At 37.4% G+C, this 67,385-nt stretch overlaps 1 protein-coding gene and 1 pseudogene across 2 annotated transcripts; both read right to left on the reverse strand.

Moving 5' to 3' along the window:
- Nucleotides 1-11,396: 11,396 nt before the first annotated feature.
- LOC143557687 (protein SABRE-like) lies at nt 11,397-30,573 on the reverse strand (annotated as a pseudogene). The gene is made up of 11 exons (XR_013139615.1): nt 30,202-30,573; nt 15,988-17,746; nt 15,612-15,861; nt 15,298-15,522; nt 15,044-15,183; nt 14,877-14,949; nt 14,184-14,438; nt 13,787-14,095; nt 12,278-12,445; nt 11,818-12,196; nt 11,397-11,727 (listed from the first exon to the last, which is right to left on the reverse strand). The product of XR_013139615.1 is annotated as a protein SABRE-like (transcript).
- A 7,377-nt stretch (nt 30,574-37,950) lies between these two features.
- On the reverse strand, nt 37,951-52,225 carry LOC143557697 (E3 ubiquitin-protein ligase UPL2-like). The gene is made up of 17 exons (XM_077046705.1): nt 52,039-52,225; nt 51,808-51,948; nt 50,482-50,577; nt 50,196-50,399; nt 43,660-50,104; nt 42,558-43,570; nt 42,194-42,484; nt 41,791-41,995; nt 41,438-41,703; nt 41,094-41,353; nt 39,945-41,013; nt 39,715-39,861; nt 39,545-39,625; nt 39,231-39,456; nt 38,997-39,136; nt 38,785-38,891; nt 37,951-38,255 (listed from the first exon to the last, which is right to left on the reverse strand). Exons 2-17 carry the CDS (start codon nt 51,904-51,906, stop codon nt 38,153-38,155), a joined length of 10,752 nt encoding a protein of 3,583 aa, XP_076902820.1. The 5' UTR covers nt 51,907-51,948; nt 52,039-52,225; the 3' UTR covers nt 37,951-38,152.
- Between the last annotated feature and the right edge of the window lie 15,160 nt (nt 52,226-67,385).

Here is a 67,385-nt window from a genome sequence, read left to right on the forward strand (position 1 = left end):
AATTATAGCGTGTTCTATAGTTTAGTTATTAAGTTATAGTAAATGCATGATTTAGTAAAAAAATTCTCATTTTAACCTAATGTATGAAGTCACGGAGTTTAATTTTACATCATGGTAAAACCAAAAAACTAAGATTTTTGTATCAATTTGACCGTTGATAAATGACATAGAAAGCATGGGTTTGGGTCTCAAAAGTTGAATGGTAAATCACATGGTGATCATGAAGCCCATATCATATATGTGGCATTGCTTTTAGTTGACCATTCATGGTTATACACAATGTATGTATCAATGGTCGATGCATCTTCCTTTTCATCTAATTTCTTTGATAAGACTGCAATTGCATGTGAACCCAATTACCTTTTAGTTGAGGACATTGATATATAAATATTTTTTTATTAAACAGGATCAATAATATTTATTGTACAGACAATTTGAACCATAAATAGAACCCAACTTGCATAAAAATATATAATAATTTCAATTCATGATATATTTTTTTAGTTTTATTCAATATCTTAAATTTAATTTTTATTTAATATTGCCATATAAAAAATTAAGAGAGAACAAAATTGGAGAGAATCTTGATGTAGAAAACTGTACATTATGTCAATACAGCTACCACCATAAACAATTGTAAGATGGAGTTAGAGAAGTTGTGGTGATAAATTAAAGGAAGAGTCACATTATCATTGTTATTATAATTACTAGTTACACTTACACGTACTTCGTATTTCAATTGAATGCTAAAAAGATTTGAAATTAGATTTTGTCTTATAAAAGTTTATAGGGCAAAGGGTACAACATTTTATGTTTTATTATGAATATAATCATCAGGTCCGGTCCAAGGGTGTGGCAGGGTAGTCGACGGCCACAGACCGACACCACGTTAGACCCGAAATCTTTTTTTAAAGAAAAAATATTTGTATTTTTATTAAAAATATATATAATCAATGTTTCAACAAAATTACATAAACACTAGCTTGATCAAGTGGCATATAAGTATGACATCTAACCAAACCAAGAGTTGTGGTTCAAGTCTTATTTGAAACATTTTTAAATTTATTTTTATACAAAAGTTTTTTACACAACTCAAATCATAACCAAGTAAGCCCACTTAATATTAAATTTTTTAAGCCCAACAAAATGTTTTTTTACTAAAGGCCCAAAAAATCCGTCTTTGGCCCAAAAAAATTTCGTCTTCTCAGAGCCGGCGCTGATAATCATTATATACTTTAATCGTGTTTCAGTATGACTATTATTTAAGAAACCAAGCTAGATGAGAAAGACTGAAACACGAAACATTTAAACGGTTATTCAAGTACATGATTAGTTAAAAAAAGGTTTTCAACTTTGGGGCATGCATAGTACCATTTAATCTATGATATATTCTTGTAATAAATATAATTAACAGCATGTTTTAATTTTTAACAGCTTTTGAAAGATGATTTAAATTCAGGAATCAACTATTAGGCATTCCAATAGATAATTTTTAATCATATAAAAGGTGTAAATGGGTATACCCACAAATCCAATAAATAATACGGAGTGTATAACAAGTACGCGACGAATATGATAACGTCACAGTTACAAAGCCCATCGGTATCCAACGATCAAGAACTCAGCGCAAACAAATTGTATAGCCTTACACTACTCGATCGTATTATCCCGAAAAAGAATAATCGAAGAATGGGTCTTATAAAGTTAACTATACCACCCTGTTGTATAACACCTATACGAGTCTTATATATAGTTGGTGATCAACATCTATATGAGTCGAATATGATCTTGGTCTCTGAATCTTTAAATAGGAGCTTAATAGATTTTTTTAATAATTTGTCCTGCATGCCAAATAAATTATTTCCTAAAACCCTAAATCATAACTCCCACTCAGAGAAATTCTACTAACCGAAACTTAAAATTTTGAAGTTAAAATCCAATAAGGTACGTCTATAACTCAAAGTCTCAAATCAAACAAAAAATCACAATAAATATATAAAACTGGAAATAAATATTGATCAATTAATAGGCCGATTAAAATAGGAAGACGTAAAAGATAAACTACATGTGTAGCAGTGTCAATGATGGCACTGAGAGGAAGACAAGATCAACTCGGAAGTGATCGATTCTTATATTACCGTCAACAAAGTGGTTATATAACCGAATAAAATTCAATGTTGTTGGATGTTCTTAGCTTTCTTATATAATTATATTAATGTTCTTAGCAATTGTGGGTTAATATATAACAAGAAGACGGTAAACAGTATTAAGTCATGTTATGATACTAACAAAAATGTTTGGTTATTCAATAGTCTTAACCGTTACGTTAATGACCCATGTATCTGTTTCTAAAGAACATGGTGTGCTAGTAAGATATGTATATGTCATCTATACTAGAGATGGATGGTTCAAATGATACAAGTTGCAAGTATATATGTGGTTTATACGTGTGTTTAGAAGCATGTTAGTTTTCCGTTTAAAAAATGTCCTATGTATCTATCACTACGGAACAATAAAGGGAGATATCACTTCATACTAAGTTTACATTTGGCAAACTCCACTAATCTTCTGCGTCACTAATTTGTTGAATGTTTTTGTTCATTGCTTGTTTGTTTCATGAGTTAAGAGGAAGATTATTCATTGTGGTATGAAGATACATTGTTGGTATACTTATATAAGTACTACATATTATAGTATGATTAAAAAACTTGTTTAAAAAAGAAAAAGAAATGGTTAAAAACCCCTAGCTAGCAAATATTATACTAAATATCCTGACAAAGTAAAATTCCACTTGCTTACCATGGAATAATTGGCTAAGAAATATTATTAATGGGTTTTGAGATCCACTAAATTTGTTTATTAATAGTGATAAATTAGATATGGACAAGATCTCTGACAAATCTTTGTATAAAAGTTTCTCCATTTAGCAAGCAATGCTCTTATGAAGTAACATATCTATAACCATTTTATTTATCAAATAGCATGCTCAGAACATCAAAATGAAAGTTATCCTACTTATACAACTTAAATAATTTCAAACTCACAGAACCTCCCAAACTAGAAGCAAAGACAACCTCCCTACACATGGGTTGTCAGCCGCACCACAAACCAAAATTAAATAGATAAACTAAGAGGTTGTTTGTGATGATTCTATTAATCAATAAGTATTAAGTGTGCTTGGTTCATCATAATAACACATCTGAATCGGTCAATAAATCCTAACCCATTAAGCTTCAAAATATACCTAAATGAAAATTATACCCCTCCGTTACTTCACATGTGTTCATAACATTCGGTCTGCCAGTTACACACAACATCCTCCACCACCAATATTCACCACTACATAAGCATACTCAACGTTGGCTAAACACTTACTGCTCATAGTCTCTTAATCATTCAGACCTCTTATTGATTCATATTTACCGATGCAGAGTTGTCAAACAGCCTTTAACTTGTGTATAAAAAGTAGAAAGGGCCAATTGATATTTCTACATTGATTTTAATTTAAAAATAAAAAACAAAAAAAAAAGAAGGAAAGACAGAAAAGAAGCTCATGGTTAGGCTAAAAAATGCTTTTCATGCGGCACTGGGGAGGATTTTCAGGGACTCAGGCGATTAGGTCACCTCCTAATCAGGGATCACGAATGAACCAAAATCGACGAGTAAACCAGAAACTTGAAATATGCTAACCTGCTTACCTAAACTATGCCGCAAACAATTTGTTTGACATTAGTTGATATCTACTAATCCATTAATTTTTAATTATATTTCTATTTTTTTTCTTGTTATAAAGTGATTTGAAAACTACAATAGTAAGAAATGTATTTAAATATTCCAAGTGTAGCTTTTAACAAATCAAAGGTTATACTTGATATTGCATGGGCAATATGTGGCCGGATACAATATAAAGTTTTATAGTCGGATATGAACATAAAATTACCAATATCCGTTTTAAACCCGTCTTATATATAGTCATCCTTGCTCCTACAATTTTCATATTAGCAATCTCAAATCACCGTCGTTAGTGATGACGATTGTTATCACCCAAATAATACAGAAAAATAAATACTACAAATGTATGGTCCATATGACAATTAATTGCTTATTCGACAAAGAATATGTAAAAAAATATAAATAAATAACCTTAGCATAAAGACGACAATAGATAAGGCTAACTATAAGTCAAACTTTGACTCTATAGGTAATTTTATAATATTTTCGGTGGTACCAATTATAGTAAGATACCCCCAAATAAATTAATTATTAAAATATGTTTATTGGCTACCTACCAAGGAGAAAGCCTAAGAAACCAGCATGAATTAATTTATTTAATTGTAATATACACATTTACTGATAAGAACACTGTCGTTTTGACCATTTTTATTGATCCTTTTAAGAGTAACTTACCTCTTTAGGATTCTTGAAGGGTTGTTGGTTTCTATGCTTACTTTTTTGGGTAAAACATGAATGTAAATTCTAACCATTGTATTGGAAGACCATTATTATTGTATCATATATTTAATCAAACGTTTAGTATCTTATCCTAATGGATTATAAAGTTATATTTTGATCATAGATTTGTAATATATATATATATATATATACACACAAGCACACACACACATACACTAGTAGGAAACTCATGCGATGTTGTAGCAACACCAATCTACAACAGTATACTCGTTGTTTTTTGTTAATTTGTCAATTATTTTGTGATATATTGTATAGTAGTTATGTTAGGAGAAACTACTGTGCATTGTGGTGGACATTCAGTTGGTATTGGTGCTATTCTTGTTAACTACCCATCTCATTAACTGCTTTATTAATCAGTTGGTATTGCAACGGGTCGTCTTTTCTCAAAAAGTTAAATGGATCATATTAAAGAATTTAATAGCGTAGTCAATAAACTACTTATTTACCGTATTAGTATTCCAATTCAAGTTATGTTATTGAAAACTTCAAATAACATTAAGTTATAAAATTAGTAATAGCCTTTAAACTTTTAGAATTACTTAAAACTCTTTATCGTTATTTCCATAATAAGACCTAAATCTAAGTTATACCAAGAAGTTAAAACTCATTTTAGCACATAGAGGTGTGACTGCACGATGCAACGGCAACACGTAAAGGTTGTTAACAATTCAAGCTAAGTTGAGCAAAGCCTAGCTTGAGCTCGACTTGATCTTCATACCAAGCTGGCTCGGGTAAGCTCAAAATAAAATTTTATACTAATTTGCTCGACTCAAATTTGGCTCGACTTTACAAGTTAGTTTATTAAAAGGGACAAACAAATAACTATTTTTACCAAATGGCTAAAAACAAATTTTTACTTAACCAAAGGAATGAGTTGCAAGTTGCACAATTTTTTTATTATTATTGCACAAGGGCTTACCTTGCCTTTATAAAGTAGGCTGTACCTCTACTTTTGTCCCTTTATCGATGTGAAACAAATGAACAACGGTATTGATTAACTCTCTGGGGGAAGCAAGGGGCCATTTTATTGCCATCATCCAGGTTTCTTTCTCATCCGATTTAGGATGGGCAAAAATGTAAAAACTCCAAGAGATTTGTTAATCTAATGGGTTTTGAATTTTGAAGGCTTTAGAGGATTTTACCTTGTGTTTTAATATTCGTAATCCCTTGAATGTTTAAATTTATTAAAAAAAAGTTTTCCACCTCACACACGTGCGCACACATATATAGGCGCAAGTTCTCATACTAAACATAAAACATGTAAGATTGTGTGAAGTGGTCCTAGGCAATTGATCACACTTAATCAACAAATACAAAATATGTAGTGACGCTTTTGTAAATATAATCAAAACATATTAGCAATTTAGCATAATATAAGCCATATAGGGTCAGCAACTTTCGGGTGCAATCCAATCAAACCAAGACCCGGCCAAGACTGCCTGACCTAGTCATCATTTGTTAAGGTCTCGGTCTTGGTTATCAGTGAATTTTCGTGTTTGGTCCAAACTCAAGAAAACCTGATTTTGGCATTTAACCTTTTCTAACCTAATATAATAATATACAAGGGTGTTTCTACAACAAAGCAATCCATCTCAAGACAATACTACGCGAGCAAATATACTTAGATAGCGTTTGGTATGAAGTAATGGTAGACGGAATGGAATGGATCATCCTAAAGGAATAAAATAAACATGTTTAGTTGTCTTCATTCAATAGAATAAATTATTACTAAGGAATGAAAATCCTTCTATATATAACATTTTTCATTCTTTAATGAGAGGTGCTTTTATTTACATTCCTTCAAGGAATGTAATGAAATGATTAACAATAATAATAATTATTATTATTATAGTATAACTATTATTTAATTATAATAATTATTATATCGCATTATGTTATTATCGTTCCATTAACTAAAAAAAATGTGTGTATATATAGTTTAGTATTTAATAATAAAATAATAATAAAGTGTTTATTCATTTCATTTCTATGTGTTAACCAAACAAGATAATGGAATGGTAATGATTCATTTCATTCTTTTGTTCATCTCATTCCATTCTTTATTTCATTCATTTATTCATTCGATTACCTCATACCAAACAGATATTGTTTGTTTCATCTAATTTGTATGCTGCTCATGGATACGAATGAGCCAAAATTAACAACTAGAGACAAACAAATGAATGATATCACAAAATATCATATATTTTTACAACCGATCCAAGTGTTCATCAACTTCAATTTTATTGAGGAATTAAGTTTCTAGTTTGGTCGACTTTATAATTCGGTCCTAGGCTAACCCGGCAAACTCTTGGGTTTCATTTTCTAGAAAATTCGGTTCGGTCCAGTTTTAACCGGGTGCACACCCCTACCGAATAAAATTTTGGTTATTTTATGACATCAACCTAATGCATTTACTTGTAGACCAAATACGATTTCACAATATACATTGATATAAGTTAGGAGTAGGGCTGTAAGCGAACCGAACGTCCAGTGGACGTCCGGGCGTTCGTTCGGCAAGAAGTTCGTTTATGTTCGTCCGTTTAATAAACGAACCGGACATGGACAAAAAAATTTCGTTAGGTAAGCTTAACGGACGAACATGGACAAGGCCCAAGTCCGTTCGATAGTGTTCGTGAACGTCCGGTAACGTTCGTCCGATTACGTCCGGTATCGTTAGTGTTTAGATCTATCCAGTATTGTAATTTAATTCTGGAATTTCTAGTGTTATCAATAACACTTTTATATCACTACACATGTCTGATGTCTCTTATATTATAGTGATCCACTTTATGTTAATATTATTAAGTGTTAAATATATTTGGGTGTTATATGGTGTAATTCCATATTTATATGTGAAGTTGTTTAAATTTATGTTTGGTATTAATATGTAACCGTTTATATTTGTCCATTAATGTTCGTTGTCCATTAATGTTCACGTGTTCGTTTGTCCATTAATATCCATTAGTGTCAGTTTGTCCATTATTGTCCGTTAACGTCCGTTTAAATTATTAACGGACGGACACGGACAAACTCAATTTCTTAATGGACGGACACGGACATGAATTTTCGTTCGGTAGAGTGTTCGTGAACCGTCCGTTTGTCTGTCAAAAGTTTAACGGACGGACACGGACATGCTCTCGTCCGGTCCGGTCCGGTCCGGTCCATTTACACCCCTAGTTAGAAGGTGTCAATTGACGTACGGATTGTGATTACTTGTAGCCCAAGACTAGCGTCATGGCGTCATCAAGTGAAATATAACTTGATGACAAGTTAGGCGGTGCCCCTTGGTGAGTCAACGGGTTGGGCTCTTGAGGAAATGATCTTTGAAACGCCTGGAATGACTTTAATTAAAGTTTGCTATCAACTTTGAAGTTCGGTAGTAAACTAAAGGTCGGTAGTGACTTTGATATTCGGTACAACTTTCAGTAGTGAAACTAAAGGTCGGTAGCGGCTTTGAAACTTCAGTAATTGTCACATCAGCTACTAAAAACAGTTTCTAATATTGAATGTAATTGCTACTAAAAACTTTAATAATTGCTTCTATAACATTGCAACATTTCACCCCCAACCTTAGTGATTCAACATCTATATGAGAAAATAGATCACTTGGTATAATTTCATATGTCAAATCATACTTTAAATTTCATAAAATATAATTCTGGTTTGGAAATTACCTTTTGTTTTATTCGATAACTGATTTCGTAATACGTGAAATACATTAATCAGAAAGTGAGCATACGACCCAGAAAAATATTCAAGTCATATACCTCTCACATTTTCTAGAAAAATCGATTTCGATATGGTTTTGGCCTGACCCACATAAGTGGCTTCATAAATATCTATTACGTTTCGCATGTTCAACCTTTTTGGCAAGTATATATCTATGGATTGGATGTTAAAGTTTTATTTTAATAAATTTTTGCTTTCCGAAAATAAGTAATGGATTGGAGGATTAATCCTATTGTGTTAGTGGAAACCAAAGGCAGGAGCCAATCGAATTATATTGTACGACTTTAACATAAACTATTACTTCTTTGGAAAGAGCAACATCATTTGTTTATACTTTATTCACTATTATGTATTTAATTGTACGCATATTAAAAAAAAGTTTGAAAGTGCGGTTTTTATAAAAGATGGGCTGGTTATGCATCATTCAGTAAATAAATATAAACACATATAGTACGTTATAATAATAACACATTATTATTCTATATTTTTTTTCAGCAAAGAATATGAAGAATTTAGAAGAAAATTATGTATGTATGGAATTAACTTTTTAAAGTATAAACAAAACTAATGGTATTGAAAGTTAAAAAAAATGATAACAAAACTTTTGGTGGCCATTCCCACTTTGATGGGGGTGGTAAGATGGTTAGGAGGTCACAGTGTATAAATATTATGTTGTTAAAAATAATAGAAAATGGTGTGAGAGTGAGTAAAGATTAAAGAACGACATCAATACTTGCATGTGCTGTTGGGCTGGTACAAGTGGAGAAATAAACATATCTGTTGGGCTGGTAGCCTGGTACCATTGACAAAGTTTGAATGGCAAGATAAGACACAAAACACAGATTTATTAGGCTATGTGTAGTGGGCGTGGGCTTGGGCGAATTATGGGCGCAAAGGGGCGAGAACACCGCCCCCTGGCGATATGTGGGCGAATTGGGGCGGAGGCGGGGTTCTGTTGTCGCCTGGAAGAGATGAAGATTATTATTATTATATTATATATTATTATTATATTCCTATTGTGTGTATATATGTATATGTATATATGTTGTGTGTGATATATATATATATATATGCATGTGTTGTGTGTGTGTATATATATGTATGTATATGTATATATGTTGTGTGTGTGTATATATGTATATGTATATGTATATATGTTGTGTGTGTGATATATATGTATATGCAAAATGAATCCTAGAAACAACCCGAACCAACCGAACCACCCATTCTCTCCTTTCGGTCAACACCATGATTCGCAAAACCAACCGAACGTGAACTTACAATGGAACCCGTTGAACCTAAACCAACCGAGCTATCCGTTTCAATTTCCCGACCCGAACCTAAACATGTACGCCAATCGAGCTATATGTTTTTTTATATTTTTAGTTATGTATTTTTTTTTTGGTATTTCTTTTTAATTTTAATGTATTTTTATTTAATTATTTGAATAAATTGGTTTTTATTTATTAGTTTAATTATAAAAATAAAATAATAAAAAAAATACTGTTGGTCCAACTTGTAGCCCCTACACCACTACACTCCAAAAACAAATTTCCACTCCATGCTGACTGGCGCCACGTGTCACAATTCGCCCCAAATTGTAAGCCCTCCACTACACATGGCCTTAGGGGTGTGCAAATTACCCGTCATAACCGCAAACCGAACCATAACCGACATAACCGAACAGATTTTAACCGATAACCTATATAATCGATGGGCCGGTGCAATGAATTTTTGAAAACAGCCAAATGTGGGTCGGTTTTGGTTAATGTTAATTTCAAACCCGCCATAACCGAACCGACACATTTATGTAACTTTCACACTTATTGTTAGTCCGTTACAGAAAAAAGTTCTCCATACCTACTATGATTTAGGCCAATAATAATAATATTGGTGATATTGGTTACCATATTCATTCTTATGTTCCATAATTGTCGATCTAAATTTCCATTTCAATTATTTAATATGCCAATTAGATATGTATATTTCATAAATTGCAGTAAAAAAGAAAAAAATATATTTGAATTCCACAATACAATTAGCGGCTATCAGTGTTCACAATTATACGGAAGGATTGTTTATTTTAATCACGCTTAACCGACCATAACTGACTCGTTATAACCGTTAAAACCAATTAACCGAAACTGTCATGACGGATCGGTTATGGTTATGGTTATCTATTAACCGTTATATCGGTTATGGTTATGGGTTTGGCCAAAAACCGCCCCCAAACCGACCCATGCACACCCCTAGAGTTTATATAAGGATTAAAGATCTCTTTCAAAAGGTATGACTCTTGCAAAAATGGTAATTGCACACTTGATATCCAACATACAAAAGTCTACACCCACCGAATATATCTGGAAAAGGTGTTGCAAAAGTGGACAAGACCAACCATAACGTTCACAAACAACATAGATTAGACTAGGTAATATAGGCGTCCACGACCGATGGAAAGATCATGAGATCGACCATGGATGCCCCATTCCTAGCCCGGGTTTTGTGACGTTACGCTTACAAATTGAAGCCTTTTTGTACCTTTTTAAGTTGCATTCATGGTGACAAAGTTCATACTAAGACATGATATGACCATCAGCACCCACCATCTCTACTCTCTTCATGTAATGAAGTCGCATAAAGCATTAGAAGTGCCAGAAAAACGAGCCCTTTGTAGTTATCTTCAGACGAAGATGACACAGTTTTAAACACATTAAAAATGCAGTATGACGTAACCCGTTGTAAATGAGCACAAACTAGATGAAAACCCACTCTTTAACATCGTGTGTCATAAATATTTACGACACATTCTCGTCATCTAACGAGTTGAGAATGTTTAGCCACTGCGGCCTGTGGGTAGTGAGAATTCAAATCACCCCATTCAAACACTAAATTGGTCGAAAAAACAAAACCTTTTCTGTTAGACATCATGAGTAGTCGTGTTATTCCATTTTAATAGTTGAGAACCTTATGTAACACCACTTTATTATCGACCGATATGTTAGAATAACAATCATAGATAGAAAACACCTGTTGCATAACAATGCCTTTCTCTAAACTTAGTTCTCTAGCCTAGCAATTATTTTTATAAATCACAAGTAGAAAAACTAACAATATTATAATAAATATAACACTATTACCACCTTTATTTCCATCTTAAATATACAAATAACATTCATAGACGTTGATCATCAATCTCTTGTGGGCATAGAGCCCAATGATATATACAACTCTCACAAACCATAATCCTTGTATACATATATTATAGCTATACCAATGGTGGAACCTGCTTTTGACTGTACAAAAACTCAGTCTTGCCTATGTTAGCATAGGCAAGGCGTTGCAACAAAACTAATGCTTTGTGAGTCGGGTCGGGTTAAGGCAAAGGTAGTGATTTTTCTTCAGCAGCCTTGTATTCAAGAAAATCTTCATAAGGATCAGATCCACTAGAGGAGTTGCTTTCTTATGGCGTCGTTTCTACTGGAGAAGACGGAAGTGATGAATCTCTTTGTGGTGGATGTATACCTGATCATTAACAACAGACTCCAGTTAACATTCAAAGTTTTTTCTAATTTTTTTAAATATTTTATCAAGAACATGACAGGTGGCACGAACCTTTCTTGGAGCGAAACTTTTTGGTGTGGCGTCGAATGAGTTTTCTAGTAGTTATAGTTAACTGTCTGGCAAACGGAGAATATTCTGTATCGCTTTCACTCCAGTCACCACCGCCCGTATGATCATTTTCACCTTCACCTCTCATTGTTCTCAGCACAAACGCCTTAGCCTTACGCCTCTGAGAGTGGAATAATCCTCTGATTGAGGTCACAAACCCATCTCCTGCACCCTCGGGAGGTCGTTTAGGCCAAGTTATTGGAACCTGGTCTGCTTTACCAATAGGACCATCGCTATCACTAAGATTCAGATCGGTTGTAGGGATACCCGACACGGTTGTTTCTTTACCATGACCATGTAACTTATCTTTGAACTTCTTACCCTACAACAATTAATTATGTTATATGTTCATACTTTTTTTTATATTTTTTATGGTCTTTTGATAATGAACATTATTATTTACCTGCATTCCAGTGACTGATTTGAGAACTCCCCAAATTATATGTTTTTTGACTCTTGAAAACAGCCTTCTCCAGGTACCCGTAAATTCGACACGATGGAACGTATCCATAAGCAATCTTAGATCACTTACAGCAAATCTAGACCCTTCGTAGGTCACTAGCAGTTCGACCTGTTTCATTACAATGAAATCAGATTCGTTAACAAAGAAAAAAAATATTAGATGCTAATTTTGACCAATTTACATATGATAGGTAGATTTATGTTATTTCTTATCTTATTAGATCAAACAAGGGTGTTCAGTTAGACGTTCACTTCTCTTTCAAGTTCCAATAAGATTGTTATGCACGTGGTGACTTCTCAGTTAGGAATTATCAACGCCCCTTCTAAATGGTTACATGACTAGGGTCCTAATAGCCTCATTGGCCAATAAAAACAGCTAAAATAACAATCAAGTCAAAAGGATCAAACACTTGATATGTATATTTAAAGCATAAAAACCTCCTGCACAACTTTATTGTAAAATTAGATTATTACTGATTTAATATATAACTTTTATAAATGGTTCAAAGAACATGTTATGGACCACGTGTTCCAAGTAAAATCACACCAAATATAACCCTTTTTCTGACCTGCCAATTTTGCAACCTTAAAATACACACACACACAATTTATCCTAATCGACCATCATTGACCCTAAATGACCATCATTGACCAGTACCAACCTTACATGACCATAACTTGCTATTAGGGGTGGCAAAACAAACCCAAATGGGTTGTTTTGGGTCAATATGGATAATTTTTAAAACTTGAATGGATTAGGATGGATCAAAAGAATTTTCCAAGGAGGTCAAGATGGGTTAGGGAAATGCTAGTGACTTTTGGTTATGGGTTAGAAACTTAGAATGGGTTTGTTTATGGGTTAGAATGGCCTAAAACAAGCTCCATCCAATTTTATGTTAAACAAAACCCACGAAACCGAATAGAAACCGAGAAATCGAAACCGGACTGATACCGAAACCGACCAAAATGAAAAAAAAAACGAACCGAAAAAAACCCAAAAATCCGAACCCGGACCGATACAAAACCGGTTACTTTGTTTTTTAATAAACGAGGATGACACGGGAAACATTTTAGTTATTTTACATCTTGCGTTTTTTATTTATATTTTGAGTTTTTATATTTTTATTAATATTTTTTGAAGGGTTTTTGAAACCCTTTGTATTTTAACCTACACTTGGGTCAAGATGGGTTAGCTTGTTAGCTTTACCCATCTTGACCCATACCCATCCTAACCCTCTATTTTAAAAATCCATCCTGACCCATACCCATTCTAACCCATCACCCAAATCCAACCCAACCCAACCCACTCACATTGCCACCTCTACTTGCTATCATTGACCAATATTGACCCTAACTGGCCATCATTAACCAATGACCCTTACTGCCCATCATTGACCAATATACAAGAAAAATAATAAAAAAAATTTCAATCCTGGTATAACTGACGTACCTGACTAATCTTGATATTGTGGAATTCCCTCATTACCCTTGGCCTGGACCTTTTCTCATCGTTTGGTTTACCCAACTTCTTTTCTTCTTGAGAAGAACGACCAGCTTTTGTAGTTTTAGACTTACCTTTACTTGATTCATCCTGTTGCTCAGCATTTCCAACTGACTCAGCCTTGAGGTTTGCAGATTGCATTTGTAGCATAAGTTCATTAGTAACAGATTCTGCTACAGATTCTTCACAAGTTCTATCAAAAGAATAAGATCGCGCTAACTCAGACGATGTGGTTTTTCCATTCTGCCCCTTTGTTCCCTACACGACAATCAACAATAAGTTGTAATATGTATCTACACTATGTATAACACTATAATTTGAGTTTGACAGGTCGCTGTAAACTCACATGAATGGAATCAGAGCTTCGGGATGTTAATGATAGTGATGGGTTAGATCTGCTGGACCCCTCTACTTCTTTTGTTGGATGACTGCTTGATGCAGAAGCCTCATTTACAGTGGAAACCTTTTTTGCTCTTCTTAAACCAGAAGTAGTCGACACCTTCCAAACTTCCTATTTGTCAAAATAAAACAATTTAGTAATTACAGTTGACACCCTTTATTTATTGAAAAAAAAATGTATTTTCAGCGGGTAAATATCCACCTTTAGTGATGAAACAGTAGCTTTAATTAGTACAAGGTGTTCAGCTTTTTAATCCAAATGAGCACTAATGAATAATAACTGCTTAATTAATTGGGTATTTGATATTGTTAAAGATGTTGGTCACAGGTTAATGACAAGATGAACATGATTATTATTGCAGTATCACTGCATGATCACATATTACTAAATTAGGATTATTGTAACTACATGCTCTATGTCTCTATTCAAGATTTTAATTTGTTCTGCATCTTAAGTTGCACAAAAATTATATGTGTGCTTGAATGGATTGGTTTGCAATAAATCATATTATACAAATGATTAAAGAAACCCAAAGTTTTTGTTAGGTCAGTTTTGACCTTGGAGTTCACCAAGATCATGACAGTTGAGTATTTCTATTCTTGATACAATTTATAGTAAACGGCGAGTAGAAATTTTCACCTGGAATAACTCAATAGGTGAGTTGCCATCCTTTGGAGCTCCTTGTTTAGCATCTACCCGAAGCATCACCTTTCTGCAACCACAAAAGCAAAATGTAAGTGCAAATTCGTAAGCAGGACATATACACTGAAATCAAGCACATGTAAGAAGAAGAAACAGTTACATACTTGCCCCATTCAGGAGGTGGATTCCATACTGACAGAAGCATGTCAGATTTCGCATTAGGCAAGCAATTTCTCACTACAAAGTACTTTGTTGTGAACCGTGCAAGGCCAACATCTTTATAGTCTCTGTCAAAATCATATATCTGCAAACAAGATGTTTCATTATAAATGGACATTCAAGAACCAAAAACTAGATGTAAGTTAGACAACTAACATAACCACGAGGGGTAATCTGGTCAATCTACACCGATACTTACCATGTCATTTATCTCAGCCTCTGCAAATGATTTTCCATCCACAAACATTCCCCAAACCACTTTGTTGATTTGCAAAGATATGCGCATAGCACATGAAGGGCTTTTATTCTTCTCTTTCTCCATAAGTCGTAGTTGTGCAGCTTTCTGCATAGCCACCCTAAAAGAAGCAGCAGCAATCTTTCTAGATTTTTGTGCATTTAACAATTCTTTCCTCAGTCTTTGCACCTGTGAATCTAAGCTTTTAGCATCTTACTTATAATAAAAAAAACAAAACAAGCACGTGTTATACTTTAGGCATGAAACTTGCATCTTACCAATGTGGATCTTCCACCAGTTACCATCCAAAGATTCCCTTCCTTCTCTGAATGTGAGTCTCCAGAAGCATCTATAAACAGGGAAAGCTTCCGGATATCATCAAAAAGCAAGTTGCGGGCCCGTTCTTTCTGTTCAAGGTTGATTCGTTCTCTCTCTACCTCTTCAACACCATCAGGAACCACTTCATCTGCTTCTTCCTCAATGTCTTCATCGTCTTCCGCTGATTTGGGAAGACTACTTCTCCTAGGCCTGAATTACAAATACAGGTTCCATCTTTCTCATATTCAAATACAACAGTTGGATATCAAGATATAGTGAGCAACTGAAATAGAGACTTCAAGACAAGTAACCACATGGTAAAATAAAATCACTTACTTTGGAAGCCTGGCAAAGAGTAGATTGGTCAAAACATCAAGCATAACTTGAAACTGGCGAGATGTCATGGTAGCTGTTATATTTTGGGAATTGAATGCAAGTTCTTTCAAAGGTTTTGAAGGTTCAAATGCTTTAGATAATTCACCAACCCACGACCAAACAGCATTTCTGTTTTCAATTGTCCATAAGAGCTTCAATCCATAAACAAAGATCCGGCGGCAGTTATCAGCTATCACCACATTATACCCATCATCCTCACTTGGATCAGATCTTGCTTGTTCATCACTCTCACTTCCATTTTCAAATTCTGACCTAACATATGTCATTTCAGAATTTCTTCTGCCAGCTTCTTGCCATGCAAGCAATCTAGCTGGATCTGCCTTTGGTGATTGCCTTCTAATTGTAAAATAATCAGATGACAACAAAAAACCATCATCACGATGGCGGTCTGTAGTAGTTGTAGTTCTACCATTGTTACCGTTTTCATTTACAACTCGGTCAGTGGATGAAGACTTTGACCCTTTTCTTGTCATTTGAACAACTTTGATAACACTAGTGCAATCATCTTTATTAAGAAACACTTTGGGCATATGAAGATCAAGACCCTGATAAACAAGATCAAGAATGTCACGTTTGCTCTCAAATGTATACTTCTGCTTACCACGACTGTAGCACATTTCGAATTTCAACTTTGTCATCTTAAACGTCAACCCTTTAGCTGGATCATTTTCATCTAATGACATGTGTCTTAAAACAGTTGGAGTCGAGTCAATACGGAACATAAATTCTGTCATGACTTTATCTAATGAGAGATTACCAGACCTAGGAATTCTCGGGACACCAAAGCGTGGCCATCGAGAGAAGTATCTCAACTTATGAGGAGGATTGTAGTTCAAGTTCCAGAAGTATAAGAGCCAAGCAAAATCGTGAGGGCCAACATTTAAAGTTGGTGAATTAACTGAATCATTCTCCAATTTAGACGAATCATGCAAAGCTGCATCAAATGCAGCATAACCATTGCTGTTGGACTGTGAAAGAGATATCATCGGTCTGAGTGAGAAATTCCACCTCAGCGATAGTGAAGTAGATCTGAAAGGATCATATATCTTATCGCGAGCGACACGTTCAGAAGGAAGCGCAAACAAATAGTGGTTGAGTGGTTTGCCCGACGCGCATTCCCAGTCCATTGTAACCTCAAGAGTAAAGCTGGGAGCAACTAGAAAAGCACCACGTGCGCCAGATAGCGGTTTAATCGTTGAATTTTGAAGCAATTCATCCAAACTGCTTGTAAACATCTTGAAATCCTTTGCTGAAACATCTATACGCCCATCCGAGTGTTTGAGTTCCATATATCCAGAAGAAATTTGGAGTTGATCGATTTTTCATACGGATCGGTTGTAGCAAGAACATGAAATGTGCTTTCAGAAAAACACAATGTAGTTTTTCCATGAATGTAATTTCTCATCTCGTCCCACCATGGCAAGCTTTTTTCTTTTTTGGGAGGGGTAATATCAGGAGCATTTGGGTTTCTGACACTTAAGTTAGCCCTACGTAAAGCAACCGTGAATGCATAGCTTAAATCAGCAAAAGCCGGTTCAAAACCAACTCCAAAAGATATTTCTCCTTTTTTGAAAAGTAAGGGTATATCCAAATATGTTTTCATCGGTGGTGTTGTTCCACTAGCTGAACGATACATTTTCACCCTCCTCCATCTACCAATGTAGACATCTTGCAGAATTTGGGGTTGAAATGGTGTCGCCTACAATAAAAACTTATAATCACTGCCTTTTATTCATTCCTTAGTCCTATCCTCAACAAATTTAAAAAAAAGTGACTAAAAGGGGTTAAGTCAAAATGGTCAAAGCCATCTAAAGTCTATTTTTTATTGCTTACAACCTCCTACATTGTTTTATTCAAAGCATTAGATTATTACTGAAGTTGTTTTCATAGTCATAAAATGACAAAAAAAACTAGACTAAAACACTCGTCTTTTTCTTCCACCCAAATAACGTTTGAGCCATTACCAAACTCGCCCAACCTGCCACCTCCAATCCAATTTAAAAAAATGAAAAACAAAACAAAATGAATACAATTAAGGGTGTAAACGGCCAAGCCCCTACTCGATATCAGCTCATTAAAAGCCCAAATCAAGGTGGGGGGTTAACCGAGTTTGAGCCCGAGCTCAAGCCTAAAAATAAGCTTGTTTTGTAAACGAGTCCAAGCTTCACTTACCGAGCTCAAGCTGGTTGTGAGGCTAAACAAGCCTATTTTTCATAATTTTTATTTAATATATTAAATATATATGCATATAACAATAACTATTATACAGAAAAGTATGATAAAATTAGCTAAATAATATATACTATGTTATATATAGAAATTATTATCAAAATATATATAAAAACAATAATACATGTACATAGAGATTTAACAGAAAATAATAAACAAGCCGAGTTCGAGCTTTAGAATTAGAGCACGAAAAGAGCCAATCTCGAGCTTCAGAAATAGAGCTCCAAACGAGCCGAGCTCAGGCTCGGCACATTTACAACCTTAAACATTAGCTCGGCTCATTTACAGCCTTAAACATACTGAGAAAAAGAGAAGATAACTGTCGTTTACTTGCTTTGATTTACATTTCATCACACATATTTTAAGAACACTCTACCTCACATTCTTAGTTTGATCACAAAACTATTTTTGTAATTTTTGACCAAAATAGAAATCTAATACCATCTTATTCACATCAATCTTATATCAATTTTTCTAAAATCATCCGTAAACTATTGAAATGTCGATCTTTCGTATCATTAGCCACCTCTTGACTTTTTTTTAAACTAAAACATTTGAAATAAATAAAAACTACATTTTACCAACAAGACTAAAATATACTTAATTAATAAAACACTTGATAAAAATTTCACCATTGAAAAAAAAAAAGACCCCCTAGGCCTAAGGACTTCTAGTTATTTATAGTATTGCCTTCAGTCACGATCCAATTATATTTTTAAAGAAAGAATGGTCAGGTGAAGAAGACTGGTTAGAAACTTCTGTGAAATAGCTAATGTGTTGAAGTATTTATAGGTTAAAATTTAAACATAATAATATATTTTTATTATAATAGCCATTGAGTAAGAACGTTTTCTTTTCTTTTTTTAAACTATAGTTTGGTTATCATTTCCCTCCTAAACTCATCTAGTCATCTTATACCATACCGTGTAAGAGTGGGACGATGTTCTATAATGATACTTCAATGTCACATGAGACATTACTTCTCATCCAGTACCATTCACATCACCTCTATGAATATGATATACCATAAATGACAATTTACACGCTTTAGTTAGTTAAAAAAAATAAATATTTATATTATAGTCGATAAAAAGGTCTCCATCATCACTTTTCATGAGTTATTAGTTTATTTGCATTGTCCGTCAATAATTTATTATCTTTATTCGCATATTCCAACTTGAAAAACTTGGCAAGTTAAACCCATTCTATCTGTTGTATATGTGTTATTTTTTTTTCTTTTCTAGTTGTCTAATGACAAAAGCAAAATCTCTAAAACACCTAAAGGTCATGGGTTCAAGTCCTAAAAAATAAAAAAATTGTCGTACAATTTTTTTTATATTTATATAGTTTTTAAGTAAACATTATTCAATCTAGTTTAGTAAAAGTAACTGGTAACTAGCAACCATCTATCATATTTATAATTAAATTCTTCCGGTTCCTCTTCAGACTCTTCCTCGGGTTCCTCTTCTTCTTCAGGATCTTCCTCCTCTTCTGGTTCATCTTCCTCCATAGGTTGTGTGGTTTCATTGTTTATTGAGATCATCTGAAAAATCTCAGAAGACATCATAACTCTCATCTTGGGTCTACAGGACGGTCCTTCTCCGTTGTTTGGTTGGGAACTAACTTCCTTGAAGGTGGAGCTTCCGACATGCCACTCTTGTTGTTCTGAGAGATATTTCATCCATTCGGAGGATGGTTGAGAGTTTGGTAGGTATCCGGCTGGATAATATTGTGGTATCTCCGAGGGTTGGTAAGTTGGGATTTCTGTTGGATGGTACATCGGTATTTCGGAGGGATTATACATCGGTATTGCTGATGGATGATAGCTTGAGTGTCTTGGTGGCTCAATTCCTTGTTTTGGTGGACTATCGGGAACATCTATTGGGTAGTGCCTGCTTCCGGGATAGTACAAAGGTTTGGACAAGTCGTGTTCTACGTCTTGGTTGAAGTATGCTTCATAATAACCCTCGCTCTTGTTGTCTTCGGGGTAGGGTTCGGCAATTCCAGCTTCCTTTGCCTTGCGCACAAAGTCTTCGATGTGAGCTTTGAATGACATCTAATATTGTGGGTGGTTTAGAATGTAGAGTGGGAAAGAAAGGTTATCAGCCTATCTTATTCCTAAAACACATAAACAATTATTTCCTATACTTGGATCGAATCTTGGGTATTGTTTTATGATACCCAATTCGCTAAGATTGATGGCTCTGATACCCAATTCGCTAAGATTGATGGCTCTGATACCAACCTGTCACACCCCCATCTTAGGCCTAGGAGTGTGATCCAACAGTGGGTACCATAATTGTAAATAGATCAGAGTTTCGTTGATTTGTGGAAGACTTATAAAACTTTAAGGATCGAAAATGTAACTTATATAAAAGACGGGATTATAAACACCCGTTTAAGTTGTTACAAAACATTTACTTGTTTAATATTTACAAACCACCATATTAAGTTTACAAAACGAATCCGAGCCATCGGATAGCGCTTCGACACTCCAAGCGCAAAACTTGTTCACCTGCAAAATGTAAGAAAATACGTCAGCAACGAATGCTGATGAACACGCTGACGCAAAATAACTTCTTTTACTTTATTACCCCTCGAGACTACGCCTGCCTCGGACCAACGTGGCTTAGGAATAACAAAGTCAAACAACACATTATAAACTATATCCTCTACGCTAGGTCACCTCAGCAAACACCGCAGCGTTCGACTTAGTTAAGTACCCGTAAATATACACATAAGGTCGTACTCCCTGCAGGAGAGCGTCCTACGACCAAGGGTGGTACGTTCATGCCCATACATCGCATAGTATCACCTATGTAAGGATCCAAACATACGTATACCACAGCCTGAGGGCTAGGTTTATACCCATAGTTATAACGGTTTTAGGAACACCTATTTCCTTGTAAACAATTTCACATAACAAGTTTGACTCATTTTGAAAACAAGTTTAAAAGTTTGGGGGCATATTCACCTTATCTATTTAGGATCGGCTTCACTCACCGTCCGAGGGTCTTTCCCTTTCTTTTATCTCGAACCTATAGTTACGAGTATAAATGTTTGTTAGTCGGATACATGATCCGGCTTAAGACCTTTACTCTTATATCTCAATCCTCGATTGAACCTTTAGTTCAATTCTTTATTTACTTGAAAACTTCTAGTTTAAAATTAAATTATAAACCTTTAGTTTATATTAAAAACCCGACGTTTCTTCTTCTCCAAGAAACGTAATCATTTTCTTTTAGTATTTAAGAATACTCTTTATTCATTAAATAATATTTTCAAAACAAAGAATATATATACATATATACTTACACACATATATATGTAAATCATACTATTCAATAATCAAACTTTCATTCGTTTCTTTGTTATGTTTTCTTTTCCTTTCTTTTATCGGGGTATCGAGTATAACCTCGACTTAAGGCCAAAGCCTTGAATATAATATTGAATTATATTGAATTCATTATTACGCCTAACCTTAGTGGCGTATAGAAACTATAGGGACTTTGAGCAGCTCTTCAACGCCGCTTGATCTCTTTGGTCGTCAACCGATAACACCAAACTTCAACTCTCGACAACCCGCTTATCGAGATTCATTCAACAAATCCTTCTTGGTATGTGGGTGGAGATAATACAAACTCAAAGGAAACGTCGGTACACAAACGGAATATTCGAGGCACGCTTATCGAGGAAATCGTGGCACGTTTTACGAGGATTTTTAGAGAGAGAGTGGTATTTGTAGAGAGAGGTTAGAGAACTGATTTTGGGATGCTTGGAATGAGATCCCATGGCCGCTATTTATAGCCGTTTTCTGATGTCCCATCGCGGTACGCGATGGGCTCCGGGCACCCGTCGCGTACCGCGACGTAGCCCAGGTGAGTCACAACGTAGGTCTGCCACGTGTCGCCATGTGGCAGACGTTGTGCCACGTGTTGACACGTGGCGGACGTTGCGCCACGTGTCGGGACACATGGCGGACGTTGTGCCACGTGTGGACACGTGGCATACCACGTGTCTCGTTGTTAGACGCCCCATCGCGGTACGCAATGGGTCTCTCTGATGACCTATCGCGTAGCACGATGGGTAGAAAAATCAGAATTTTCATTTTAACCCTCAAGTTTGGAATTTGGCAATTTCAGTCCCTAGACTTTGGAAAGTTGATACTTTGAACTCGAAATTTTCACGTTGTTACAAATAAGCTATGATCTATTTCTCTAGTTTTGGTAATTTTGAAATAACATTGTTAACACGATTGCTTAGATTATCATGCTAGTTAAAGAAATCATATATTAAAGGAATGTGTAATTATAACCTACCTAAATCAACAAATGGGAGGTTGTGTAACTAAACTGCAACCACCCGAAGTTGCTAGAATTGGTATTTGAAAAATCGAAGTCAATCTTAATCGCTATACTTTACTAAACTACTTGCCTACTTAAATTGAAATTCTCGTGGTAGACATGAAATTAAGCATGGGTTGACGTGAAAATATGCATGTTACTTTCTTTTATGTCACAATATATGTTCACTTATAAATGAGGGGCTATTCTATCATACATTATTAAAGCAAGTTTATCATGTCTACTTTATAATTATCAATGAAGAATTGAGTGGATTCTTGATCTTAGATGGTAACCTTCATATAATTGATCTATTCATTTAGAATTTCTCTTCTTGTTCACCTATTATAAATATATATCTGTGTGTGTGTGTGTGTGTTATTATATGAAAGTTTAAAAATCAACCCCAAAATGATTATTTTCTTCGATTAAGTTAAAACGAAGATTTATTATTAGAAATATTTGTGTCCACGGATCGATACTTGGTTCTTATCAATACTATTTTACATATACGATAGGTACACGTGCCTATTTTGTGTGCGTTTAGTCTTAGTAGAAATCACTTTTATAATTTAAAACACGATCTTGTGCGAAAGTTAAATCCAACTTTTAACCACACCACACGCACGCACCATCAAAGGCCGAGTAAAAGCTTGCATTAAGAATGAGCCTAACAGTTATGAGTGTTGAACAAGGCGAAACCAGATTTAGCTCATAAGTTATTTAGTTCATTTATTATATAAAGAGATCATTGTGATGAATAGGGACACATCAATTTTACACACAACACTTTCATGGCCTATATTCAAGCTTCGAGTTGTAACATATTTCTCGTTTAATATATTTTTGAGGAAGCAGGAGATTTTGTGCCGGAGATCCTGATGGGGTCAAGGGCTTTCTTCGTACATATCGTGTCGTTTACTTGCTTTGATTTACATTTCATCACACATATTTTAAGAACACTCTACCTCACATTCTTAGTTTGATCACAAAACTATTTTTGTAATTTTTGACCAAAATAGAAATCTAATACCATCTTATTCACATCAATCTTATATCAATTTTTCTAAAATCATCCGTAAACTATTGAAATGTCGATCTTTCGTATCATTAGCCACCTCTTGACTTTTTTTTAAACTAAAACATTTGAAATAAATAAAAACTACATTTTACCAACAAGACTAAAATATACTTAATTAATAAAACACTTGATAAAAATTTCACCATTGAAAAAAAAAAGACCCCCTAAGCCTAAGGACTTCTAGTTTTTTATAGTATTGCCTTCAGTCACGATCCAATTATATTTTTAAAGAAAGAATGGTCAGGTGAAGAAGACTGGTTAGAAACTTGTGTGAAAATAGCTAATGTGTTGAAGTATTTATAGGTTAAAATTTAAACATAATAATATATTTTTATTATAATAGCCATTGAGTAAGAACTTTGTCTTTTCTTTTTTTAAACTATAGTTTGGTTATCATTTCCCTCCTACACTCATCTAGTCATCTTATACCATACCGTGTAAGAGTGGGACGATGTTCTATAATGATACTTCAATGTCACATGAGACATTACTTCTCATCCAGTACCATTCACATCACCTCTATGAATATGATATACCATAAATAACAATTTACACGCTTTAGTTAGTTAAAAAAATAAATATTTATATTATAGTCGATAAAAAGGTCACCATCATCACTTTTCATGAGTTATTAGTTTATTTGCATTGTCCGTCAATAAATTATTATCTTTATTCGCATATTCCAACTTGAAAAGCTTGGCAAGTTAAACCCATTCTATCTGCTGTATATGTGTTATTTTTTTTTCTTTTCTACTTGTCTAATGACAAAAGCAAAATCTCTAAAACACCTAAAGGTCATGGGTTCAAGTCCTAAAAAATAAAAAAATTGTCGTACAATTTTTTTTATATTTATATAGTTTTTAAGTAAACATTATTCAATCTAGTTTAGTAAAAGTAATTGGTAACTAGCAACCATCTATCATATTTATAATTAAATTCTTTTAAAAACATGAAAAATAATTTAGAGTATTTGAGATAGTGCTGCTAGTGATAAAAGAGGTTCATGGTAGTGAGGAGCACCCCTTCCAGGCTCCCACTCTTAGGGCTCAGGCTATGGGTATACCTCTCAATCTTCGGTACCCTCAGTATTGAATCGGTACCAAAGTTTTGAGTTGTGGTCTCGATACGGTTCAATTTTGTTTAAAACTTTACTCTTCTGATTATCTTGAACTATGTTATAAACCATCATTCACTGAAGGGTAGTTTATAATATAGTTCAAGATAATCGTAGTAAAGTTGTTAGGATTCTCAAAGGTCATGAAGGTCATAATAGCTTTTCCAATCTACAATATGCTATTCTTCCTGTCTCAAAACAAACATCATCTCATCTAGCATATGTGCATGTTAAGTTCACTACAAAAAAATCTGAATTCTTGTTAGTTGGTGAGTAGGATCTTGAAATGTTACAAATGCAGAAGAGTTAAGTTTTCAACAAAAGTTTGAAAAAATTAGTATCAACCTTTAATATTATGTGAAATTGGCTGCTCAAATTCTTTTTAGCTCTTAAATATGATCTTGCAAATACTTTAGTTTTATATGCAAATTAAACAAGATGAAAACTCACTTCTACCTCTAAGCTAAATCATAAAGAGAAAAATAGAAGCGTAGTTAGAGCATTCTCAATTAGGGATGAGCAAAATCGGGACCGGTACCGGTTCGGTAGCGGTACCGAAATCGGTAACGATTTGGTATCGTCGGTACCGAATCGTACCAAAGTTTTAAGTTTCGGGATCGGTACGGTACCGGTAATTCCCGATTTTTTTATCTCCGGTACCGGTATAATCCCGGTACCGTACCGGTACTGAACCGAATATTTCGGTACCGGGACCAGTACCAAGAATTAGGGATTTTCAGGATCGGTACCGGTCCGGTACCATGCTCATCCCTATTCTCAATCTATCCTTCATTTTCAAATCTGAATTCGCATTAAAAATCACTATGTTTTTTTCTCTTATTTTCAATTATTAAATAATAATTTATATATCATTATAATTACATTTTCTTTTTCCTCCTGCCACACACTTTCCAAGGCGAAACTTTCAATAACACTTTGTCACCAACTTTAAACTCTAACGGCTTACGACGGACATCGGCATAACTCTTTTGGCGATCACGTGCCGTCTTAAGTCGTTCTCGAATTTGAATAACCTTGTCGGTGGTTTCTTGGACTATTTCGGGTCCAGATAATTGGTTGTCTCCGATTTCAGACCAGCACACGGGCGTTCTACACTTTCGACCATATAACGCCTCGAATGGTGCGGCTTGAATACTTGTTTCATAGCTATTATTGTATGAGAATTCCATTAGGGGTAAGTGGTCATCCCAACTTCCACCTAAGTCGATCACACAAGCGCGGAGCATATCTTCCAACGTTTGAATCGTTATTTCACTTTGCCCATCGGTTTGCGGATGATAGGCAGTGCTCAGGTTTAACTTTGTACCAAGAGCTTGTTGGAAGCTTTTCCAGAAATGAGACGTAAAACGACTGTCTCGATCAGATATTATAGACAGCGGTACTCCATGCAAAGCGAAAATGGTGTTTACATAGATACGCGCTAATCTATCCATTGAGTACGACTCATTAATGGGTATGAAGTGTGCGGACTTCGTTAAACGATCTACAATTACCCATATTGTATTATGTTGTCGAGTCGTCTTCGGGAGTTTGGTAATAAAATCCATAGTGATTAACTCCCACTTCCAAACGGGAAGTTCGGGTTGCTGAAGCAATCCCGAAGGCTTTTGGTGTTTAGCCTTGACTTTCAAACAAGTAAGACATTTCGCAACGTGCAAAGCGACATCCCTTTTCATTCCGTTCCACCAATAGTTTGCCTTTAGATTGTGGTACATCTTATCACTTCCGGGATGTATCATGTATTTCGACTTATGAGCTTCGTTCAAAATTTTCTCACGCAACCCTCCAATGATGGGTACCAAATCCTATTACCGAGTCTAAGGATACCATCGTCACCTTTGACTAAAGAGTCAATGGTGCGGTTGCGTTTTTCGTCGGCGATTTGGTTTTCATTGATCGCTTGAGTTTGCGCGGATTTGATTTTCTCAAAAAGATCAATTTGAAGCTCTAGACGTAACGCCCGAACTCTTTTCGGCTTCTCGTGCTCTTTACGACTTAAGGCGTCAGCCACAACGTTGGCCTTACCTTCATGATAAACGATCTCACAATCGTAATCATTGAGCGTTTCCATCCATCGCCGTTGGCGCATATTGAGCTCTTTTTGGTCGAAAATATGTTTCAAGCTCTTATGATCAGTGTATACGATGAATCTTACTCCATAGAGATAGTGCCTCCATATCTTAAGTGCAAAGATTATGGCGCCTAACTCTAGATCGCGAGTCGTGTAGTTCTTCTCGTGTACTTTGAGTTGACGAGAGGCGTAGGCGATTACTTTCTTGCGTTGCATTAGTACGCATCCCAAACCCGAGTGAGACACGTCACTAAATAACACAAAATCCTCAGTACCTTCTAGCAAAGCCAAGATAGGTGCTTGGGTGAGCTTTTGTTGAGTATATCGAATGCCTCTTGTTGCTTCGTTCCCCATTCATATTTAATGTTCTTACGAGTTAAGGAAGTTAGAGGAACGGCGATACGAGAAAATTTCTCGATGAACCTACGATAGTAGCCGGCCAAACCTAAGAAACTTCGGATCTCGGTTGGCGACTTCGGGACCTCCCACTTAGAGATAGCTTCAATCTTAGCAGGGTCTACTTGAATACCGTTAACGTTAATGACGTGACCATGAAATTGTACCTCATGCAACCAGAACTCGCACTTTGAGAACTTAGCGTATAATTTCTCGGTTCTAAGAATTTCAAGCAACGTTTGAAGATGAATTTCATGATCGGCCTTGGACTTAGAATAAATAAGTATATCGTCGATGAATACGATAACAAATTTATCCAAGTACGGTTTGCAAATACGGTTCATCATATCCATGAACGCAGCTGGGGCATTAGTGAGTCCAAATGGCATAACCGTGAACTCATAATGTCCATACCTTGTTGGAAACGCGGTTTTCGGAATATCTTCGGATTGGACTTTGAGTTGGTGATAGCCGGAACGAAGATCGATTTTTGAAAAATAGCTAGCTCCTTGAAGTTGGTCGAAAAGATCATCGATACGAGGAGTGGATATCGGTTTTTGATTGACTTTGTTCAACGCACAATAGTCAATACACATCCTCATGGAACCATCCTTCTTCTTGACAAACAGAATTGGCGCTCCCCAAGGCGACGAACTCGGTCGAATGAAACCTTTCTCCAATAATTCATCGAGTTGTTTCTTTAGCTCCTTCATTTCGGTCGGCGCTAAACGATACGGAGCTTTGGCGATCTGAGCAGTACCAGGAATAAGATCAATCCTAAACTCTACTTCACGATCGGGAGGGATTCCAGGAAGTTCATCAGGAAAGACGTCAGAAAAGTTAGAAACGATCGGAACGTCTTTGATTTCTTTTGGCTTAGATTCTTCAGTGACGTAGGCCATGAATGCGAGGCATCCTTGATTTAAACATTTGTTAGCCCTAATCATGGAGATTATGCTAACTTGGCCAGCGTCTTTGTCCCTTCAATTCGAATCATTTTTTTATCGGGGGTTTGAAGTTCAACGGTTTTGCTATTGCATATGATACGAGCATGGTTATCGGATAACCAATCCATACCAAGTACAATATCAAAACCAGCTAGACTCATGGGCAACAAACAAATAGGCAAAATATAACCGGCTAGAAGGATTTTTCCGTTTTCAAGGGCTTCGGAGATCTTAACGATTTCGCCACTAGCAATCTCGACGCTTAGAGTTTTATCTAATTTTGTTAATGGTTCGTTTAATAGACTACAGAAACTATAATCTATAAAACTTAAATTGGCACCCGAATCAAATAAAACTCTAGCATAGGTGTCGTTGACTAGAGACGTACCGGTTATGGTTTCAGGCATGTCAGCGGCCCTTTTTGTGTCGAGTACGAAGACTCGAGCGTTTCCTTTCTTGTTTTGGCCACTTCCACCCGCACCACCAGCAGCAGGTTTGTTCTTTGGGCACTCAAAACTCAGATGGCCCATCTCCTTGCAATTAAAGCAAGTCATCTTCTTCTTCCAACAGTTAGCAGCATCATGTCCCGTACGATTACAGGACTCACAGACTTTAGGAGACGGGGCAAAATTGCATCGGCCCTTATGATACCTCCTACAAGTCTTGCATGGCGTAGAGTTGTTTCGGTTTACGCCCTTGCCTCTAAAGTTGGAACTTCCTCCACTCTTTCCTTGAGCAGCTGTTGGTGTCACCTTCTTGTCCTCTTCCTTATTGCGGACCATGCCGCCCATCAAATAACCGGCCAACTCCATAGCAGCGGTTTGAGGTAGGTGAGACCTCACCATGTCGCGGATTTCCCGCGGCAGTCCCCAAATGTATCAGGTGACTTTGCTGGATTCTGGACTTACCAGCTGTGGAACTAAACGACAATACTCAAGGAACTTAGTATTGTACTCACGAAGATTTGTCCCCACGACCTTATGATTAAGAAATTTCGTTTGAACTTGGTCGGTCTCGTGCATCGGACAAAACTTCCCCATCACCATGGCTTTAAACTCATCCCATGTCAAACTATACATCTTGTCTCTTCCCTTACTCATCAACAACGCATTCCACCACTCGTGCGCTTCACCTTTGAACATGAGAACGGAGTACTGAATTTTCTCCTCCTCGGAACACTTGCTTGTGATAACAAGAGTTTCCATATCCTCAAGCCACCTCACAGTTGTGATGGCTCCCTTGTCACCATGGAACTCTTTCGGTCCATAGTACTTAAAACCTTTGAACGTACAACCACTCATTTTTAACTTCTTAAACTTTTGCCTAACACCTTCTTCGGCATTAGACCCATGATCGCTTTCTTCATCACAGAATGGTTTTCGACGAGATTTAACAGATTTCGATGGATGAAAGGAAGGGTTAACAGTTCGGGTATGTCTAGATTGTCGAGATTGAGATCTAAACGCGGATTCTTCCCTAACCGCATCTTTAATCATCTTTTGGATTTTGTTCATATATTTTTTGGGAATTTCTTCCTCTCGCTCATTCTCAGGGCCTTTCCCCTTATCTCTCATTTCTTTTTCTTTTCGAGCGTTCTCGTTGTTGTTACTTTGTTCAGACATATTTTTCTTTTTCTTTTTAATTTGGTCTGAAATTTAAACAACATTTCTTTATTAAACACACGTTTATTTATTACACATTGATATATATATATATATATATATATATATATCACTCCCATGATATATAGCTGGTCCTATCATTACATAAGAACGTTTCATACGTTCTTTATTTATACACATCACATACAAAACTATTTTACACGCATAGCTTCTCTTTACATTCCACCATCTTTAGTTCTTCAAAAACTTCTTCACAACCTTCGATATTTTGTTGCACTTACAAAGGAGTGTTTCTCCAACTTTTTTCTTTTTATTCTCTTCCTCGTCTACCTTCTTCCTCCAATCGTCGGTTTCGTGCAATGCACGATCCAGATGTTCTTCATACGATTGAGGGACTATATTGGGGTATCCATACTGCGGAGGTGGGTCACGGTAACCCAGAGTCACCATCTCGTAATGATTCCTCGGCTCTGGATACGGAACATAGTCCATGTCGGATGACAGGTAGAGGTAGGTCTTGGCAGCTTGATTCTGCTCTCGGATCTCGTCGGCTTGCTCTTGAATTGAGGGAATTTCCCCTTGAAATGGTGGGAAGCTTGATGAAGTCCCAATCCTAAGTTTCTCAAGGTATTGGACATAGGGATCCACAGAACCATAGCTTGGGTTTTGGGAAGTGAGTGATCCATTCATTGAGCTTGACATCTCATTAGGATTCTCGGGATGCTCTTCTTCCGGTTCCTCTTCAGACTCTTCCTCGGGTTCCTCTTCTTCTTCAGGATCTTCCTCCTCTTCTGGTTCATCTTCCTCCATAGGTTGTGTGGTTTCATTGTTTATTGAGATCATCTGAAAAATCTCAGAAGACATCATAACTCTCATCTTGGGTCTACAGGACGGTCCTTCTCCGTTGTTTGGTTGGGAACTAACTTCCTTGAAGGTGGAGCTTCCGACATGCCACTCTTGTTGTTCTGAGAGATATTTCATCCATTCGGAGGATGGTTGAGAGTTTGGTAGGTATCCGGCTGGATAATATTGTGGTATCTCCGAGGGTTGGTAAGTTGGGATTTCTGTTGGATGGTACATCGGTATTTCGGAGGGATTATACATCGGTATTGCTGATGGATGATAGCTTGAGTGTCTTGGTGGCTCAATTCCTTGTTTTGGTGGACTATCGGGAACATCTATTGGGTAGTGCCTGCTTCCGGGATAGTACAAAAGTTTGGACAAGTCGTGTTCTACGTCTTGGTTGAAGTATGCTTCATAATAACCCTCGCTCTTGTTGTCTTCGGGGTAGGGTTCGGCAATTCCAGCTTCCTTTGCCTTGCGCACAAAGTCTTCGATGTGAGCTTTGAATGACATCTAATATTGTGGGTGGTTTAGAATGTAGAGTGGGAAAGAAAGGTTATCAGCCTATCTTATTCCTAAAACACATAAACAATTATTTCCTATACTTGGATCGAATCTTGGGTATTGTTTTATGATACCCAATTCGCTAATATTGATGGCTCTGATACCCAATTCGCTAAGATTGATGGCTCTGATACCAACCTGTCACACCCCCATCTTAGGCCTAGGAGTGTGATCCAACAGTGGGTACCATAATTGTAAATAGATCAGAGTTTCGTTGATTTGTGGAAGACTTATAAAACTTTAAGGATCGAAAATGTAACTTATATAAAAGACGGGATTATAAACACCCGTTTAAGTTGTTACAAAACATTTACTTGTTTAATATTTACAAACCACCATATTAAGTTTACAAAACGAATCCGAGCCATCGGATAGCGCTTCGACACTCCAAGCGCTAAACTTGTTCACCTGCAAAATGTAAGAAAATACGTCAGCAACGAATGCTGATGAACACGCTGACGCAAAATAACTTCTTTTACTTTATTACCCCTCGAGACTACGCCTGCCTCGGACCAACGTGGCTTAGGAATAACAAAGTCAAACAACACATTATAAACTATATCCTCTACGCTAGGTCACCTCAGCAAACACCGCAGCGTTCGACTTAGTTAAGTACCCGTAAATATATACATAAGGTCGTACTCCCTGCAGGAGAGCGTCCTACGACCAAGGGTGGTGCGTTCATGCCAATACATCGCATAGTATCACCTATGTAAGGATCCAAACATACGTATACCACAGCCTGAGGGCTAGGTTTATACCCATAGTTATAACGGTTTTAGGAACACATATTTCCTTGTAAACAATTTCACATAACAAGTTTGACTCATTTTGAAAACAAGTTTAAAAGTTTGGGGGCGTATTCACCTTATCTATTTAGGATCGGCTTCACTCACCGTCCAAGGGTCTTTCCCTTTCTTTTATCTCGAACCTATAGTTACGAGTATAAATGTTTGTTAGTCGGATACATGATCCGGCTTAAGACCTTTAGTCTTATATCTCAATCCTCGATTGAACCTTTAGTTCAATTCTTTATTTACTTGAAAACTTCTAGTTTAAAATTAAATTATAAACCTTTAGTTTATATTAAAAACCCGACGTTTCTTCTTCTCCAAGAAACGTAATCATTTTCTTTTAGTATTTAAGAATACTCTTTATTCATTAAATAAAATTTTCAAAACAAAGAATATATATACATATATACTTACACACATATATATGTAAATCATACTATTCAATAATCAAACTTTCATTCGTTTCTTTGTTATGTTTTCTTTTCCTTTCTTTTATCGGGGTATCGAGTATAACCTCGACTTAGGGCCAAAGCCTTGAATATAATATTGAATTATATTGAATTCATTATTACGCCTAACCTTAGTGGCGTATAGAAACTATAGGGACTTTGAGCAGCTCTTCAACGCCGCTTGATCTCTTTGGTCGTCAACCGATAACACCAAACTTCAACTCTCGACAACCCGCTTATCGAGATTCATTCAACAAATCCTTCTTGGTATGTGGGTGGAGATAATACAAACTCAAAGGAAACGTCGGTACACAAACGGAATATTCGAGGCACGCTTATCGAGGAAATCGTGGCACGTTTTACGAGGATTTTTAGAGAGAGAGTGGTATTTGTAGAGAGAGGTTAGAGAACTGATTTTGGGATGCTTGGAATGAGATCCCATGGCCGCTATTTATAGCCGTTTTCTGATGTCCCATCGCGGTACGCGATGGGCTCCGGGCACCCGTCGCGTACCGCGACGTAGCCCAGGTGAGTCACAACGTAGGTCTGCCACGTGTCGCCATGTGGCAGACGTTGTGCCACGTGTTGACACGTGGCGGACGTTGCGCCACGTGTCGGGACACATGGCGGACGTTGTGCCACGTGTGGACACGTGGCATACCACGTGTCTCGTTGTTAGACGCCCCATCGCGGTACGCAATGGGTCTCTCTGATGACCTATCGCGTAGCACGATGGGTAGAAAAATCAGAATTTTCATTTTAACCCTCAAGTTTGGAATTTGGCAATTTCAGTCCCTAGACTTTGGAAAGTTGATACTTTGAACTCGAAATTTTCACGTTGTTACAAATAAGCTATGATCTATTTCTCTAGTTTTGGTAATTTTGAAATAACATTGTTAACACGATTGCTTAGATTATCATGCTAGTTAAAGAAATCATATATTAAAGGAATGTGTAATTATAACCTACCTAAATCAACAAATGGGAGGTTGTGTAACTAAACTGCAACCACCCGAAGTTGCTAGAATTGGTATTTGAAAAATCGAAGTCAATCTTAATCGCTATACTTTACTAAACTACTTGCCTACTTAAATTGAAATTCTCGTGGTAGACATGAAATTAAGCATGGGTTGACGTGAAAATATGCATGTTACTTTCTTTTATGTCACAATATATGTTCACTTATAAATGAGGGGCTATTCTATCATACATTATTAAAGCAAGTTTATCATGTCTACTTTATAATTATCAATGAAGAATTGAGTGGATTCTTGATCTTAGATGGTAACCTTCATATAATTGATCTATTCATTTAGAATTTCTCTTCTTGTTCACCTATTATAAATATATATCTGTGTGTGTGTGTGTGTTATTATATGAAAGTTTAAAAATCAACCCCAAAATGATTATTTTCTTCGATTAAGTTAAAACGAAGATTTATTATTAGAAATATTTGTGTCCACGGATCGATACTTGGTTCTTATCAATACTATTTTACATATACGATAGGTACACGTGCCTATTTTGTGTGCGTTTAGTCTTAGTAGAAATCACTTTTATAATTTAAAACACGATCTTGTGCGAAAGTTAAATCCAACTTTTAACCACACCACACGCACGCACCATCAAAGGCCGAGTAAAAGCTTGCATTAAGAATGAGCCTAACAGTTATGAGTGTTGAACAAGGCGAAACCAGATTTAGCTCATAAGTTATTTAGTTCATTTATTATATAAAGAGATCATTGTGATGAATAGGGACACATCAATTTTACACACAACACTTTCATGGCCTATATTCAAGCTTCGAGTTGTAACATATTTCTCGTTTAATATATTTTTGAGGAAGCAGGAGATTTTGTGCCGGAGATCCTGATGGGGTCAAGGGCTTTCTTCGTACATATCGTGTCGTTTACTTGCTTTGATTTACATTTCATCACACATATTTAAGAACACTCTACCTCACATTCTTAGTTTGATCACAAAACTATTTTTGTAATTTTTGACCAAAATAGAAATCTAATACCATCTTATTCACATCAATCTTATATCAATTTTTCTGAAATCATCCGTAAACTATTGAAATGTCGATCTTTCGTATCATTAGCCACCTCTTGACTTTTTTTTAAACTAAAACATTTGAAATAAATAAAAACTACATTTTACCAACAAGACTAAAATATACTTAATTAATAAAACACTTGATAAAAATTTCACCATTGAAAAAAAAAAGACCCCCTAAGCCTAAGGACTTCTAGTTTTTTATAGTATTGCCTTCAGTCACGATCCAATTATATTTTTAAAGAAAGAATGGTCAGGTGAAGAAGACTGGTTAGAAACTTGTGTGAAAATAGCTAATGTGTTGAAGTATTTATAGGTTAAAATTTAAACATAATAATATATTTTTATTATAATAGCCATTGAGTAAGAACTTTGTCTTTTCTTTTTTTAAACTATAGTTTGGTTATCATTTCCCTCCTACACTCATCTAGTCATCTTATACCATACCGTGTAAGAGTGGGACGATGTTCTATAATGATACTTCAATGTCACATGAGACATTACTTCTCATCCAGTACCATTCACATCACCTCTATGAATATGATATACCATAAATAACAATTTACACGCTTTAGTTAGTTAAAAAAATAAATATTTATATTATAGTCGATAAAAAGGTCACCATCATCACTTTTCATGAGTTATTAGTTTATTTGCATTGTCCGTCAATAAATTATTATCTTTATTCGCATATTCCAACTTGAAAAGCTTGGCAAGTTAAACCCATTCTATCTGCTGTATATGTGTTATTTTTTTTTCTTTTCTACTTGTCTAATGACAAAAGCAAAATCTCTAAAACACCTAAAGGTCATGGGTTCAAGTCCTAAAAAATAAAAAAATTGTCGTACAATTTTTTTTATATTTATATAGTTTTTAAGTAAACATTATTCAATCTAGTTTAGTAAAAGTAATTGGTAACTAGCAACCATCTATCATATTTATAATTAAATTCTTTTAAAAACATGAAAAATAATTTAGAGTATTTGAGATAGTGCTGCTAGTGATAAAAGAGGTTCATGGTAGTGAGGAGCACCCCTTCCAGGCTCCCACTCTTAGGGCTCAGGCTATGGGTATACCTCTCAATCTTCGGTACCCTCAGTATTGAATCGGTACCAAAGTTTTGAGTTGTGGTCTCGATACGGTTCAATTTTGTTGAAAACTTTACTCTTCTGATTATCTTGAACTATGTTATAAACCATCATTCACTGAAGGGTAGTTTATAATATAGTTCAAGATAATCGTAGTAAAGTTGTTAGGATTCTCAAAGGTCATGAAGGTCATAATAGCTATTCCAATCTACAATATGCTATTCTTCCTGTCTCAAAACAAACATCATCTCATCTAGCATATGTGCATGTTAAGTTCACTACAAAAAAATCTGAATTCTTGTTAGTTGGTGAGTAGGATCTTGAAATGTTACAAATGCAGAAGAGTTAAGTTTTCAACAAAAGTTTGAAAAAATTAGTATCAACCTTTAATATTATGTGAAATTGGTTGCTCAAATTCTTTTTAGCTCTTAAATATGGTCTTGCAAATACGTTAGTTTTATATGCAAATTAAACAAGATGAAAACTCACTTCTACCTCTAAGCTAAATCATAAAGAGAAAAATAGAAGCGTAGTTAGAGCATTCTCAATTAGGGATGACCAAAATCAGGACCGGTACCGATTGGTACCGGTACCGAATCGGTACCAAAGTTTTAAGTTTCGGGATCGGTACGGTACCGGTATTTCCCGATTTTTTATCTCCGGTACCGGTATAATCCCGGTACCGTACCGGTACCGAACCGAATATTTCGGTACCGGGACCGTTACCGAGAATTAGGGATTTTCAGGATAGGTACCGGTCCGGTACCATGCTCATCCCTATTCTCAATCTATCCTTCATTTTCAAATCTGAATTCGCATTAAAAATCACTATGTTTTTTTTTTTCTTATTTCCAATTATTAAATAATAATTTATATATCATTATAATTACATTTTCTTTTTCCTCCAGTCACACACTTTCAAAAAAATTTTAAAATTAAAAAAGTAAACAACGTTTCCCCAAATTTTATTAGTTACACCATAAAAAATAGAAAAACACACTCACATACTATGAAAAATGCTTTGTGAATACTTAGTTTAAAAGATGATAAAGTTTCCAAATTTGAAAAATGCATTGCTTCAACTGTTTTTATAACATATTCTTTTTAAAGCCACGAGCACACAAAGTTAATGCAAGCTACGTTTTTATCTAATCCTACTCGTTAGCATACTCACATGATCCCATTAGTTTTCTTATTACGAGTATTAGGCTAAGGGTAATGAGGCGTCATTCAAGGGGCGCGATCTAGGTGGCAGCCGCGCACACCACTACCACCCTCATGTGAGCGGGGGCGCGAAGGCGGGGGCGAGCCGGACCGCGGGGGAGAATATGACCATTAGGTGTGGGGTTTTGTGCAATATGACAGTCGGGTGTGTTAAAATTTTTTTTTTACCTATAAATAACAATCCACCACTCCATTTTAATTAAAACTCACCCTATTCATAAATTGGATATGGCTCAATGGTAGAGCACTCACTTTACTAGTGAGAAATAGGGGGTTCAAATCTCACTATCATCAATTTATATAAGAGATATGAGGGATGACTTGCCAGTGTTCGAGTCCTGATCTTACTCGGTTTTACCGGCTCCTCGTTGTCATGTCGTTTGGTGGGCGTGGGGGTCGGGTTTTATCCGGCGAATCCCTCAATAGGTGGACCGCTAGGTTCTCCATCCATCCGGACTCATGGCCGGCTCGGGCTACCTTTAGTCAATGGGGGTCGCGTACGGAGTACCCGACGTTACTTAGTTGGTCGCTCAAAAAAAAAAACTCAACCCATTACAAAAAGCACACTTTCTCTCTATTAAAACTATATTACTCTCCATTTTTATTAATGACATCGTCTTCGTCTTCCAATTCTTCCGAAGAAGACGAACTCATTTGTCAAGCGGTTCAAACGACGATAAATGTTTTAAATTATTATTAATGTAATATAATGAACTTTATTAGAAAAGTGGTATTTAAAAAAAAAGTAAAAAACTGGAACAAGCCCCGGATCACCTGAACCACTACACCCTCTAGGACTTGATCATGTGCCACGCCAACGTCCACGTGTCATAAATATATTGAATCACTTGGGGGATCAAGCCCCACTACCCGTAGCATTAAGAAAACATGAAATGGAAAAAATAGAAAAAACCTTTGTCAAAACTGTTTTTTTCGTGATATAATTAAGAAAATCTTTTTTATCTTGATCGTAAAATTAAAATGAAACTCATTTTCATCCAACATACCAACCACAAATGATGATGAATCATGCATGCTATTGATTCAGATCAATCCAAGTATATCCGCTAACAAATCGATAGTCAATAAACCGTTCCAATGTACATTTGCAAGGCAACAAAGAAAACCGCAAAATAAAGAGAACAAATTCAGTTTCAACAAACCGAAACTGTACAGTATATCAACACATGTATATCTGCTAAAAACGGATCGGCTTTTGACATGATAAATTATATCTACATTCATCATCCTCATGTCCCTGTTAACCAAAACCAAAACCTTCATTGGCTTCATGAATTGCAAGCAACAGTCTCTCCTCCAAATGCTCCTTTGAAGGGTATTCTGGTAAATCCAACTGATTGAAACTGCATCCACCAACCCATCAAATTATGATACTTTTACCCAACAAAAAATCATAAAATAGAGTATACCCATTTCTAAGTTTATGACATTTATACCCTTCCCTTAAAAAACTTAAAATAGAATATCAAAGTTTGGAGTGTAACGCTAAATATGAATTAATGAATTATTAAGCAATTATATTTAGCAGTGTAAATGAACCAAACCGCTCGTGAGCTACTCGAAACGAGCTCGCAAAAAGTTCAAGCTTGGGCTCGAGCCTCTATAAGACCTCTTTTAAAAAACCCAGCCCCGAGCTCAAGCTTTCACTTATTGAGCTCAATAACAAGGTTTTCTTGTTCGTGTTCGTTTGTTAAAAAACGAACATAAACAGGATACCCATCGAACGGTTCACTGAATGTTCGGTTCGTTTACAGGCCTACAAGTGAGCCTATTATTTATATAACACTTTTATTTAATATAAAAAACAAGCTTCACTCATTCTGTTTATAATCATTTGATCCACCAACAAATCTAACTAATAATTTAATTTACCATGTGTGAGCTGAGGGCAAATGGTCGGGTCTTCCATATGCTTTGTGAATCTGAAACTTTTGAGATCCAGAAATACCTTGCAAGGCACTAAATCCTTCTAATGGAACCTGCAAATAAACATTCACGATCATTATTATGAGTTATATACTTAGCCAACTCTTGACCCCGAATCAATTGACCTAGAAAAGTCAACATCAAACAAGATCTTCTACCTTTGAGGTACCAGTCACAAATTGCAACAGCCGAGCCTTATCTTCTTTGCTGAAGCTTTGAGCAACTTCCCAAAACCACTGGATAATAGGAGATGCGGCACTATAACCAGAATACTCTGTATTCGCCTTCAAGTCATCCACTAAAAAGAAAATAAACATACAAATTATTTATAAAGAAAGAAATAGAATTAGTGTTAGAATGATAATAAATAAGAAGATATAAAAGAAACTCACAGTCGATATCAGGAAGTCCACTTATCAAGAGTTCTAATTCCTTATCGTGAAAGATGCTTATCAAATCCCGAGAAATCAATTCGTTAAACCCTTCCAAGAACGAGTTTATTTGTGGACGTATAGCAGTGGTTAACCGATGCTCGGCGATTAAATCGACGTATTTATGTTTGTTTTCTTCTGTCACTCTAATGTTTCTTCCACCCGGGATCAGTTCATAGTCGGTAACCTGGTTTGCCAAAACCACAATGACCATAAATAATTAATTATTCTCACAAGTATATAATATCTAAATTTGGAATTATGTAAAGCTTTACCTCTGATTTTTCGCATAATATCATCTTCTCTTCATCAGCATCAATACTGAATGTTAGATCTAGAACATCGCTGATATCATTCTACACACAAAAAATCAATTAGCACAAAAATTATTATATAAACCAACAAAAAATCATTAAAATTAATAAAAAAATAATGTTGCACACACCTCAAGCATCCACTTCAAGTTCTTGAAGTAAGCTGGATCAATAGCTTCAATATCATGATATGTCACTTTCGCACCAAGAATGTGCTTGTAAAACGATCTTGTGAAATGAACATCAAGCAACTGACCATCAAATAGAGCTTTCCCAACCTACAATAAAAGATTTCAGAACCCTTCGTGAATAAATATAAAATTTTCAAAATTGACCCTGCAAAAGTATAAAGGGAACTTACAACTCTGCCAACAAACTTGAAGTAAGAAAGGTGTTCAGTCTGATAAACAGAATTAGGGTTTGGCTGAAACGTTGCATCATTGCCAACCGTTGTAAAAAGCAAAGCTCCCTTATCAAAAATAACCCTTGATAACAACTGATACCATTCTCTTGTAAGTCCACCAGCATCAATACCTTCTTCCCCTTGGAAGTGAACAGTCAGCCTTCCCTTCAAATCTTGAGTTGACCTCATCCTCAACTGATTATATGAATCTTCAAGTATGTAAGCTCGTCTTACAGAGATCCTTAGAGGACTATGATGATGATGATCATGTTGATGCTTGATTTTAGATCTAAAATGAGCCCGTTTGTTGTCAAAATCAATAAAACGCGGGACCTTAAGCATAAGCGAGAACGACTTTTCAAGCAATCCAGGGTTTTGTCTTATAAACGCATTCAAAAGTTTCCTATGCTTCTCAGAAAACTTCAAAAACACAACATGTTTTTCATCTACTTTACCTGACGGTAAAGAAGTGGTCGGTTCATCAATATTGGCACCAAAATCTTGGGTCCCACCTGGATTCCCGGGATGCAATTTTTCACACATGACGAAGAAAGATTCTATATACGGCAAGATGTTTTGAGTGCCAGCTGGCAATGGTGGCATTGCACCAGAAGGTCTTGATGAATCGGATACGTCGGATGACGAGTCTGAATAGATCTCAATTTTGCTTATGCACGTGCTTAACTCGGTCCACAACGGTTCTAAAGCCAAATTGATTTCACCCACGAGAGAAAGTGTAGCAGCTTGATCTGATTCAGTAAGCGTTTGATCTTTTTCTTGATTAAGTGACCCAACAAGTGAGCTCAGTGCCTGTATAACCCTTAAGATTGCTGCACCATCCGAAGCAGTAGTAGTAATAAGTGCCTTTTCAATTTCACCAAAACGGTGCAGTTCATCCATGGCTGCTGTTGTAAGGTTCTTCATAGCGCCAGCTAGCTCAGTTATGAACAGATGGCAGTGACGTGGCGCCCATGTCACCAGCTTTTTCAATACCTCCGCCACAAGTGCATATGCATTATCCGACAAACTAAAAACAAATTATCAATAAATTACATTAGCACAACACAAATAAAAAAAATCAAAAGTTGAATGAAATAAAAACGATACCATTCACGTGCAAGCAGTGAGCAGAGAAGACGAAGTTCTGCTTGTGGCAAGTTTAGCAGAATGGTGTTAGAATCGTCTTCTGTAATACCACCAGAAGATGAAGGCTTAGAGGCAATCGCAGCTTTGGATGATTTGGCACCATCATCAGCATCTAAAGCAGGCGTCTGACCAGATGGTTCTTCAGTAACAGATACACCACGAACAACCGGAGCTTGCTTGCTTTCAGCATTATCAATGATGACATCTAACAAGTTCAGTAACTGAGAAAACACAGGATAAAACAGTGATCAATGTTATAATATTGAACATTTTATTTACAAATATGATTATTTTTCAAAAGATACCTGCTCAAGATGTGCAATACTCCTCAAATAAAGTGGTTGATTCAAGAGACTTAGCAGCATTGTTATGGCTAATAAATCACCCTCTTGTTGGTTTTCTTTTTGATTTTCTTCAACAACCACGATAGCTTTTCCCCGAGACTTATCAAGATTCTCACACTCCAATGGAGGGAATCTGAACTGAAGCAATAGTTTTGCAACAAATGAATGATTTCTGGCCAAATATGTCAATGTTTCTAAAACACGCCGTGATACCAATGGAGGTACGCCTAAAAAGGGTAAAAATATGATTTTAGCATCAAAAAGAAAAATGGTGTGCAGACCTAGACAGTTGACATTATTGATAAGATTGTTACCATCAAAGCACTGAGGACGAGAATACATAACATGACTCTGGCATGCATAAAGTCTATATGATGGCTCGGAAGTATTCAAGTTATTTCCAGGCTTTCTTATGTCAAGCATCAATAAATCCATCAAAATTTTGACTACAAAAGAACGGGTTTCAACGTGAGCACATAAATTTAACAGCAGTCTCTGGAGTTGCGGTTTGTATAGTGGCTGCAGAATGCAAAAGAACATACTGATAAGAACATGAAAAATGCAACATTTATAACTGCAATTTTGGTAGTTCTATGCATATAAACATACTTTGGATGACTTTTGACCTGTTTGACCAAATCCATTTTAATAAACATTTTACTTTACCCGTAATAGATTAAAAAAGAATCCAAATCAACCAGTGTGAGAAATTATGACCTGAACAACACGAAGCAAGCGAATCATGGCTTTAAGATCTTGCGTGTCAACTAAAGGAGCCCCATCAGTTTCAACAGGCTTACTTCCAGTTGACCTACGACCAACAATTCCACCACTGCCAGATCCGACTCCGTCGCCTCTTCTAGAAGATTCACCCCGTCTGCTTCTTGGTAGCATACCAAAAGGTGTCCGATTGTACCGGCGAGCAAATCTCTCTCTCAACATGTTCGCCTCAGCAACAAGAGCAGGTGTAAGATTAGCAAGAACTGCATCAGATGATGTTAAAAGAACCTGAAAGTAAAAAAATATCAGCAAAGACGACGATTATTTTTCTTCAACTAAAATTATATTTTTTTAAAGTTACCTCTTCTCTTAGCTCTGATGGGAATGTAGCAATTATTGATACAGTATCCATCTCTACAGGTTGACCTTCAAGTTCCTGTGAGCGGTGGGCCCCTTGCGCTTGTTGCTGTGCTAAAACTTCTGCACGGATGTCTGGAGGAAGTGCTGCAAGGAATTCAGGGTCTATGTCACCGTCATTTTGTGGTTCAGTATTTGAAGGCTGAGCCACTTGACCCTGTCGACCTGAAAGTACCTCGGCTCGTAACTCCTCAGGTAGTGCATCCAGAAACGCAGGGTCAATTGGTGCAGAACCAGAGCCAGAACCGGAACCAGAACCACCATCACGTTGTGCATCCTGTGCTGGATCACTCTGGTCGGTTTCTTGACTAGGGTTTTCAGAAACCTCGGTTACACTATGAAGAGATGCATCTCTAACAGTTACTGATGTCGGATTGAGTGGTACATTTACATTAATTCTCCTGGGACCTTCATCATGACCATCAGCACTTCCAATTTCAACATCTAGACTTCTAAGACTTTCTCCTAATGTGGCCCCACTTTCACTACTTTCTTGGCTCACAGCTTCAACGTCACGAGAAGCACTATCATTTTGGTCAAACTGCATATCAACCGATTGATTTTGACCAACAGGCTGACACACATATACCGTTGGTGTGCTTACTGTATCACGAGAGCCAACTTGATCACCGTTACCATCGTTGCCAACAGTGGTTTCAGGTACCATACCAGCCGATTCTTGGGATTGATCAGACTCGTTTTTGGTTTGACCCTCGACCGTTTTGTCTTGATCAGAAACCTTTTCTGGAGTCGGGCGCCTTAGATGAGAAACCAACAACTCTTCAAGGCCTAAAGGAATGCTAGATGCATTAGATCCAACACTTGGTTGGTCGTCTGTCCACATACTAAGACGGTTTCCATGCTGCCCATGGCGACCACTCCTCAATGACCGGAAAATTGAATCCAATCGAGAAGAGGATGACTCCAAATTTCTTTCAAGGGGCTCACGTGCATTATCTGAGTGGACAACATAACACAAAAGTCAATAACTAAAACAAAAAAAAATAACTAAAAAGAACAGAGACTGTTAATATAATAAGAAATACCTGTTTGCCGGGAAGATACTGTACGTGAGGAAGAAGGTTCCATTAAAAGTGGATGCTGAAATGAAACAGAGCCATCACCAGATCTCCCCAAAAGATTATAAATAGATGTGGTTCGACCTTGACGCCTAGAACCAAAAACTTCAACGGGCATTACATGTAATGTATTATTGTTAAAGCTATGTTCTCTACCAAATACCTCGATATGATCCAAAACATTTATCCCATTCATTCCCTCGCCCAATCTTAACAGAACTCCACCATCATCATCCTCATCATCTTCATCCTCTTCCTCAATCATATCTTCATCAAACTCATCTTCAATCTCATGGTCATCTTGATCAGTGTCGGGATGAGGCAAATGATGATGAACTTCATCTTCTTCCAAATCATTTTGTCCATCATCATCATCATCGTCATCATCATCTCCATCCTCGTCTTCATTAACTTCATCCCCATCTCCAGACATATCCTCGTCATCTTCATCAAGGCTTTCACGGATATCTGGTTGGATTTCAAATCTTATTCCAACAGAACCAAGGCCATTTTCAAGACCCCGTTCCTCAGAAGTATCGTGCATGTAATCGTCTTCACTCGGGGGAGCAAAACCTCCGTCAATATCCTGACCATGTTCCATGTCATCAGTAACCGCCTCAGATCCACCGTATGTTTGAACTGCACTAAAAGACTCAATAACTTCCGTAGGTGCAGAGCTTGCATTAGGTAAAGACGCAGTTTCAGTTGACTGAGGTATATCCACATCACCAGCATTCTCGGTTTGGCCTTGTGGACCATAATCATTAGCTTTCGCTGGGTTATCTTTAGCAGTGTTAGCTTCAGCAGCATGAACATGCTCTTTAGTAATCAACTCCAAAACCTTTACAAGCCCTGGTACAACCTTTATTGACTCAGCATGATCCAAATCCAACATTTGTAAGGTTCGTGTAAATGATCTCACTAACCCAACATCTATAAATGTAACCGAAACTTCTCCAGAAACTGAAGAACCTGTAGGTGAACGGGCTGCCAGCACATCTCCAAGTAAATCAACAAAAGCTTGAATATCATTTCCAGGTGGCCGATAAACTTTACAATTATCAATAAATTCAGTGAAAGCATTATTAATTTCTACAAATATTCTCCTTCTTGCTTCTGTAGAACGCACACAAGAAGCAACCAAGAACTGGCTAGCCCTGCTTGCTAATTTGTGTCTCCAGTCAGCATCTTTCTTTTCCCGTTTGGTATTTCTTGAATGGGGAAGAAATTTACAAAGAATGTGATGAAATATTCCACCATTATTGCTGCTGTTTAGTTCAGCGTCTTTCCTTAACAGAACATGAACAGATGGACTATACATCATGAGAATCTCCTTTAAAAGCTTCAAAATAAACACAACTTTGGCCAGTGATGCAGAAGATTCTTGACCATTATCTTCATTCTCTTCAGATCCTGAAGCAATAGCCTTTCCTTTAACCTTATTTGAAGCAACATCAATTTCCATATCTGTTACAGAAGAGCTCTCTGCCGCCACTTCTGAAGGAGGTATATATGAAATTATTGACTCCAAAAGCAGCTCGATTACAGTTGTAAAACTCTGAGGCGGCTTACGATGAGCTTTTACATTCTTGTTATTTACCTCAGGAATTTTGATACTGCCATCAGTTGTAGTATGTGGTTTGACATTTTCCTTGCCATTTTCTTTGGATTTATCCTTTTCACGATCTTTTAGCAAGACAACATATGGTCGTTCACCAATCATTTCAATTTGACACACAGCTCGTGCCGCCCGCATAAAGATCACGGGATCCCGTGAAATTACAGAAGTCAAATTCAACAAAAAGTTACGGGGTGTAAACCTTCCGTTAGACTGTCGATTGGCAGCTGTCACAATATTATGTTTGATTTCACTTTCCATTGCTTGTTGAAGCGTCTGGGGATCTTCTAGAATGTGACGAATAATAGTAGCTGCAACATTATCAAATCCAACAAAGAGACTGCTTGTAGGCAAAGATAGCAGTAAAGGCAAACCACCAGCTTCTAGAAAACTAACAGCAACAGAATGCGTTCTTGTAAGGGTAGAACATAACTGTAAAACAGCATGGATCGTTTCAGCAGGGAGTTGTTTAGTTAAATACCCACAAGATATCTCAACAAATCTCTTTTGTTCCTCAACATCAATATGCTTTGATGATAACCTGGAATTAATCTGTGACTTGTTTTGCTTTTCATCATCTATCACTATAGAGTTCTGGTTACCAACATCGTCTTTCTTTAACAACTCAGAAATATCAGCATTCAAGTTCTGGTCAACCTGAGAAAGCCGGTCAACAGCAAGAAAAGCTGCTGTCACCCATTTTGGAACAACCAGTGCTTCATTATCATGTGAACAAGAACTCCAGTCTGATAGAAGATCGGCTGCAACTTTAACCAGACCACCTTTGGAAGCAATTTCTCGTGCATCTTTATCCTCATTAAGAATCAAAGCAAGAACATGAAATAAAGACGATAGCATGTTATTCTTTCCACCATCAGCATTAGAACTGCAAAGCTTCACTTGTTCTAGAATAAATGATATAACATTTGACCTGTATTGACCTTCATCTTGAGAACATATCATTGTAAGAAGATCGCGGACTGGGAAGGCTAAAGAATCTTTCATTTCTAGAAGCTTTTTACATGTAGACAACAAGTCATCAACAGGTGGTAGTTGCACAGTTTCCTCTTCAATCTGTTGACTATTTTCAGTTGTACCAGTATCATCCTTTGACTCGGTTCCAGAATTCCCAAGAGACATAGCAAGTGCTCGAGCAAGTTCATCATCTTCTGGAACTTCCTCTGGATGTGAAAACAGCCACTCCATTGCCAGCTCAACACTGTTGGATCCCACTTGTCTTAACGCCTCTTCAGCTCGAGCTCTTGAAAACCCCATCTCAACAATTGTGGATATGGTCGTTTCATTTGGTGGGGGGCCCGCAGGACGTGACCCCGCATTGCCTACACTTCTCACTTCAACCCCAGAAAAGATATGCCGAATAATCGATATAACAGTAGCAATAAACTCATCACTACAATTGGTAAACTGTGGGTGTGTCCATACCGGGAGCACGGTTTTCAAAATCATAGACTGAAGAACTTTCACGAAAACCTCGGCATCACGTGGAAATGCCACGTCACCAGTTACAAGTGGTTGTGTAAGGAATTGTTTGGTAAATGGTGATAATATAAATGATGATGTCACCAAATGATCCATAAGTTTACCATAACTGGCTAACGGGCCATCTATCCATGACCGAACCGTTTCTTCTGAATCAGGCTTTGAAGCTCCTTCATCAGTCTCCATTGGAGACGCGGGGCTCCAGTTGACTGTAAATAGCAGCTCACTGGTAGCTTCAAAAGTGGTCAAAACCGACTGAATGACACCACGGCCATATAAACAATTTAACAGGACCGGGTTGCAGGTGTCAGGCTTTTCAAGTAAAATTCCATCAATGAAATCTACAACTTTACCCAGATAACGACATTTGGGAGACCATGATGCTGCTGATCCAGAAGGCTTTACATGACCTTCAAAGTTCATATGATCCAATGTTATAGAAGCAAATGTAGACGCCACTGATTTTGAAGCGGGGCTAACCGTTACCATTTCATCACGTCTTCTAGAAGGAAGCAACATTGCTTTGCCTAGCTCTTGAAACAAGTGTGTAATGTGCAAAGAGAGCGACTTCATCATATCACGACAAGAAGAATAATAAGACCTTTGCTTGTTGGCTTCCTGTGAACCACCACCACCGCTGGCAACATCTGCAGTACCGGATGGTAGTGATTGGTAGCCGCCACTGCCTCCGAGATGTTGTGGAAGACCAGAGGCATTAGTGAGATCACGATACAGAGTAATCAGATCAAAAAATTGGGATTCAAAACTCCATCCTGACATTCTTCTTCTCATTAACGGATCAAGAAACTGCCTAAAAGAATTAAATCTCTGCTCCTCGGATTCCGAGGTAGTAGATTCTGATTGGCGGGACCCATGAGCAGAACCGGAACCATCATTGTCATCTTCGGTTTCAAACTTAACATCTTCAAGTAAAGCAATCTGCCACAAGATCTCACGGTGGGTCCGGCCAATATCTTCCAAAACATCCTTGCTATCATTCCCAAATTCTTGAAGCAATGCAGTGACCCATCTGTTGTCTTTAGAAGCAGCTAGAAACAAAAGAAATTCAACAAGAAAAAGTGAAGAAAAAACTCCTGCATCTGGAGTAGCTTTCGGGTCCAACAGAAATGACCCTGAAAGAGCACTGAACCCAGTCAAAGTTGACTTTAGATAACCCCGAAGAGCTGAACAAAAAGCACGTGCTAAAGGAGCCGAATGGTGCTGGGTAAAGCTCTTGAAAACCATTGTGCTATGCAAAGCAATTGACATCCCTTCTGATGATTGAGTTATACTCGGTCTCAATAAAAGCTTCAACAGCGCGTCAATTCCTGCTTTTTCAACAAACAATCGACACGTTTCTGCATTTTCCATTGTTCGGTGTACTAAAACCATCACATGGAAAATGCATAACTGAATAAACTGTTCATCACCAACTCCTTCAGACTCTGAGTCTGTAGCAGTAGCACCGACTAGACACGAGCCCACATTTTCTTTATCTTCAGTATCCATATCCATAACACTGCTCTCGTTAACTTTTACCGACTTCCCCTTACTGTCCTCTATTGAAGCAATTTTGTTAACAATCTCAACAATCATATCCACACCAGTACCTCTTAATGAAGTTACATGACGCAAAAGCTCCTCAACAGCATTTGCTAAAGGCACAATCCCATCATTCATTGCAAGCACGTACTTCTTATCAGTAAAAATATCCACCAGAAACCTTAACGCTGAGCTGTCTTTAACTGATTCCAATCCCTTTGTGTTGAGACAAATAGCCCCAATACCATTAGGAACGCATGTAAGAGCTTTTGAAGAAGAAAGAATTCCAGCTTTTATTGACTGTAAAAAAGCATCAGGAAGACCTAAATCATCCAATGAAGCATAACAAGTGGGGTCTTTATGAATCATATCACTCATAACAGTAACAGCTGCCGAATATATATCTCCACCAAATTTAATCACGTTTCCAAAGATCATTGACAGAGTGGCGGGTAGGGAAACATCATGAGCCCCTTGAGCCCGTGTTGAATTTCCTGGAGCATACGTAGCAGAACCGAGTGCCTTCAACAAAACCCTAATGAGCCGTTTTTGTGAATACAGCCGATCAATATTAGGGTTAGAACTTGAGTATGAGCTCTCCCCAATGCTCATTGAATTTGCATCTCCTGTTTCAGAATCAATCACCCTGTCTACTTCTATCTGCAATCTGTTAGTTAAAAGCTCGACCCCGCCCAAATCTTTAAACAGAGTAACAGCTGAATTGCTGTAATCCATCAGCTTTTGCAGAGTCTTAACAGCTAAACAAACAAGATGCATGTGTGAAAGATCAGAATCTTCTAAAAGGGGTAAGAAAGTCGGAACCATCCCCGATCCCCGTATAACACTCCCAGAACTTGATGTAGATATCACATGAAGCAAATAGAACTGAAGAAGTGCTTCAACAAATGCAATAGATGATGGATCACTGGAGTTCTTTAAAGACGAAATCGCCCTTTGCAGCACATTAAGAAGAATCATGCGATTTCCGCCAGCAAAACTGATGCTGGACCCACTTAGAATCCGTGCCCGTTCATGAGATGATGAATATGCAGCTAGTTGAGATCCAAGTGCAGTCATTGCAAGTGTGCGAATTGTTCCAGGTACCGTTTCTTCAGATTTCACTAACCTGATTAGCTCATTTGTATATTCAGGCTCATTTGCAAAGAAAGATACAAGTTCATCATGAGAGTCACTTGATTGAACAAGGACAATAAAAGCAAGTAGGCAAATCTTGCTGTACAGCCTGCAAATTCTTGAAGAACGAAAGGCGTGTGCATATCTAATTCTTGTCAGCAATGAAAACCGATGTTCAGGAGGAACATTATACTGCTCAATCAACAGTTTCATTAAGGATAAATCATCCTCCTTACGCAAATGAAGATCAGGAATGTGAATAACACTTGTGTTGGTAGTTGTGCTCGAAGAACTTGTACCATGCAACTCGAAATAGAGTGTAGAACCTACACGGTTTTGAGAGTTGTCACTTTCTGTTTGTAAATCAGATGGAAATAAACTTAGGGTTTCATCTTGGGATTTCTCATTTAACATGACACATGAATATAAGCCCAAACCCTCTTCTTTGCTTCCCCATCCTTGTGCTAGTGACAAAAGACAGCTGTTGATTGCACCACATCCTACAAGTTTCCCACTTGCATGAAGTTTTGAAGGGTTTATTTTTACTAACGCTGAAAGCGTCTCCAAAGTTGCAATGAGAATCTCAGGATCTGTTGACGCAAGCAAAAGCTTGAAATGCTGTAGAAAAAAAAATCAAACTTCAGAAACAAATGTAGAAAAGAATAAAAGTTGGATATGAAACTTTGTTAAAATATTGTTTTCACCATACCTCTAAACCATCAAAGGAACTTTTTTTGTGGCAATTCTCTAAAATGATTTGCATCACACGCAGGATCTGGAGAACTGATTGTTTGGGAAAAAGAGTATCATCTTCTAAAGTATCAGCTAAAAGGAGATCCTTCCTGGTAGACAAGTAAGTCTTGAAGTATGTATCAAAATGCAGAAATAATGGCCTCCAATGATGAAAGTTTCCCTGAAACCAATGAACTTGGTGAGTAAATTGCAGGAAGTTTATTAAATCACAAGAAGGCACTGAAATATATAATCTTTATCACCTTGTTGTATTCCCAATGAAAACCTGAAAGAGGGATTGCTAAGTCTTGCAATGGACACTGAATCACCTTGTCAATGAATGCCTTCACTTTTGGGGGCTGCAATATAAAAGAATAATGTCAGCAAATCAGTAATAATTATTGATTCACAGCATATTAGAGGAACTGGAACAATATTTTCAAACCATAAACATCAAACGGTGATACAGTTATTCTTGTGAAATAAAAAGTACTCAAACTTTTTCTAGACCTTTCCTATCAGCAATTTTTAACTAGACTTGTAGTTTTTTCTTGTTAGTCATGGCACTAAACTATGCCAACCCTTAAATGTAATCTTTATCACTTAAAAATTTGTACAAGGTTAATTTTTTTTTACTGTGATGCAAACATAATTTGGTTTTGTGATGATAATATCAAAACGTTCTTGGGACTAGAAAATTGCATTGAAAATAAATTTAAAAAATTATAGCCTAGAATACTATGTGTTTGATTGTATGGTAAAGTTCTAAGTCTCTTATTATTGACAATCAATTTAAACAGTTGATCTAAGGGTTAACTGAACAAACTTACACCAAAAGATGCTAGAAATCTAGCATCCTACTGCTTGAGTGCTTGGTTTTAAAAAACCAAAAATTGATGGGATCGCAAAAGTATACATAAAAAAAATCAACTTTCCTTATCATTAAAGTACTAATGAGTTAACAAAACAGCATAAAGTTAACAAACTGGTTCTCTGAAAAGTAGCCCTAATCAAATATTTATTAATCAATATAATACACCACAAAAAAACTCAGAAAAACCTTTTAATGCTGTTAAACATCAAATAATATGACTTAACACCCACTGCAGTCACATGTTAAAAGATAATAATCTAAAACATCACAACTAGCACTCTCTCATTTGCAAAGCAAAAGGGCAACACATTCCCCTTATGTATCACACAACTTACTTCCCGAATTAAAACATGTAAAATATATATTCCAAAACTTCAAAAAAGAAAAAAAAAAGAATATTCCCAACAACATTTGCAAGAAAAGGCATATCCATTTTACATATTAAAAAATAACACAGTACCAAAATCAATTTATTAGCATTTAAATAAATGTAATTAAACACTAAAAACCAAAAAAAAATGTAGATCAAAGTAACACCTGAACCTATACTCAAAACATACACAATTAGGTTAATCATATCACAGAATTTACCCTAATTACACATCAGTTCAATTAATAACAATTAATCAACAGCAAACAAAACAATCCACTTGTAACCCTAGGTTCCATTATCAATAACCCTAATTAATTAATTAAACCACAGATAAAGACTTACAGTGTCTGAATCAAGTTTAACATTGGGACAGATATGCCCTTCGCCGGACAAAAGCTGCCTAAGCCTGGACGGCAAGCTCGATCTTAGCGTACGGGCCATGAGATATATCAAACTACTAGTCTACACTCCTTTATAATAACACTGCAAAAAAATAAAACAAATCAATCGGTCAAATTAAAATTAAAAGTAATCATCAATCGAATGAAATCAATTGAATTGGTGGAATCGTACGGTGAACGGAAGAAGAAGAGAGGATTGATTGATTAATAACATGAAAATCGAAGTGAATTTGAGAATTGATTGGGGTTTATGTTATATGTGTGTGTTGAAGAATGAGCCCTAAAAGCCCAAAGTGTGTGTTGGATTGATGAAGAAGGCTGCAGGCACAGGGTAGTGTTTTGGTGTTTGCACTCCGGTCCATAGGCTGGGTGGGTCTTTACATAGTTGGACGAGGGGGGAAGTTACATTCCTTACCCTCTACTTTTGGTTAAAAGTTAAACAAGATAACGGGATCTGGTTAGACGGAAATTATGTTGTGTCATGAATTGTCGTTTCTAGATTAATCGTAAAGACTCGGTTTTATGAACCGGACCAGTTTGTGGTATATGTGTTCGGTCACGGTCACTCTAGTCGTTGATTGGTTTATTGGGTTTCGGTCAGCTCTCATGACTTGTGGCCTTGTAATACTCGATGGGATAAAGCTTTTCCTCGAGCGTGTGAACTTCTATGGGTGTTGTCTATTATCAATAAGATATGTTATCTTCATACACAACTCTCATAGTGATCGTACAACCCTATACGAGTCGTATATGTAGGTCATGCATGACTAAAAAGTATACCAAGGGGACACACAAAGCTTTCTCGGTCTATGCGGTCGTATAGCCCTACATGAGCAGTATATGCGAAAAGTGGTGTGTGAAGATTTATGGTAGTGTATGAAGATCTTGTGCAGTCAAAAGTTAGTCCTTGTACAAATTGTTTGGTACGATTGTAAAGCAATTCGGTTTACAACACTTGAATTCCGATCTTAACATTTATAACAAGATTAATTGCCTCAATATGCTAACAACTACCATGGATTGAACAAGACTCTAATATGAACAAACTTAACAATCTAGTAACTTATGAGCACGCCTTCAAACACCACCACTCACTTAAAGTATGCTTGAAATTGAAGAGCAATAAGCTTTCTAGCTCAAATTGGTGAGCAGGTGATGGAGTATGGCCTAGAGATGTCGTGGTGCATGAACACACATCCAAATGCTGTTATTTATACACAAAACTAATGGATAATGATTTTATGAGGTTTGAACACGTGCATGACTTGTTCAAAGTTGCAAGTCTGACTTATGTGTGATATGAACCATATGGCATAATGATACCGCCCATACGATCATTAAGATACTAACAGTATTGGCGTCTTTCTTAAATGGCAATTTAAACATTTAACTTTGAACCTCGAAGAAATGATAATTTAGTCCATCAACTTCTAAGATACCCATGTCAAGCAAAGAGATCAAGTGAAGGTGCTAGCCAAAACTCATATAAAAACGAAACTACTAAAGGAAATGACTATTTTATAAAGCTATGTATGTATATTGCAAGTTTTACTCAAGACTCTAAAATCATCCACCAATAAACTTTGTTAGTTAGAGATGTCAGCGTGTACTCTTTAATTTAGTACTCAATCAACTAACTCAAAAAGAAGATCAAATTATGCCTTTTGGTAGTAAAAACAAGGATTCAAGGGAATTAATGCTTGATAATCATCTTCAAGCAAAGGAAACTTTTGATAAAGATTCCTCTAACTTACAAATCTAAAAATATCTTGAATAGGTATGGTTAAATATCAATATTCACATAGTTATACGTTGCATATTTTGCACATTAGACAAGACAACTTTTACTTGAAATTGCTTTTGATTTTTTAAATATAAAAAAAGTTATTGTCATGACCAGGCCCGGCCCAAGGGGAGGGCAGGAAGGGCTCAAGCCCCAGGCCCTCTCCTTCTTAGGGCCCATAGGTTTTTAAAAGACATATAGTTACACATATGTGCGTTTTTTTTTGGACCAGACCCATCACTCCCATCATTTTACAATTAAAATTAAAAATAATAATAAATAAAAATAATAATCGGCGTGTTCAATCAAACGACGCTTCCCCCTGAGGGCCCATGTGTTTTTATTGTAATGTTTGAGTTTTTAGGTATATGTATTTCATATTAATTAAATTAATTATATTAATTGATTAAATTAATTCTATTAATTAGTATACCATTGGTCAATTTATTAGACTTTTTATGTTAATTTATTTTATTTAAGATAGGAAATTTGGATTATAATAATCCCAACTTAGTGCAGTTGGCCGATAATAATCCAAACTTTAAAAATAGTTGTCACTGGTCCCTTTCACACTATTTGTTTTAATTGGACATCTGTTAAAAGAAATTTAACAACGATAAGTTTTTTTCAAATTTCAGATTGACATTTTAGGGCTTTTGATCAAAATGAGAATATGAATCGACTAATGTAAAACTTAACTCGAAATGGCGTTTTAAACAATTTGATTTTTGTTAATTAAAAGTTTAAACATCAGAATTGAAGGATTTGAAGCATCCTTTAGTTGTTTGGACCACCGTATGATGGTAAGTTTTATATCAATCGACTCGTATCCTCATTCCGATCAAAAGCCCTAAAATATCAGTTTGAAATTTGGAAAAAAAACTTAATGTCGTTAAGTTTTTTTAACGGGGGTCTAATGAAAACAAATAGTGTGAAAGTTGGGATCAGTGACAACTATTTTCAAAGTTGAGATTATTATCGGCCAACTGCATTAAGTTGGGATTATTAAAATCCAATTTATTCATTAGTCAAAAAAATGTAGAAATAGTAAAAATTGAAGAGTTAAGTAAGCGCAAATACAGAAAAATGTGAAGATACATATGTTTTATGGTAGCTGGCGATCAACAATGTTCCAAGAAAGACTTAACCGATTGACGATTTTTACTATTTCGATCGATGTTTTAGAGATCATGAATCATTTAAAAAATGCTTGAGGAGCATAGGATTTGTTTAAGGGTGTTAGATCATTTTACTAAAAATATTTTTTGTTAATTAATAATAATAATAATATCACATTTGTCTAAAAAATATAAGAGTTTTTGACTTTACATTTTAAGGCCTTTGTATTTCATGTTCTGGGCCCCGATTGTTTTTCTATTGTAAACTTCATATTTTATGATATTATTATGTGTATACCCGCTGCCCTAGATGTGTTTTAGGTTGCATGTGGCTCGTGTGATTGATTATTGCATGAATTAGTTTCGTGTAGTTGTTAATTACATAGTTCGGTTAATACTTTGTGTGTTGATTGAGTTTGGTAGACGTCGTCATTAGGGTTTACGTTTCTTGAGTCATTCAAGTCAATGAGTTCACCACATTTAAGTTGGACCAAGACCTTAGGTATCGGCTTATCTTGCTAGTTAGTTAATCGGGTTAGTCGTTGCGAGACCACGTGCGGTTTTTCTATTGTTGGCTAGGTTAAGTTTGTAAGTTGAGTTGTTTTGTCCTTAGTATTGAATTACTCCTATTCTCCTAGGTTTGTAATTGAAGGTGCACAAAAAGCCGAACCCGGAATCAGACCCCAAAAAAACCCCTGAACTGGGTTTTTTTATACCCAAACCCGTACCCGACCCTACCCGTAGGGTACAGATAGGGTATGCATTTTAGTACCAAAACCCGTACCCGAACCAAACCCAATTTATACCCGGTAATACCCGAAAACCCGAACCGGTTCCATACCCGGAACCGGGTTTTCCAATACCCGAAACCGAGTTTTTCAAATACCCGATCTATACTCGAAATTACCCGAAAAATACCCCTAAAAATTGCAACCCCTAAAAAATTCCAATCTATACCCCGAAAAAAACCCGAAAATATGGTTTTTTTTCAATACCCGGAAATAAGGTATTCAAATACTCAGTTCTATACTCGACCCGAACCCGATACATTGGGTATGATTTTTAGAGGCAATACCCTAACCCGATACATTGATTATGGTTTTTAGAGGCAATACCCGAACCCGACCCGGGTATTGCTAATACCCGATTTCCCAATACCCGATCATACCCGAACTCGGTTCCCTACCCGAACCCGGGTTTTTCTAATACTCGATTTATGCACCTATATTTGTAATAGCTCGAGTCTTAGTGAGATCTGTAACTTAAACACGCATGGACCAAGTGATGAGTTATTAAGGTACGTAGATTAACAACCATGAATTAAAAGCTATCTAGACGTTGTTAGGGTATTATGGTAAAACTGACCGTAGGGACCCAGTTACCTTGACCTCACATATGTTAGCCCATCTTTAGAACTCTGGTTTCAACCTCATGTTAGCACCCTTGTCATCTTACGACCGTTAAGTCATCTTACCTAGGTGATTCATTTTCTTATTATCGTTAGTTCCGTTAAGTTTCACCGTTAGTTCATTAGCTGTGTTGCTACGTGAGTGGTACACTTGTCGTTTGTGTGAAGCTTAGTTGAGATTGTTTGGTTTTATAAATTTAAGACTTATTGTTGAATTGCGAGAATTAGTTATTTAATATTTATATATAGCTCTTCGCACATCAACCCTTAATCCTTATGGAGTTATGATGCCATAAAATATGGACGGAAACAACTTTACAAGCCTCGACATTACGACAAACCACTGTATGTGGTTTGCCTGATTTCGTATCCCATTTTCTTGAACCCTTGATTTTGATGGCCATCCTTAGATTTCATGATATTAACGGTTGTGATAGTAAAAACACACGCAAATCATCAATGCCTATGAATGTGTTTTAGTTAGCTATTGAAAATTTTCATTATGTAATATATTTTCTTCTAAAGATTTGGTAGTACCTCACAAATTTAAAATATCTTTTTATAAAAATGGTTTGATGCATGCACTGGTTTCTCATTCAAAAGGATATCATTTTTGTTTTTCTAAGAGTATTTTTTTTCCTTTTAGTGTTTATGTTGTGAAAGATTTATTGGCTTGAATGAATATTTCCATTAATCTCTTCCCCATATATTAACAAACGTAAACGAACGATTTTTTTAACATTACCAGTATAATAAATAAAAACTTTATTAACACTGAACACATATATCTTTTTAGCTAAATCAAGTAAAGGTATTAGTCAACAGTATAATTCTAAGCCTCAAGGTTCACAACTTCTTTTCATGCTGATGTTGTAAGTCTGGGAGCCTCTAAACGGATATAGTCATACATTACTCCTTGAAATCGACTCTGATTGTTTACTTGTGTTAAGTAGATTGAATTTTCTCTGTGAGAATATAAACTGACACCAGGTATTTTGATATTCAGCAACCAGTATATACCATGTATTCCATGCCTTGCTATCGCATTGTCTCCCCCGATTATCCCAGTTGAAAACAGAGGAACCTCATTCAAATTATTTACGCGCACCTACAGAGTTAACGCTTTAATAAAGGTTTTAATGTATGCATATGTTATCTTGATCAAGTACCTGCAAATCAGACTGATGTGCAGAAGCAAGTGCTATTCTCAGCATACAGGTTTCACTTTCTTTGACATTATAATGGCTAAACTTTATCGTCCATGTTGTCGGTTCATAGGTGTCATTATTTGTTTTCCTGTTACAATAAAAAAGTAAAAAAAATAGAAACCATAAAGAATAGTCGAACATAAACACCAAAATTATAACATACCTAAGAACATGGGCAAAGAAGAAATCTTTTGTATAATTACTCTCTCCGACCGTGTATACTAAATCACTGTCGGGATAGAGTTCCGAATATCTGTCCCATAATCCATATTGCCTAAACCTGTTCAATCAATTTATTTAGGGGACAATTAACGAAACTAACAATATTTATAATCTCAATTAGGGTATGCTAACTTTCTACGATCATAAAATAAATTAGTTCGGCTAAATGCGCGTGTAAATTTATTTTCATCAACTTAAAGTTTTTTATTATCTTTTAGCGTGAAAAAAGAAATATTACTGATGTGACAAGTTAAAGAGGAAATGTAACAAGTAAAATGAGAGGGGGTGGGACGTTAAGCACAAAGCGAAATTAAAAGTATTTATAATCGCAAATCATTACAATAATTACAATTAGTAAGGGTGCCAACCTATTAGGATCTTTTAAAAGAAAACCGTTAGCATATCTTGGGTCAGGATCAGGAATGTAATATTCAGCCGCCAAGCGATCAGGAAAGCCAATCTCCCATAACGTTGGACCATCTCTTGGAGGCTCGTATACAAGATCACCTATGTGATATTAACACCTGTTAGTTTATCCCTCAAAGAAGTCCAAACACTTAACGGGAGATTGGTAGCATTAAATAGGTTTTTGGCAAACCACGCTGCTAAATCTTATCCGTTCATTTCAACTCTAAGAAATTGCCTCAAAAAGGCACAATTCAGATGGACTCCGGAAGCCGAGCAAGCGTTCCAAGAAGTCAAGAAGTGTTTAATGGAGTTACCCACGTTAACTGCTCCACACGCAGGTGAACCATTAACACTATATTTGTCGTTATCCGACATTGCTGTGGGGGCTGTCCTATTGACGGATAGGAAAAAATGTCCAAACTCCAATTTATTATGTCAGTAGAACATTATCGGATCCTGAAACAAGATATTCGATGTTGGAAAAGCTGGTACTGGCACTGATCTATGCCGCCAGACGACTCCGCAGATATTTCCAGGGCCATCCCATAAATGTGTTAACCGGGTACAAACTCAAGAACGTGTTGAGTAAGCCTGAATTGTCCGGTCGGCTAGCAAAGTGGGCCATAGAATTGGGTGAACACTCAGTCGAATATACACTAAGACCGGCAATTAAAGGACAAGTGTTGGCGGACTTTGTCACAGAAGTTCCGCAACAAAAAGAACAAGAGTGTTTGATTGAACAACAATCCCAAGCACCTCCGGAACAAGGACAAATTTGGTCATTGTTTACGGACGGAGCCTCGAGCAGTGAAGGATGTGGTGCTGGCCTAAGGCTAGTCAATCCTGAGGGACATGAATTTACATACGCCATCAAATTGGACTTCAAAAGTACCAACAACGAGGCGGAGTATGAAGCCTTCTTGGCAGGCTTGCGGATAGCGAAAAAGCTTGGGGTGAGACACTTGGAAGCACGCGTGGATTCTATGCTAATTGCGGGACAAATAAATGGAACATATGAAGCCAAAAATGATGTCATGGCTTCTTATTTGTCACAAGCGAGGGTCTTGATTCGCCAATTTACCTCCTTCAACGTTATTCACATTAAAAGGAGTGAGAACAAATCGGCGGACGCTCTTAGCAAGTTAGCTTCAACAAATTTTGAGCATTTTGCCAAAGATATTCGTGTAGAAGTCTTAGACCATCCATCCGTTCCCCAGAATCAAGTCTTGGTAATTCAAACAGGCGTCGAATCATGGATGACGCCAATTAAAGCTTACCTATCTTCCGGAGCGCTTCCAGCTGGGAAAGCTGAAGCTCGAAAAATCAAACACAAAGCTTTGAATTACCAGTTGACCGATGGTATCTTGTACCGAAGATCATTTCTTGGTTCGCTGTTACGTTGTGTGGACGCGGAAGACGCAAATTACCTCATCCGGGAAATTCATGAAGGTATTTGTGGACTTCATGCGGGTCCAAGAATGACAGTTGCAAAAATCATGAACGCAGGGTATTACTGGCCTGGAATGCATTTAGACGCTGTGCAAGAAATCAGAAAGTGCGATTCTTGCCAGCGTCATGCCCCAAATACCTTGCGTCCAAAGAACGAACTGATTCCGGTAACATCTGCCTGGCCGTTCAAGAAGTGGGCTATCGACATTATGGGACCTTTCCCAGAAGCCCCGGGACGAGTCAAGTTCCTGATAGTGGCCATTGATTACTTCACCAAGTGGGTAGAAGCCAAACCAGTCGCCTCAATAACGGCATCAAGTGTTAAGAAATTCTTTTAGGAATTCATCATCTGCCGGTTTAGTCTCCCGCAACAGTTGGTAAGTGACAATGGGACCCAATTTGCTGATAGAGGATTACAAGAATGGTTAAGAGAACTTCAGGTAACCCAAGTTTTCACATATGTAGCTCACCCGCAAGCAAATGGTCAAGTCGAAAGGACCAACAGAACTATCAAGGAAGGAATTAAGGCGAGGTTGGGTACTAAACGGACCGGTTGGGTTGACGAGTTACCCCATGTACTCTGGGCCTTCTGCACCCAGAAAAACTCTAGTAATTCAGAAACGCCGTTTAGCCTAACTTTCGGCACTGAAGCCATGATCCCGGTAGAAATCGGGATCCCATCCGCGAGGGTTCTGTTAATCAACGATAACGATCGCTAACTCCGGATGAATCTCGATTTGCTCGAAGAAAGACGAGAATTAGCATCGATCCACGAGTACAATTACAAAAGACAACTTCAAAAATACTATAATTCGCGGGTTCAAGAATGCAAATTCGATGCGGGAGACTTTATCTTCCGCAACAACGAGCATCCGGACAGGAGCCTCCGGGCAAGTTAGCCCCAACTTGGGAAGGACCTTACAGAATCAAACAAGTATTAACCAAAGGTGCCTACAAGCTGGAGAAATTAGACGGGACTGAGATTCCCCGGACATGGAATGCAGCACAACTAAAGAAATGCTACATGTAGTGCTCCTATTTTTCTTTTATTTTCGGCCTGCGTGCCCACATAGTACAGTAATTGTGTAATTTCTTTTTCTAAGAAGGCTTATGCCCGATATATGAGAAATTTCCAATCAATTCCATGTTATTTTGTTAAGTTGTAATCTTTTATTGACAAAACCGAAGTTCCGGATAGGCACTTATATTATAGTGCATAAGACAAAGTGCACCGGGAGAAACACAAAGACTTCTTATTATTGATCAAAAGAGATTACAAAATAGGAAGAAAGATTTACAAAGGAAAGTACATTTATGGGGCGACATTTTCGCCTCCCGCAGTATCTTCGGCTCCTTCGTTTTCTTCTTCCTCAAGATCCAGCAACTCCTTTAGTTGCTCAATGGCATCATCCTTATCTGCAAGCTCCGATATATGATCAAAGAGGGAGAATTTCAGAGTGTCATAATCCTTGGTTTTCTCGATAAGGATGGAATCGGTATCCACACCAGCCAAGACATACTCCTTCGACACTTTACCTTCGGAAGCAAAATTATAGCCTTCCTCAAAACCCATTTGCCGGCCTGCTTGTTCGGAAGCACGGAGGAGTATTGCGACACAGTTCCCAAGGTCGTCACTATTCCGAACATCAGTAATAACCTGTTGAAGTGATAAAGCTCTGTATGAACACATACACGTGTAAATGAATTATGGCAGCAAAAGATTTAGTACCTTGGGAATTGTCGTCGACAGAAGCCATTTCTTGTCCGCCTGAGCTCGGATAAGATCCATCTTATGATTAGCACACTCCAGCGTGTAACATCCCGAAATTTCAAGATAATATTAATTATATTACTTAATAATAGAGGGAAAGTTTACTCGGGTTATCAGGAAATAAATAAAAGAGTAGGAGTTGGTATGAGTCGGGCTAGTGTTGGATTAATTGAGATGGGTTAAATAAGAATGGGATTTCAGGGATATAAATACCCCCAAAATCCCAAAATATCTTCATTTACATCTATTTCTTCACACACTCAAAACACACACATTCTAACCGATCAAGATTCGAAGCCGAGACCCGAGATTTTGTTGATAGATCTGAGTTGGTAAGGTAAGAACAAATCCAACAAAGCTAATATTACTGAAAATGGTTAGGATTGGATGGGTTAACCGGACCCGAAACCCAAACTGCCCAAATCGGACCCCTAAAACGTCGATTTTAGGCCGATTTGATGGTTGGGATTTGTAGGCGCCGATCATACGATTCCGTGGGTACCAAAATCGAGTTATTTGGCTAAGAAACGAAGGAGTTATGGGCAAACAGATCTGCAGCGCGATAACTTCGCCTGCAAGATTAAGTTCGCCTGATGAACTTCGCCTTCAAGCGTAACTTCGCCTAAGGATAACTTCGCCTACGGCCAAGTTCGCCTAAGGATAACTTCGCCTGAAGCCAAGTTCGCCTAAGGATAACTTCGCCTGAAGCCAAGTTCGCCTAAGGATAACTTCGCCTGAAGCCAAGTTCGCCCGAGGTTTAACTTCGCCTGAAGCCAAGTTCGCCTAAGGTTTAACTTCGCCTGAAGCCAAGTTCGCCTAAGGTTTAACTTCGCCTGAAGCCAAGTTCGCCTAAGGTTTAACTTCGCCTGAAGCTAAGTTCGCCCGAGGGTTAACTTCGCCTAAAGCCAAGTTTGATTAGAAAATAAACTATAAAGCGATAAGTTAAAGTAAGCTAATACTAGGCCACCAGATTAGATCAGACGAGTATTGATACGTGTAACTTGTACAGTCAGCCGAGCTCAGATAGAGAAGGGATTTACAGCTATCAGAAAAAGAAGCAGAATTCAGGTGAGTTTCTAGCCCCATTTATGTGTTATGTTTTCGGGGCTGTGTGCATACTCAATATGTTTGTTAATACACTTATCCTAAGAGATAAGTGTATGCCTTATGAGGATAATGTGAAATGTATGAATGATTGCTTGATAGTACGTGAACGATCTTCGGATATTGCACGTACTGTCAGGTTGTAACGCTATGTATAAGGTAAGTATGTTATGTATGTTTATGTGTATGAACATGATAGAGATAATAGAAGAAAGAAATGATAATGTATGGTTACGAAAAGGGTACCGAGCCCTAATAATACTCGAGGTATGATGTATGGTTGTATGGTTACGAAAAGGGTACCGAGCCCTACTAATACTCGAGGTATGATGTATGGTTGTATGGTAACGAAGAGGGAATCGAACCCTTCTAATATTCGAAAACTAGGGACCAGACCCTTATAATATCTGTGATGATAGGGACCAGACCCTTATAATATCTGTGATGATAGGGACCAGACCCTTATAATATCTGTGATGTTAGGGAATCGAACCCTTCTAATATTCGAAAACTAGGGACCAGACCCTTATAATATCTGTGATGATAGGGACCAGACCCTTATAATATCTGTGATGATAGGGACCAGACCCTTATAATATCTGTGATGTTAGGGAATCGAACCCTTCTAATATTCGAAAACTAGGGACCAGACCCTTATAATATCTGTGATGATAGGGACCAGACCCTTATAATATCTGTGATGTTAGGGAATCGAACCCTTTTAATATTCGAAAACTAGGGACCAGACCCTTATAATATCTGTGAGGTTATAGGGCGAAAGGCTCTTTAAAAAAAGTATGATTATGTATGTAAGGAAAGCATGAAGGTAAAAATGAACGTATGATTATGAATGTAAAGAAAGTATGAAAGTAAAAATGAAAGTAAAAGCACTTAGGTGTATATGAAAGAAAGTTAAGAGATTAAGTATGAAGCGTAAGAATGTATTGTATGATTATGTGATTAACTAGAACTCACTCAGCGTAGCTGACTTTTAGTATGCACGCAGGTGAGCTGATTATAGAGTTAGCATGAGGATGACACACGGCATGGATTGAACGGCTGGCATCTGAAGAAAGAAGTAAAGATGTTTTAAATGTAAAGTTTTGTGTTATGGTATCAAAGAAAAGATTTAATGTTTTGTAACAAATGATTGATGTTTTATATTCCGCGAAAAGTTTTAATAAACTATGATTTGAAGAACTGTGTTTATGAGTAAATCCGACGCTAAAGTAGGGCCACCGGGTTCGGGGCCTTACACAGCGCTTGGTCTCGACTCTTAGCATTAAGGTTGGATAAACGCTTGTCCTTGGCTGCTGAGTTGGCTTGAAGGGTCTTAATCAGCTCAGCTTGGTCGTCTAGCTGTTTCTGAAGAGCGACCTTAGCTTCCTCAGCAGCAAGCTGTGCGGCTTTCGCTACTTCCATAACTCGATGACCGTCTCGAGCATCAGTTAATGCCTTGAGAGCCTCTTTCTTGGCATCAAGAAAGTTCCGCTCGGTTTCCTCCAACTCATCATTCATAGCTAACCAATCCCGGTGAAGTTCTTGATTGGTAGACACAGCGTTCGCCACATGATAAGAGTTGGAGTAGAACATATCTTTGCGGACGCGGCGACGTTGTCGTTCCTTCTCTGCAGGAGGAAGACTTTCGTCGAGATATTCCTGGCAAACATCCGCATCATTCAGTACCGAGTTCCGCCGTAACGTCCATCGGGGATGATGCGGAGCAGTATCTTCACCCGTTTGAGAAGAGGAAGTTTGCCCTCTGTGTTTTGACACATTAACCCCACCCTGATCTTGGAGATTGTGTTCATCAGGGGTGGAGATGTGGGAGGCTGCTCAAACTCACCAACCTCTTTTTCCCTGATCGGAAGAGTCTGATAGGTTGATCGGCTCTTGAACAGTGTTGAATGGAGAGGTTGGCGGAGTCGGAAGTGGTACAATAATTGAATCCTTGAAACCTGAAATTTCCAAGGCAAAGCTTTCTTAGCTATCATTAAGTGACAAGGTCAAAATATAGCCATAATGGTTTAAAACCTGACCTTTGGAAGCATCTCGGGAAGACAGCTCTCGAAGGCGAGCACCCAAGTCAAGAACCTGGGTCTTTTCCTCCTTCTTCTTCTTTTTCTTAGGCGCAGCATCGGAAGGTTGCGCTTTCCGCTTGCCAGCAGCCTTAGAAGTACCCGCATCCAAAAGTTGAGGTTCACCCTCGAAGGATTCAGGACCACCTTCCTCACCTGTTGGCGGATCGGCGGTGGTCTCTAGGTCGTGCTTACGGGTCAAACCTACAGTGGAAGATGAAGGGTTAGTAGCACCTATCGGCAAATCCCCCTTCACAGAGTGATGACTCTTCGCTGGATGACAGAAGAACTATCACTCCGCTCGAGGTGACGGCGGTTACAGGGCGAGGTTGAAAAATACCTTCGCATTTTCTGACAAACTCCTCACCTTGGGCATACATTGCTTCGGAGACAATCGGTTCCGGAGTAAGGGTGGTGGAAAAAAGGAAATTCCTTTCCGTGCGGTCCAAAAATGGTACGTCATGTTGAGCAATGGGGCGGCGTACCATCATTCCACCCACCTTGTCCATAAGAGATGAAAGAATTGAACCCTCTCCTGAAAAAGAGAACGCTTCAAACAATGTAAGTTGAACAACCAGAAGGATATAAATGCAAACTTACTTCCATCCGGATTCTCGTAATACGGTTCTAAAGCCGGAAATGGCCACAAACGGCTCATCTTGGCATGAACCATCGCCCCTTCATGAATAGGGCGCATGGGTGTGGGAGTCTTGGTCAAAGTTAGGTACCAAGCATGCCCTTTATACTCGGAAGCAAGAATTTTCTGCAGCTCATCTTTGGCTTTTCGCCGCGTCATAGTGAACGGGATAACATCTTCCCGAATCTAGAAAAATTTGGATTTCCACCCATGAATGCTGCGAAGCCATTCAAAGCCAATAACCCCTTTCCCGGTGGGAGCAAAACTATACCAACCTTCCTGGAAAGTCATTTTGTAGAAAACAGCAAACATGCCGACGGAAGGATCATAGTTATGTGCTTGGCAGCAGAACTCGAAGTGGCGAATCCTGAGCATCCTAAAAGGGTGAACTTGGGATAAATGAATCCCATACGCCGTCAAGACCGATCGCACGAACTTGGTTACGGGCAACCGGAAGTTCCCGTGGTGAAATGGTCCAAGTAAACAACCATCTTCCTCGCTGGAGGCGCCGTTGCAATGGATCCGTTTGACGGACGTTCAGCCTCCCATTCAGGAGGAAAGCCGTACACGTTTTTAACGTCCTCGAAGTCTTTATCTTTAATATCACACCCGACTTCAGTAATAGCGAGAGATTTTTCTTCTGGGCAGCCATTTTATGGTAATGATATGAGACGGATATACGAGAGAAGAAGTTCTTTGGTATGAGTAAGAGAAAAAATATGTAAGTGATAAGAATGGATTGAAGATTTCAAGGCCTATTTATACCCATCGCAGTTAATGCGACCATCTGACTAACAGAGGAAAGAGAAAAATCCGGGCCACAGGATGGCTGACACGTCAGGCGAGAGAATCGAAAAAGTGTATACAGGCTGTCAAGTGGACGATTTACACGTCTCGTCAACCGTCGCATATACCCTCTTTCTGCCACGTCATCAGTTCAATCCAAATTGCACAAGTACAAAAATTCAAAAAGACAAGATATTTCACAAAAGATATTATCAACATAAAGTTTCTTTTAATTCAAAATAGTGATCACAAAAAACATGAAAAGAAATTACAAGCCAAAATTTTGAACACCTACACCTATCCTATGGGTTAGGAGGCGTTGTATCTTCCGGAGCAGTATGAGCCACATCTTCCGCCTTGTCATCATCGGACTCATCATCATCAGATTCGTCATCAATATATACCCGCAATTGATTCACACCATCTTCAGATGAAGCAAATTCCGGAAGCATATTTTGTAGCGGGAAGACAAGGTCATCATACTCTTGAACCCGCATATCCAACTCCTGCTTCGCGTCGAGGCCAAAGAGCGGGTGACTCTCAATAGGTTGTCCGGATTGGGCAAACGCCAATCCTTCGTCAAAACCTTTCACCCGGCCAACGCCTTCCGAAGCAGCAGTCAGGTTCACGAAGCAATCGGTAAGCTCCGTGCTCCTCTTGATATGACGAATGACCTGATAACAAAAAGCGTAAAGAACATGTTAGCACGAAACCCAAAATGCATAGACAAAGCAGCATACGAAGAAAATCTTACCGAGTCAAGGCCACGGTTGAGGAAGTACTACCTCTCCCGTTCGGCACGTTCCACCCTATCACGGAGCCCCTGTAACTCGGCGGAGGCTTGGTTGTTTGTCTCAGTGTGAGACTGCAAAAGGGAGTCGTATGCAGATTGCATTTCAACAATAGTCTTATCCTTAAGCTCGGACTGCTCCCCTTGCAATCTCAACGCTTCCTCGAGCTCTTGAATCCGGGCGTCCTAACGAGACACCTCGTCCTGTGCCCGCACCAATTCGTCCTTCTTTCTTTGAGTTTCAGCTCGAGAAGCTTCAAGAGTGGCATTAGACCTTTCACATGCCTCTTTCCAACTCTTGGCAGCAGCAGCACTTCGGTCTTTCTCTAGCTTGAGTGCAGCCTCAACATCGACCTGCTTCCATTTTGCCACGACTGCTGCCTTCCGCTGCTCCTCAACTTCTCTTTCCGCAACCTTCACGGCCTCGGAAGCCGCACCGAGCTTCCCACCCATTGTCCGCCACTCCCGCAAGATTTCTTGACTACAAGCCAAGCTGTTCGTCAAGGAAACAGCTAAATTAGTATGAAGCTCTTGGCGGGAGCGAGTCTTCCGATGTATTATCTCAGCATGTGGCATGCAATGTTCGACAAAACTCATACAAATTTTGGGTCGGAAACCAGCGACCCATTGACAATGTCCCAAGACGGGACAAACAAATCATAGTCTCCTCCCAACTGAACGTTCTCGAAGTACTGGGAACTAGAAGTCCTGAGACGAACAGGAGTAGAAGAAGATTGTTGAGGGCCACCCCGTGATA

This window comes from Bidens hawaiensis, unplaced genomic scaffold (assembly GCF_021521415.1).
Source record: "Bidens hawaiensis isolate Kalapana, Puna unplaced genomic scaffold, B.hawaiensis_p1.1 tig00019083_1, whole genome shotgun sequence".
Classification (NCBI taxonomy): Eukaryota; Viridiplantae; Streptophyta; class Magnoliopsida; order Asterales; family Asteraceae; genus Bidens; species Bidens hawaiensis.

Coding starts and splice junctions, on each gene's coding strand:
- LOC143557697 (XM_077046705.1), bottom strand. CDS start 51,906: ATGGCCCGTACGCTAAGATCGAGCTTGCCGTCCAGGCTTAGGCAGCTT. Junction 50,400..50,481: donor TTCATTGGGAATACAACAAG/GTGATAAAGATT, acceptor CATTGGTTTCAG/GGAAACTTTCATCATTGGAG. Junction 43,571..43,659: donor AGTATCTTCCCGGCAAACAG/GTATTTCTTATT, acceptor TTGTCCACTCAG/ATAATGCACGTGAGCCCCTT.